Source organism: Prionailurus bengalensis, chromosome B1 (genome assembly GCF_016509475.1).
Source record: "Prionailurus bengalensis isolate Pbe53 chromosome B1, Fcat_Pben_1.1_paternal_pri, whole genome shotgun sequence".
Classification (NCBI taxonomy): Eukaryota; Metazoa; Chordata; class Mammalia; order Carnivora; family Felidae; genus Prionailurus; species Prionailurus bengalensis.
Genome location: NC_057344.1, coordinates 158,355,783 through 158,427,871, shown reverse-complemented (window position 1 = coordinate 158,427,871; position 72,089 = coordinate 158,355,783).

Genomic DNA, 72,089 nt, shown 5'->3' with positions numbered 1-72,089 from the left:
CTCTGTATACATTCAGTGGATATGGTTTTTGTTTTGAATGTATGAATATAACTTAATCATTGGTAGTGTTGAACTCTCAATAAAATTTCTTAGTTTATTTTCCTTAGTACAAAAAATTGCTTTGTTTTTTTTCTTGCTTGAATTCAGAATTCATATTTTTCATTTAGAAACTAAGACTCTTTACATTATAATTTGTTCATTCTTTTCTAAAGTCATTAGAGGACTGGTCTCAAACCCCACATTATGCTTCATGATGAGAAATCAAAGACGGTTCATAATTCAACTGGCAAAGGGCACTTTCTTATTACATACTTGAATTTTTCTCCTATGTGCTACTTTTCACTAAGATTCTTGTAAAGAAATCCTAACAGAAAATGGAAGAGAAATGTCAAATGGAACATCTTGATCTCATCTGGCTTTGGAAAACTTTAAAAAAACATAGGTCAAAGAATGTTTAGCTCCCACTTTGGCTTTTTACTTAAGTCCTTTTTTTCCATGTGCATATAACCTTTTACTTAACAAATGCTCCATCAGATCCATAGGTGGCTCTTTATCATAACAATACATATGCTTAATTCTGAGAAGAGTTTAAGTCAATGATGAAGTTACAGATGTAAGTCTACTGTAATCTAGGCATTTAAAGAAATGGTTAAGCCATTTTTAGGGAGGACCTAATACAAGAACTAAAAACACAATCTGAAAACAAGCTTTCAGATTGTTGACTTTCATGAAATAATACAAATGTATTAGAAATAGGAATTTATTAGAATCATAACTGTAAAATATTTGAATTCTTACATTCATTATGTAATACGGTACATTGGACACTTTGTATTTGTTAGACACCATGGTAAGCATGGGAGGAGTAATGGTAAATGAGACTTTTCCTGGTAGAGTTTATAGTGTATTTGATGTAGAAAAACAAATAGGTGAATATAATACAGTTTTAGAAAGGGCATAACCTTCATTTATTATTATAATAGTTGTTGATCCACTATGTGGATAGCTATATGATAAGTTGAAACAATCAGATTTCTTCTCGGAGATATTTCTCAGAAATTCCTTTTTGCTTCTGGTTAAATATTGGCCCCATATCTGTCAGTGACCATACTTCCCACATGAATGAACGAAAAAACATCCAGAGAAAAAATCCACAAGGTTGTTAGAGCATCTCAGATTCTTTTAACTCTTTCTGATTTGAATCCTTTAAATAAATCATCTTTTACCATCAAGCTTATTAACATTTTGGGGGAGTCAGTGTGACTAATGATAATGGCTATGATTGGTCAACATGAATAATATGCCTGCATAGTTACTCTTAACAGCAGTGCCAGTATTAATAATTAGGTGACTTTTCTCCACAAGTGCTCATATAGAGCTTTAGATGGCAAAAAAATTCAGATTAATCTCCTATTGAATTTTTGCAGGTGGGGTTGAAAGTGAATGAAAATAAGGAAATTGGGGGTGCCTGAGTGGCTCTGTTAGTTGTGTCTGACTCTTGATTTCAGCTCAGGTCGTGATCTCATGGTTTGTGAGATTGACCCCACGTCATGCTCTGCACTGACAATGTGGAGCCTGTTTGGGATTCTCTTTCTCTCTCTGCCCCTCCCCTGCTTATGCACACACACTCATGTGCTCTCTCACACAAAATAAATATTAAAAATAAAGAAAATAAGGAAATCAAAGGTATTAGCCAAAAAATGAGAAATTATGGTAGATCACACATTTATCAATGATTTTTCTGTATGAGTTTATATACCTATTTCTCCCATACCTCTAATTGAATCATTAAGCTCTTAAGAACTTCTACAATCAAGTTAACAAACTGCCCCCTTCACCCCCAAACTTGTTTGTTTGTTTTATGTTTCCTTTGTCTCTTTGCCCAAACAAAAATCTAGTTCTGCCATGGGTATGTAACTTCGCCTTAAGCCCCTTCACATAAATGTATAATCTCTAAAAAGAAAGGAGGGGATGCCATGTATTACTTTTTTTAAAAATTTTTTTTCAACATTTTTATTTATTTTTGGGACAGAGAGAGACAGAGCATGAACGGGGGAGGGGCAGAGAGAGAGGGAGACACAGAATGGAAACAGGCTCCAGGCTCCGAGCCATCAGCCCAGAGCCTGACGCGGGGCTCGAACTCACAGACCGCGAGATCGTGACCTGGCTGAAGTCGGACGCTTAACCGACTGCGCCACCCAGGTGCCATCATGTATTACTTTTACCACCACATGTCAAATAGTTACTGTGGCCAGAACCAAAATAGGTAACATCGATGGAGTTCTTTATTCATGCTAGGCACTGTTCTATATCCATTTCATGTGTTACTTAATGATGATAATCCTTGAGATAGGCTTAAGTTTTATTTGCATTTTATAAATGATAAAAAGTATGCCCTGTGTGATTATTTAACTCCATCAAGGTGACACAGCTAGGACATCTTTTCATTAACTATTGACTTCTGCTTCAAGAATTCCTGTGAATATAGTTTAAAATGCTGATTTATAAGAACCCATTCCTGACCTGCTCTCTAGGACTTTCTGGGGTTGTAGGACTCCTAAACCTACATAAAGGATGTAAACTGAGGCAACTCAAATTACCAGAAATTGAAATTGAGTTTATTTGGGAATAGCAGAGGCATTACAATTCAGAACCACAAGCCATAGCAAACTACCAGTGAGTCCAGCAAGGGTGTAGGCGGAGCCATATTTATGGGAAAGAGGAGTGTGAAGAGGGAGGGGAAAGCTCAGTGAGCGTTCACACAGTAAGCTCATTGGCTTGAGGATGGAAGAGATCCTTGACAGTTGCTCATTTTTCAGAAGATTAAGAATGCGTTTTCTTGGGGTGCCTGGGTGGCTCCGTCAGTTAAGTGTCTGACTTCAGCTCAGGTCACAATCTCATGGTTTGTGGGTTTTGGGCCCCATGTCAGGCTCTGTGCTGTCAGCTCAGAGCCTGGAGCCTGCTTTGGATTCATTCTCTCTCTCTCTCTCTCTCTCTCTCTCTCTCTCTCTCTCTCTCTCTCTCTCTCTCTCCCCCCCTCCCTCCCTCCACCTCCCCTGCTTGTGCTCTCTCTCCCTCCCCCCTTTCTCTCTCAAAAATAAACATTAAAAAAATCAATTTTCTGCAAATCAGACATTTATGGGAAATTAGTCTTTCAGTCCTTAAGTTCCATTCTTCTGAGCAAGCACGTGTGAGATTTTCCATTTCATATCTGTGGTTTTCTTTTCAGATTGAAGTTCTTTCCACAGACTCAAGAATATTAATTATCAGAAAATTCTGTGGGTGATACTAATGCATCTTAATGTTTGGCAACCACTGAGCTTAGTAAATGGAAAATATAGGATTTTAATTCACATACTTAAGGAATCTGAAATCAGGAATCCTTCCCACTCTTTTGTAATACAAAATAATACCTTCCAGTGTGAAGTTAGTTTGGGTGATTGAATGTCAAGCCCTTAATTTAGGTGTTACAGGATATTTATTGGTCTCTTATATGTGAAAGATAATTGAATTGACCAAAAACCTATGTTAAGATATATGTAATTTTTTTTTAAATGTTACCTTCACAGTCACTATGAGATTCCTGGTCTATTTGATACATATTCTTTCTTCAGAATATTTCATTGTAAACTTTCTTAAGCATGATTATTAAAATCAACTGCAATCTAAAAAATGTTGTAAGTTGGGGTGCCTGGGTGGCTTAGTCAGTTGAGCATCCAACCTCAGCTCAAGTCATGATCTCACGGTTCATGAGTTCGAGCCCTGCATTGGGCTCTCTGTGGTCAGCACAGAGCCCACTTTGTATCCTCTGTTCTCCCCCTCTCTCTTCCCCTCTATGATCGTGTTCTTTCTCTCTCAAAAATAAAACATAAAAAACTGAAATAAAAATGTTACAGGTTGAACAAAATATTCTATGCATAGGGATGATTTCTTGTCGAAGTATTTATATTGTTGTATACTTTGAATAGTGCCATCAAATGTCTCATTTATTCCCACAATAGATGGATTTTGAGCGTTCACGAGGTTATTTTTAAAGTCAATGAAAGAAAAGTCTGTGCTTAATGTTTAGATGTTCAAACAATATTTTGCAATTGTATAAGGTGCCATTTAGACTACAAAACTTATACTTGACCGTATTTAATTTTGTCCCCAAATTCATTTTTGAACTTTCCATATAAAATGAGGTTATATATTTAAGCATATTTTCTTTTTTCACACCATGTTGATAAAAACATTTTAAAATAGGGTTTTTTTTGTTTTTTTTTGTTCTTTCTGATTCACTGTCATTCTCACAAGCATCAGCAATTATTTTGAGCTATGTGACACCATAATTTCCAAGAGCTATTGCAGTCATCAGTGCAAAAGCAATACCCTATCTAATATGTTCCTTTTATACTCTTACAAAAAGAGTAACCAGAAAACCAATTTTCTTATAACTAGGTCTAAAATAATGTTAAAAAAATTAGAGGAAAGACTTCTGTAAATTATAAATGAACCCAAGACCTACAAAAACGTAGAGACCTCTAATTTTTTTCTTTGATAGGGTAGTTTGCTTGCTTGTTACTTCTCAATTCTGGTCTGTATTTAGGAGATGGGAGTGCTAAACTGGTTAAGTGTAAGAATACGAACACTGGCAAACTTAAAAACGAAGCCCTTGATTATAAAGATGAGAGTGTGCTGATAGAGCATGATTTGTTATTCATTTGAGATTCACCCCATTTCTTCTTAGCCTCCCTCTCACCAGGGCAGGTACATGCTTCTTGTTTCTTTATGCTGAAACAAGAGAATTGAAACATCACATACCAACCATTCCTCATAGGCTTAAAGTCTTTTATTCCTTATCCTCTAGTGAGTGCTGATGACAAACTATCAGAAGCTCTAGGGAAATTATCCCAGGTGGTGGCTCTGGCAAGGGAAAGGAACATTGCCCCTAAATAGTGAATTGATTCTGAATGAATGCCTTGTATTAGATGATCCCCAGTCTCAGCAGGATTTTCAAAAGAGATTATTGACTTGCTGCCCCAATGTCTCAGGCCAACAACCTGTAAATCATATGACAGAGACCAAGGGAAGTTTATCTTTTAAGACAGAAAGAAAAAGAATTCAGATTCCCTTAAAGAAGATTGAAACTCCAATTATTGATTTTTGAGAAAGATAAAATTAATAGAGGTTTCTTACCTCCTATCTAGGCAAACCTCGACCTCAGCTAGCTGAAATTTTTCCTACCTTTAACATCTAAAATGTAGCACAGAATCGGGTAGCTTTCACCCTTAAAAGTTAAACCTGGATCTGTTTTTTATTTTTATTTTTATTTTTTTATTAATTTGATTTTGCTCTTTATTACTTAGGTTGTTTTTAAGGAAAAACGATTTTACTTGTGAATATATTTAAGGATATTTTACTAGTATTTTCCTGAAATCCAAATATGTTTTATAACTCCATCCATTGTCTAGTTGTTCTCTGAAGTATTAGTTTGGGATTTATAATTGAAAGAGAAGTTTATATATTATGCCAAGTTACCAGGTAATCTGATAAGCTAATCACTCCTTTTGAATCGTTTGTGGTAGGTAAATATACTTATAAATATGACAAATATTCATCTGCCTCATGCCTGCCTCTCTTAAGAGTGTTCCCCCAAGTCCCCTGATTTTTGTGCACCTTTTTCCCCATTTCCACCTTTAATGCCCCAATATTAATAACCTGAGCTTTACTAAGAATCAAATCTCCTATGTCACAGATTGCAGAGAGATCAGTTATGAACACAGCAAAATATCACTGTAAATCCTATTGCCATTTGCACACATGAAAAGGAAAGGAAACTCAGAAGTAGAATCTGTGGTTAGGTTACATGCACTCATGAGGTATGGGACTTTTCTGTACATGCCCTCTTTCCGATATCCAGTGACATTCTTGCAAATTTTTTTTTAGTCTTCTTCCTCCTGCTGCTGCTTCTTAAAATTACTAATCCTTTTCCTTAGCTATCAAGATGTGATTTATATGTATATTTTGAATGGATACCATTTGATCATCTGAGATACATAAAAAGTTGAAAATAGATCTAATGTATAAAATTTCTAGGCTAGCCATATTAAACATGTATTAGTTGTCGAGTGGTCCTCTACTTGCTCATCTTGGCAAATTAGAAACACAAAAAACAAGCAGCCTTTTCCCTAGGCTTTATTATTTTATATACTTCTGTTGTTTTTCTCTCTCCTAAAGGAAACAAAAAAGTGGTAATGAAACATTACTAATAAACAAAAGCAGTTAAATGCATGATCTACTAGACTCATAATGCCTAATGCATTCCATTTTAGAACATGCTTACCAAAGAGCCCTCTTCATTTCTATATTTTATAGAATCCAAAGCATTATATAATCGCAAAGCAGACTATATTGTTTTAATATGCACATACATATGCACTTAATATTTAAATATTTAGTTCAGCTGTGCAAAATTCTATTATTGGAACTCCCCAAACAATTTTAAACTGGATTAATTGCTAACATTTAAAATTAGCTGATTTTTACATAACAATAAGGTTTGTCTTGTCTCAAAGCATTAGAAAACCTAGGTATTCTAGGCTTCCATTTGCACTAGTGTCCTTATCCTGATTGGTAACTGTCTCTTTGGTTCACTACTATCAGTTTCTGATGAAGCACCTTTGTTTCTATTACCTTCCTGATCTGTAAGCATTTCCATATTAGACCCAGGTTAATCTATCCTGTCTTCTATTTCAGGATTCAATGCTAGAGTATCCAAGAAAAACTTCAGTGCAAATAATTGAGTTCCTCAAACTGTCATTTTTTTTCACTGTTGGATTATATTAGAGGTATGCCTTTCATTAAACTCACACCATTTCTATCAGAAGAAACTTAAGTGTACAATAGCTAGCTTGCATCATATACCTGAAAAAAAAAAATCCATGAAATAAGGATTAATTGTATCTTGTGGAATTCCAGAAATGTGAAGACAGACTTAAAGGTACAAAAATATTTTCAAAATATAGGAAGGTGTTTATGTTGGTATGTTTCCATTAGGTTTTGCCATATAACAAATCACCTCAAAATTTAGTGGCTTAAAACTTTGTATTTAGCTCACTCGTAGGTTGGGTTTTCATAGTTTACTTGATCTGAGGGAACTAAGCACATCTGTTGGGATCATCCATACAGCCTCAGTCACTTAACTCTAGGTTAGTAAGCCATGGTAACAGGGGTGACTTTGTTACTTGTCTCTCAATATTCTCTACACTCTGGTTGCAGAGTTCCAAGGGAAGGCATATGGGCTGCAAGATCTATCTAAGCCTAGCTTAAAACAATGCAATTTCCAAGACTAGCCCAGATCCAAGGGGTAGGAAAATAGATTCCATCCCTTAATGGGAAGCGGCTGAAAACCATTGTGGTTATTTTTGTAAGACAACAAGTAGCCATGACTATTCCTAATTTACCAGCGGTGTCTCTCAACAGCAAATGCAAAACCTGGGATCTTTTTCTCTGATAAATACACCTATGCACGTATGGTTAGCAACTTCTACTTTCCTTAGTAGCAAAAATTTCTTTCCATTTTTATGACTGTCTCCTAGAATATTAACTAATTCCCCGATCATTGTTTTCCCTTTTAAAAATTCTTTCAAGTTTATTCCTGATAATACAATGTAAACATGGAGACCATATAAATGCATAGGATCTATCTGCCATTAATGAAGATACAATCAGCCTTTCTTGTCTTCCCTTCAGAGTCCTTTTTCTTTTGAACCCAAGACTTTATAATAACAAATATTGGTTTTAATTTTTTCCATTGATTTTTGACTCTTTCCATGTAAATTTTCAAGTTGCTTACAGGCTGGCAGGAAAACACCACTTAGAAGTCATGCATCCTCCACTTATTTTTATGAGGACACATTAAACTTCATGGAAGCCAGGGTGTGTACATAGAACAGGAACAGATGGAGTACATTATGACTGGTCTTTTTCTTGACCCCTTAATATTTTTTTAAAGCAGGTAGGCCACTATTTGTGTGTGTGTGTGTGTGTGTGTGTGTGTGTTTGAGAAACAGAGCATGAGCGGGGGAGGGGCAGACAGAGAGGAAGATCCAGAATCCAAAGCAGGCTTCAGGCTCCCAGCTGACAGCACAGAGCCTGAAGCAGGGCTTGAACTCATGAACCATGAGATCATGACCTGAGCCAAAGTCGGACGCTGAACTGACTGAGCCATTCAGGTGCCCTTCTTGACACCTTAATATTAAAACTTAGTGTATATAGGTGCTGGTTACAATGTCTGAGTAGGAACAGTTCTACCAAATTTGAGGAGCTATCATAAGCTATTGTGTTCATATTCAGTTTTATATCACATTTCCAGAAATCTCTAAATCTCTGCCCTTCCTTTAAAGGAAATGATTTTCTGAAAATCCTGTTTCCCTGAAGTTTAGCTCCTGATTCTGATCCAATATATTTTTTTCTGAATTACAACAAAGACCTGGTTTGGTCCAAGAATATGATCACAAATCTATTTCTCCTATATTTTCCTTTGACAAATTTAACACTTAGAAATCAATAGCTTAGTTTTGTGTACCTCTATTCCTATAGTACCACAGACTTAAGTTGCTTTAACACAGCCACATTATACACCCAGTATTAACTAAATTATTTTCCTTGCAACTTCTTTCTTGTATTTTCCACAAGTTGTTCCTTTTGTCAGGAATGAGGGAGTGTCTGTGTTGTGTGAATGGAGGCCTCTGTCCTTGCAGGTTCTGCACCTGTGGCTCTTTGATCTGTCAAGGCCAAAGTCTTCTGGTCAGAATGTTAAGCTCCCTGATTATGATGTGTAGTTTTTGTTTTGTTTTGTTTTTTTGCTTTTTTTTTGTTTTTTTGTTTTTGGTTTGTTTTTTTTTTTTTTTTTGTTCTGTGTGTATTGTTTTGTTTTATTGCTGTCCTTGCCTCCAGCTCACCATTCTCATAAAAGGTCTGTACCATTCCCCTACAAGGACTTGGGGCTTTGCCTCCTGGTGTTCTTTCCACTGCCCATATCCAGCTTCTATGTAACAAGATGATATGCATTCTTCATGCTCTACTTCCAATTGCTGTCATTATCTACATGAGCTTTTCAATACACTTTGCTATTCCTCCTCACCCATCTGTTTCATTTGCACTTCTCCATTAGTGATTGCATTTAATATGGTTATAACTCATTTGTGCATAGCACTCCTTTTCCACATTTGGTAACTCTCTGGTTCAACTTCTCCACAGGAGTCGTCAGTGGATTTGATAGTTAAATGTAATATTGATTCAATGAGTTAATAACAGAATTAATTAATGGAGTCAAGATCCCACATCAGCCTACTTATTTTTCCCTGTATCCTGTCCATGATGTACTTTCTTTAAAGACGAAAACTATGTTTTCATTTTACTTATTGTTAAGTGTGAAAGAATCTGCATTGCATGTTGCCTACCTTCTGGTAGATGCTCAGTGCATTTTTGTATAATTACTGAAATACTCCAAGCTCTCAACTGTCTTATGAAATACAGCAAGCTGAACACCCTGCTATTGATATGTTTTTTTTAATTAGCATTAGAATGTATGGGATGAGTACTTTTGTGTACTAAGAAATTTTTGTTGCTTAGGATAAGCTTTTTTTTTAGAATTTTGGCTATGTACATTGCTAATTTACATTCAAATATAATGTACATGTACATTGCTAATTTATATTCAAATTATAAACATCTAAAGTAGATGGGTGGGGGTATTGGAAGGGGTGAGGGGCTGAGGGCGTATATAAATAGCTGTTAAGAAAGATGATCCCCTCCTTTTTCCAAGTGCTACTGTTTTTAAATTGAAAGTGGGATTCTACAGGTATCCCATTTTAGTTTTTATTTCATCCTGTCAGAAATGTGTGATTCTGATTTTTTTTCATAACTGTGTATTTCAGTTCATGTCATAATTTGAAAGCACACTTTCTACTTACACATTCAAAAGAAATAGAATGGGGCATGTTCTATGAGAGTTACTAGGCAAAATAAGCCAGGCTGACCTAGATGTATGAATACTACTTGAGTGTCATGATTCACTGTTGCTTAATTGTACTAATGGAACTAAAAATTATCATCCTTTCCTAACTCATTGTTAGAATAACCACACGTGCGCGCGCGCGCGCGCGCGCACACGCACACACACACACACACAGTAACTCACACATAGTTTGTCATCAGATGGCCAAGAATATAGGAAAAAAATCACATTAACAATAACATGATCTTTCACTAACCAAGCAGTATGGATTCCTTCTTCTAGAATTAAAACAGTAAATGTTTATCAAAAAGGAACACAGAAATGTAGATGAGAAGCTACTTTTTAAATGAAATGTATTTCATAATACATCTCAGCCCTAAGGGAAGTTTATGCTTTTCAGATGTTCATTTGTTATTGCATGGAAATGAAACTGTATAAAGTAGTTATAAAGATATATATGCATCTTAAACAATCTTACATTTTTATTTCTCTTTGCACAACAATGAAACACTTTTAACAGTATTATCTAAACTGCTGAATTAGAGAAAATTCCAAATATTGCTTTTCTACTTTATATGCCTCTTTACTGTTCACGTGTTGTTTTTGTTCAGATAAAACTCTATAAAAGGAAGACTGAAGAGAAAGGAAATTTACCATATCTGTACAACTTAATTAATGTAAAGATTTCTAGAGTCATTGTTTTTGATAAAACATCACCTGAGTCATCCATTAGAAGTGTCAAACACATAATTGATTTTTCTCTTAAGAAGTGGTGTGTTCACAAAAACTGAATGTACACTGTACTTCTAAAATACAGAGGTTTCTAGGAAATTATTTTTAAATTTTTGAGAGAGACAGAGTGTGAGTGGGGAGGGGCAGAGAGAGTAAGGGAGACAGAATCTGAAGCAGACTCCAGTCTCTGAGCTGTCAGCACAGAGCCCCACATGGAGCTCAAATGCATGAACTGGGAGATCATGACCTGAGTCAAAGTTGGACACTAATCAACTGAGCCACTGAGGCTCCCCATTCTAAGAAATTATCTTATGTTCCATATGAATCTGAATTTGGCAAGGGAGGAAGGGAGAAAAAAATATTCTAGGACCATGATTTGTACTTAACATAAATGCCAAGCATCTTTGCTTATTTGAAAACTGGCTTCCAGTTTTTAGAATTAACATTTGTCTTAGCTTTGGAACATCAGATAAAACTGCTCTTGTATGATCAGCAAAAGTGATCTTTTGGAGAGAATAGAATCACCTTTTCTTGGGGAAAATGATTTTTCAAAACAAGGACATGATTTGTGAATATGTTCAATGGATAATTGATCTTATATGCTATAGATGTCTTCCAGTGTTTAGTACATTAGTGATGCACTTCAATTAGTGAAGCACTGACCTAAGTTTGATTTTTATTTCCTCTTTTTTGCTGTATAGGAGCTTTACCTTTTTGTTTACCATCTATAATTATGGTTTGATTTTTTTTTTAAATATTCGCAGTATTATGGCTGCCATATTGTGTGTGTGTGTGTGTGTGTGTGTGGTTGTTGCATACAGGCACATGATTGTTTTTCTATATTTTTGGATACACTGGATGATAAGTAGCACTTAATGGTATTCATAGAATGCTGAAAACATAAGATTTCTGAATAACAAATGTATTATTGTCTATGTTTACTAAGTAAACATTTGAAAGGCAAAAACAGCATAGTAAATGTACTGAAGGATGAAACATATATGCACACTGAAGAAATAATTCAAATGAGAGTTGAACATAAGTGCAGAGAAAATGAATAAAGAAAATAATAATTCAATATTTTTTTTAAGTTCTGTAGGTAGAGTAAGAAAACATGGACTTGTATATGTAAACATAAATAGGGCATGTTAGGTTAAGTAGTTCTTTCAGTCTTTTTAAATTTTTATTTTCTACTGCTCTAGTTATCTTGTAGTTTTTGGATGTTCAAATGTATAGGTTTTTCCTAAGTATCCTTTTAATCAAATATGAACTTTACTGACTTGCGGTCAGATGTCTGTGAATATTAGCAATTTATTAAAATGTTTAATCTATCTTCTGATATGGCCAATTTTCCTAAATGTTTAATAAATGCTTTGGGAAAAATGTTGATTCCATACTTGTTTGGTATTACATTCTTTGTGTGTATCAGATCAAGCTTATTGACAGTGTTTTACTTCTATCTTGGACTTTTGTGTGTTTACTTCATCTGCTTAATCAGCTAAAGTATTTTTTAAATCTCCCACAATAGTTTATTAAAAATTTTTGTTAACCAATTACTATTTATATATTTTGAAACTACATGTTGCAAGAAATCTATCTTTAAAAAAAAACAAACACTTAACGTTTATTTATTATTGAAAGACAGAGTCAGAGCATGAGCAGGGGATGGGCAGAGGGAGAGGGAAACACAGAATCCTACGCAGGCTCCAAGCTCTGAGCTGTCAGCACAGAGCCCGACACAGGGCTCGAACCCATGGACGGTGAGATCATGACCTGAGCTGAAGTCGGATGCTTAACCGACTGAGCCACCCAGGGACCCCTAAACCTATCTTTAAACATGATGAGTACATGATGTACGCATCATACATTACATGTTGAGATCATTTTCTCCTCGAATATTGAGGATATCATTCCATTCATCTCTGTACTGTACCATTACTATTTTCTGTTTTGTTCCTCTCAGTTTGACTCTATTATGGTCTGTTTGGTCTGATGGATTTCCTGTAGATCTGTTTAGGTGTGAAACTTTTTAAAATGCTACTTGCTTGGTATTTATTAGAATTCTTAGATCTCAAGACTGGGGTCCTGAAAAACCATGCATTTTAATCTCTGATTATTGATACTTTGCTCTTCTTTCTCAGCTCCTTCCAGATCCCTAATTCTAGTAATATATATATTCTCCATATTCCAGGTAGTTTATCTCATTTGCCTTCTTTTTGCTTCTGTCTGGGTTGCATTCTGGTTGTTGAAGATAGCAACATCTACTGAGTATCTGAAACGAGATAACTGAATTTATTATTTCTTTAAATTAGAGAAACTTATGCTGAATAAGCAAAATCTCATTGAAGAAAGCAAAGTGTTGAGGTTTTAGAAAGCATTTGGGGGAAGATGTTGGTTTCAGAAACTGGGGTAGGTTGCCATCAGCTTAAAAGCGTGCTCACTGGATTGAGTCCTTAGTAGATGTGCTGACCCTTAAACTACGCGGCTGCCTTTGGATAAATTTCAGATGCCTGATCAGATTCCTGATCACTGAAACAAATGGGCATTGGTTGATTTGAAAAACCCACTGTAACTTACCTGATAACATGACTATAAACAACATCTTCCTAGAAGTATGAGGGCCTTAGAACAATCAGATAATTACTTCTGGTATATCAGTTGGGGTTCACTAATCTGCCCTTCCAACTGTGTCTAATCAGCTGGTTGATCTACACACTGGGTTTGTAATGATTACAATGATATTTTTTTATATCCATAAGTTTGCTTCTTCTCCACATTTCCTTTTTACCTGCTCATCTTTATCATTTTAATTTCATTCTTTACATGTATTAAAGGAAGGCATTTATTCTATGTGAAGGAACTCCATTATCTGAATCTTTCACAAGTCTGTTTACTCTGATTTTTTTACTCTAAGTTTGTTTTCCTTGGAACTTTATCTGAAGCGATACTTGGAAGCATATTTCGAAGTAAAGTTATGTAACTTCTGAAAGCAGCCAGAAGATGACTCACACAAATCATCTTTAAATTCAGTTCCTTAGCCTGAGATTTATTCTGTAGTTACACAGGAAACATGGGTTAAGAATGCAAATGTGACCATGAAAAGTTGTGATTATAAATTCTCAGACTTTTTCTGTGCCTTAACGTAGCTCCAGGTTTTAGATAGTTGACGAATTTATTTGTTGTGGGGTTTATTAATTAAATATGAATTTTATTATTTATTCTTAATTCAAAAATGATAAACATAAAATAAAATATAGTAAAAATAGAAAAAATATTTCTTTTATTTTTGTTTATTATTATTTATTAAAATAAACCAGAAGGTTTATTTCTTAATAAAATACATACGTGGACAGCTATGTAAACTTGAACTCTCACGATTACGGGGGGATCCTCTAACGTTAGTATGCTTCCGTTTTTATCTAGTACTTCCCTTGTCTAATGCAGCTGCCCAGAGTTCAGCAGAAATGTGCAATGTGTTTAGGTTGGTTTTGATATTTTCTACTGGGCAGGAATCGATTTCACTCATTTTAGATTCTTGGCAGATTGTTTACATTTGCAGAAGTCTAACAATGGGTATAATTGTATCCATACCTGTTTGCATATTTATATTGACCTTCCTCTATAGACATACCAACATGAATCTAGATATAGATATATACATATATACAGAAATACTTTCTTTTTAAATATATAAGCACTTGTATTTAAAGTTTCATCTTCATTTTCAGCTGTTATATCTTTTAATATTTATTACTAATACTATAGCAGGTAATACTTAGTGACTGCCTACTATGTCCTTGCTTGATTCTCAGCCTTTAAATACATTATCTAATTCAATATCATAGTGTATTAATGATTATCAATCATTATCTCAATTCAATTTCAATTCAAAGCAATTATTTGAAGAGGATACTATTATAAGGTCTATCTTTATATGAAGGAACAGAAGTTTTAGGATGTTAAAAAAACAGAAAGATCCCATATTATATGATTTTCAGTGCTAAAAGTTAAACTCAGTGTACTATTGGCCAAAAATCAAATACATAAGCATAGTATGTTTTGAGTTTTAATAATACATTTTAATCAATAAAGAACTTATATACATCTGACATGAGAAACAATGACCACGTGTGTTTTTGAAAGAATTTTTCAGAATATGATTTAGGATGAATTTCTCTGTACCACAGTGGTCCAAACTGTAAATGAGGAAGAAAATATGTGTACACTCTTTCATAGGAAAATTGGGGATTTATTTGTTAATTGGCTTTGAGATCCTAGGATTAAAAGTTTAAGTACTATCTTATTAAGGATAAAAACTAATTAAATTTTTAATCTCAAATAATCTTAGGATTAAAGGATGTGTCTTAAATGTATGTAATGGTTAATTGAGATAAACTGCTTCTATCAAGTCACTGGGCCCTTTCCTTTTGCCTTTCCCCTTCTACGGTTTTCATTTTAATTCTGTCACTGGTCAGTGGCAGAATCCTTTTCCTATTCTTTTGGTGGAATAACAAAGTTTCCAATATTTGGATCAAAATTACCACAGTTTACTTTCAGTGGAGATGGTTTGCCTATGTTCTAAGGATCCCCAAGCAAGACTCAGAAATCCTACTCTCATGAGTGTTCAGATTTTGGAAGAGAAAATCATTTGTACACCCATGTCTTAAATCATTTCCTACATGGGTTTAGATATTATCATTGGCCATCAAAACCACTTATGACATGGTTCCAGATATTCTCTGGTCTCTTGTTATACTGCTATTTACTCCATATGAGTTTGGGTGGTGACACAGATTTGGGACTGGCCTTGGTCTACATAAAGAAAATTTCTACATCCTAGACTTTCCCCTTTGCTCATATTCAGCTGACCACAAAAATGCACCCATTTTTCTACATAGGAACCATTTCACTTAAGGGAGTACATGGTTGCAGAAGTCTAAAATTCTACCTTCTTATTACACTAAGATAATCAGTAAAGAATATAGTGTCACAAAAAGGGAATGCCTTGTATGTATACAGACATGCATATTTATCCCAGTTTCACTGTAGGAAAGGAGCTATTAAGCTATCAATTTTGTTTCCATGTTTCTGATACAAATGGACTTGTAAAATCAAAACATATGAACAAATATTTATGAAAGACTAATGATGACAAGCTATCAATATTGTAGATACAGGGGCGCCTGGGTGGCGCAGTCGGTTAAGCGTCCGACTTCAGCCAGGTCACGATCTCGTGGTCCGGGAGTTCGAGCCCCACGTCAGGCTCTGGGCTGATGGCTCGGAGCCTGGAGCCTGTTTCCGATTCTGTGTCTCCCTCTCTCTCTCTTCCCCTCCCCCGTTCATGCTCTGTCTCTCTCTGTCCCAAAAATAAATAAAAAACGTTGAAAAAAAAATTTAAAAAAAAATATTGTAGATACAAAAAAGGAAGATGACCCCTGCTTCCAGTGTTCTTATCTAATTTGGGAAAGCATAAAATAAACTCTTACACATGGATTTTTTTAAAGACAATGATACTACAGTTGGACCCTTGGAGCTTGGAAAACAAACATTTCACTCCGTCTGTGAATACTATCTATAGAAAAAGGGAATCTGAGCTAGATATTTTAAGAATGAAGAGGAGTTTTGGAAAGTACTCACTTCTCTGTTGTAGTCCTGAATAAACGGTTCCCTCTTAGAAATTAGTTTCTCCAGTGGATTCTAGAACTTCTGTCTGGTGTCCTGAGATATTATAGGCCCCATTAGCTCTGGTAGGTGTCCCTCTCCTATGTTGGGCCTTTAATATGTATATTTCATTTGCAGGCTTTGAATGAACTTTGAGGGTGTTTATATCCAATTATTAGAAGCCACTGCCCTTGGAATTCTCATTTATGCTCAGAACACAGATGTATGGGTCTAATTGGCTATTGGGTTTCTCACCTGATTATTTCCGACACCTCAAATTTAACATATTTAAAGGAAAAAAAGCGTTAACATACATAATTGGTAGAAGTAAAATCTTTGTCTTTTCTCCTTATTTTATTATTGGCATTATTATAGCCCACCTTCTTTTCCATTTAAGATAACAGATCTGCTCTGTCTGGATCAACCTACTTCCATTCTCCATGTCTAATTTTCACCAAATTTTATGATTCAATACCTTTTATATTTCTAAATGCATGCCATCTTCTTCATTCTTACACCTACAGATATTTCTTAGAACCTAACATTTCCACCAGTATTATTGCAGCCCATTGTCTTTCTCTCTTTTGCTGGAGTCTTTTTCCAAGCCCAACATAAAACTCTCCTCTGTGCTTTCATTGATAGGGTATTTCTAATAGAGAGGTTTATTTGCATTCTCCTGTGTAAAATTCTTCAGTCACTCAATGGTCTTTTCATGATGCATCTCCGACTGCCCATAATTTACCCCATATTTTCATATTGTAATACTTTAGTTCCTTTATTACATCTATCTGCACTTTTGTACTATCCGTGCTTTTCCTTGTGCCTTTTAACCTCTGCCTTACATATATTCCCATGACCCCTGACTGTTGGAAAATTACAATTCTGTATTTTTCAGATTAAGCTTGCATCACACTGAGTTCCTCTCACCTTTTTAATTAGACATCAGTTTCTAATTGAACCTTAGACATGATGGGATTATATAATTTATCTATTTATATGTCCTTCACTACTGTACTGGGGCACTGAGAATATCAATTTTCTGTACCAAGCATGTAGCAAAAGTGTCCAGCATGATCTAAGTGTTATCTATTTATTGAATTTATTAATTGATGATGTAGCAAGTGACCATAATAAATAGTGTGTAGATTACAGGCAATACACATAAATGTTACAAGGAAAAGAGAAACTCGGACTGGGGCTGAGACAAACTCCAGATTCTGGAGAAGCTGAATCAGTTGCTAAAGGTGCTCTGAAAATGCTTCAGACATTGTACAATGTTTTCAGGAATAATAAGATAAAATACTTTCCTGGAAATCATACCTACTAGATTAGTGGTGGCTAGAATGGAGAAAAGGGTCAAATATGGGAAGCCACAGAAATGTCTTGATGACAGTTTGATCATCCTATCATGTTTAGCATGACCACTTTGCAGCCAGATGTTGAATAGTTTAGCTACGGCTGACCATGGCAAATTGTTATCCAATAACCACATAAATAGGTTAAATTGAGGAAAGCACTCTTGGCACTGGACTGAGAAAACTAATGATATGTATGTTGTTGCTGGTTGTGGGGCCAGAGAGAAGATACAGTGTTTAAATTAGATCTAATTTTTTAAATTGGGCTACAAAAGGTTAAAGGTTACTTCAAGTTAGAAATCACACACACACACACACACACACACACACACACACACGTCTCATTCCTGGATATTTCAATTAGAAAGATTTTAGTAGGTACTGGATGTTAGGAAGACACTAAGTGCATTCCTTCACCCATAAGTTTTCTGTCAAGTTGGAAGCGATGGTCAACAAATAATACATCAACAAACATTAGCATAGTGTGGATTCCAAATGATTATATTTGAAGATTGGAAAACTACTGTATAATGATAATAAAGGAAGTCTAATTAATGAAGATCAAGGATATTTCTCTAAGAAATGGACATTCATGCTGAAATCCAAGGATAAATCACCCAAATGAAAGAGCATGTTTGGGTGGGAGGGTGGGTGGCATAAGATGTGTCTAGAAGACTAGGTAAGGGTTAGTTAGGCATGACCCCAGATCCTAAGCCATACCACAGCTATACAGCTTTCTTCCTTGCCTACTTTTTTCTCAATCAATAAAGGTTATTTTCCAAATTCTCTTCTGTTTAGAAATTCTTTGACTAGATATTCTATGCAAAAGCTAAGTGTCTAAACCACTGGAACTTCTGGCCAACATAGTAGCAGATGAGAAAAAAGGACAGGGATAAGGGAGGATAGTAAGTATGAACTATTCCATAATGGATGAGGCCACTGTAGCTGACAAAAACCATAGGGAGAAGTAGGAAGGGTATCGTTTGTTTCACACTTTTCTTAAGCCTTCTCCTCTAATCAGATATTTAAAGATATGCATATGTAAATACTCTCCCATGTGTTGTTTTTTTTTTTAATTTTTTTTTCAACGTTTATTTATTTTTAGGACAGAGAGAGACAGAGCATGAACGGGGGAGGGGCAGAGAGAGAGGGAGACACAGAATCGGAAACAGGCTCCAGGCTCTGAGCCATCAGCCCAGAGCCTGACGCGGGGCTCGAACTCACGGACCGCGAGATCGTGACCTGGCTGAAGTTGGACGCTTAACCGACTGCGCCACCCAGGCGCCCCGACCCATGTGTTTTTAATCTTCATTTCTTTAAAATTAATTTATTGGAACTAGAGTCCTCTCTTGAGGCCTAAGCGCGAAAACCTAAACATTGTCTTTCATCCATTTTTTTTTTCTAAATCTGAGACCGTTCTTCTTCAATTGGGATAGTGACTAAGCATTGTTCACAACCCCAAAACAATAAAATTCAAAACTCTTTCAGGATATCTAGTCTAATTCTCTTTGTGGAAGGAACAAACCTCAAAGCAACCATATCTCCAAGAGCCTTGGAAAGAAATGATCAGGTTAAACCCAGAGAGATTCCATATTTCTACAATGCATCAAATTTTCTCAGAGTATAAGAAATAAAAATAGAATGAAAAGTCAAGATACACTATGATAAAAACACTAAAGTCCTGGGGTGCCTGGGTGGCTCAATCAGTTAAGCATCTGACTCTTGGTTTCAGCTCAGGTTACGATCTCCTGGTTCATGAGTTTGAGCCCCGCATCAGGTTCTGTGCTGACAGTGCGGAGCCTGCTTGGGATATTGTCTCTGTCTCTTTCTCTCTGACTCTTAGGCATCTGTCTCTCTCTCAAAAATAAATAAAAACTTAAAAAAAAAAACCACTAAAGTGGTTTCCTTCCATACATTGTAGGATTAAAGTCTTATTTTCTGTTGGGCCAAGTTGAAGACTTCCCTGAGATTGGAGAATTTTTCAGATTTCATTATACATACCTTGATTGAACTCCTAAATCATAATCTTTTTTTTCCCATCTAATCACGTATAAATGAGGTTTTTTTCTTTCTTTTGGATTAACAGGCCCTTGATTATTAGCTGCATTTATTATGTAGCTAGAATTTACCTAGTGAGTTAAATAGGATGATAACTTGACCACTAATAGAAACTTTGTTAATAAACAATAAAATTTTTACTGCTAATTACTAGAAACAAGACTATGAAAAGTTGCTTATACCTCTTTGTTGATGAATTTCTCTGCATGCAATTATAACTATTTACAGTCAAATGCTAAACATCTCAAACTAATAGTGCCATTTATTAAAGGAAGTCATTTAATGAGTACATGTTAACTGTGTTCCTGACACACAAGACTTCACAAGAAAGGATTATTATGATCCCTTTCTTAACCACTGAAGTCATTTTTGTCCAAGTAATTAACATGACCCTATCCAAATTAAGTTGGCTCCTAGAATTTTTATTTTGCTAAGTAAAATTTGTACATGACTTAAAATGCAAAACCCTATACTACATGTATGGTCTTCTAGCCAAGTTTAGAATTGTTCTGTTTCTCTCATTAATCACAATGTTTTTTTTTTTAAATATGACAATTTCTGGAATTTGTTGTGAAATAGATATTTTATGAAACTGTAAAAGTCATCCTTATCATTAAGATGTTTCCCATCTGTCTGGATATCTGTTGTTTCAGGAAAGAAACTGGGAATTAAAATTAACAAAACACATTCTTTTTTGATTATGAGCAATGATAAACTTTTTAACTGAAGTATAATTAACATACAGTATCCTATTAGTTTCAGGTGTACATCTTAGTGATTCAGTATTTTTGTACATTACAAAGTGATCCCATGAGAAGTCTAGTTACCATCTGTTTCTGTACAAAGTTATTACAATATTATTATTCTTTATATATTATGGAGTTTGCTATTTTTTAAATATAATTTATTGTCAAATTGGCTAACATACAGTGTGTAAAATGTGCTCTTGGTTTTTGGGGTAGATTTCCACGGTTTATTGCTTCATACAACACCCAGTGCTCATCCCAACAAGTGCCCTTGTTGGGATTTTCCTCTATGGAGGAGCATAGGAGAGGGTTGCTCCTCTATGCCCATCACCCATTTTTCCCTCTCCTCAAACCCCCCATCAACCCTCAGTTTGTTCTCTGTACTTAAGAGTCTATGGTTTCCCTCCTTCCCTCTCTGTTTGTAACTAATTTTTCCCTTTCCCCTCCCTCATGGTCTTTTGTTAAGTTTCTCAAGATCCACATATGAGTGAAAACATATGATATCTGTCTTTCTCTGATAGACTTATTTCACTTAGCATAATACCTTCCAGTTCCATTCATGTTGCTACAAATGGCATGATTTCATTCTTTCTCATTGCCAAGTAGTATTCTGTTGTATATATAAACCACATCTTCTTTATCCATTGATTAGTCAATGGACTTTTAGGCTCTTTCCATAATTTGGCTATTGTTGAAAGTGCTGCTATAAACACTGGGGAACATGTGCCCCTATGTATCAGCACTCCTGTATCCTTTGGATAAATTCTCAGTAGTGCTATTGCTGTGTTGTAGGGTAGTTGTATTTTTAATTTTTTGAGGAATCTCCATACTGTTTTCCAGAGCAGCTGTACCAGTTTGCATTCCCACCAACAGTGCAAGAGGGTTCTCATTTTTCCACTTCTTCGCCAGCATCTGTAATTTCCTGATTTGTTCATTTTAGCCACTCTGACCAGTGTGAGGTGCTATCTCAGTGTGGTTTTGATTTGTATTTCCCTGATGATGAGTGATGCTGAGCATCTTTTCATGCGTCTGTTGGCCAACTGGATGTTTTCTTTGGAAAAGTGTCTATTTGTGTATTCTGCTCATTTCTTGAACTGGATTATTTGTTTTTCAGGTGTTTAGTAAGTTCTGTATAGATTTTGCATGCTAACCCTTTATCTGATATATCATTTGCAAATATCTTTTCCCATTCTGTCGGTTGTCTTTTAGTTTTATTGATTGTTTCCTTTGCAGTGCAAAAGCTTTTTATCTTGATGAGGTCCCAATAGTTCATTTTTGCTTTTCATTCCCTTGCTTTTGGAGATGTGTTGAGCAAGAAACTGCTGTGGCTGAGGTCAAAGAGGTTGTTGCCTAGTTTCTTCTCTAGGGTTTTGATGGTTTCCTGTCTCACATAGGTCTTTCATCCATTTTGAGTTTATTTTTGTGAATGGTATAAGAAAGTGGTCTAGTTTCATTCTTCTGCATATTGCTGTCCAGTTCTCCCAGCACCATTTGCTGAAAAGACTGTCTTTTTTCCACTGGATACTCTGTCTTGCTTTGTCAAAGATTAGTTGGCACATTTTTTTTTCTTTTAATTAAAGTGACCTTTGAATGGATATGCAAAAGTATTTTAAACGTGGCATGCCAAATGAGGAGTAGTCATTATTTATAGCATTTTGGAAATAAATAGTAAAATTCTAAACATTTTGTATATGTTTTAAAGTGTAGTAGAAGTACAAATACATATACACGTATAGTTTTCTTAAGCTGCAATGAAGTATTCATAAGATAAACATGTTACAGTAAAAGTGTGTGTATAAACCCAGCCTCAATGTATGTACTCTTGATTATTTTGGAGTGTTTAGCCCGTATGGACCCCTATTTTAGAAGTTTTTGTAATGCATATAGGTATTAGTGAAATATAATTAACTGTATGATAGGAGTTGAATACTGCTTGCCCTCCGAAAGTAACCAATATTGTTGGGTACATAGCAAAATTAGGGAGTCCTAATACTTCTCACCAAAGTGTTGCTTCATTCATAAATTCAATAAGTAAAATGTTTTCCCAAGTCCCATATTTGAAATTTTATATATTATTGTATTTCTCTGTGACTGACCCTTGAAAGGGAATAACATTGCCCCATATTCCTTGTCCACCTCAGCTAGAAGGGACATTAACTCAGTTTTTATAATAATTATAGAAACTCTTTTGCTATGATCTCGTAAAGTTCAGGCTTTAAATATAAGCTTGATTATTTGTATATCAAAATCTATAGCCACATTTATCTGACGTACCAAAAATTCATGTCAGGTTGTGATTCTAGAAAATTTACCTCTCTTCAATAAAGTTCTTTCAATGTCTGCTACACAAAGGCATGATTCCATTCTTCATCTTCTTGGGGGTGAAATCTGAATTGTGGTGTTAATGGAAATATTTTAATCAGAAAACACTGTAAGATTCAATATCTATAATGCTGAATAGATTTATTGACAGACAGAAATGACTTCTGGTTTTACATCATTCAATATTCTTTAACTTTTAAGATTGAGATTTTTCTGTTATGATTTTTGGTAGGGATGAACTACCAACAGGGATGAAAAGGAGAACATTCACATCTTTACTAAATTAAGCCAGACTCCTCAGAGTATTAACGGATAATCTGCTATGTTTTCTCTCTCTACTCCAGTAAAACATAGGGTGGACTTTTTGGCTCTCCTTTGCCTTCTCTCTAACAAATTTATTGTCCCTGTAAATATAACTCAGTGGATGATTTCTAAGAGTTAAGGTCACGACATTCCATAATTTTAAACTTCTAGGACAGTTAATGACCTCTTCTCTAGAAGATAAAAGCATAAAGTTATGGCTTTCTATACCTAGATGATAATAAAAATAATCAGGATTTCTAGACTGTTATGGAAGATACAAAATTGATTTTCTTGACTATAACTCCTCTTCTATCAGTTTCAGACTGTAACGTACATATGACAAGATAGTGCTTCTAGCATAGCTTCATCCTGCTCAAAAGTATTACCGATCCCCATTAAGCATCATTGCCAATGATATTTAGATGTCCTTAGTTTGTTAGTCAAGGCACTTGCAGCAGCACACTCTTTTTGAATATTGGGTAGCATGGTTTTTATAGAACCTGTACAGAAGCACGTTAGGGTCCCATGGTATAAGCCAATTTAGTACCAGCTGATGAAACATTTAAAAAGTTTAATGATACAGAGCCAGGATTTGAGTAGATTGGAATAGTAAGAGAAGTCAGGAGAATGAGATTGACTAAAAAGTAAGGAAAAAGTCTAGCGACTGAAGCTTACAATGAAAATGACTTGATGTTTCCATAACAGAGAGATGCATAAAGATAAAAAAGATTTTGTACTCAGAGGGGACCATTCACGATCTGATGTTTTCAACATGTCAGTTACTAATGGTGACTGGATACATGCTATAATTTTGTGAAAAACTGAATGAAAATATGTAAAGCTTACGCTTTTAAATTGTCAAGTAGCTAAGGTGAGGATGTAAAGATCCACAAAGAAAATGTAGATTCTACTAAGAAAGATGTGATTCAAACTTAATACATTAAACGTGAACAAAGAGAATGAACCCGTAAGTCTGAAGTTGATAGAAGGAATGAAGTAGAAGTGACAAATAAAAGTTCCAAGCAATCTATTTTTTTTCATGCAATCTAATTTTGACTTCTCATATGAATGCCTAGTTTTTTTGATCTGAGGTCACATCTCAAACATCACTCAAGTTGTACATAATCAAATATGAAAACTTTAGTAAGTATGTGTGTTAATTATCCTTTCTCTTACAAAAAGCAAATTACAGCTGCTTTTAATCTCTCCATGAATTCTTTTTAAAAGAAATTGCTATTGTTGTGACTGTTCTTTGGAAAATTATTGAATATATACTAATCTTTGGGCTCCTATCTAAAAAGTGGCTATAATCCCAGAAATTAAGGAGATAACGAAGTATGTGTGTGTGCATTTATGTATGTCTTAGAAGAGTAAGCAACAGAGTTGAACTCAAGTACAAAAATAGAAATTTAGTAAACAGTATGTATTTAGATGCAATTTATAAATTAGTTTTTGAAGAAAACCAATTAATAAATTGCAAAAGAACAATAGCAGTTCTGCTAAAAATTATGGATAGTTGTAGATAAATATATCTAGTACCCCCCAAAAAAGCAAAAGAAACTGGAGTAAAGAAATAAGAAAAAGTCACACATAGATTTTTGTAGTTGTAGGTAATATTTTGTGGTCTAACAAGTCAAGTAAAATAAGCTTTACGTAAGACTAACCCGTGACTTTGTACCAACATTCTAGGCACCTTGCTTAACATAGTTTTTCTAGAATCCTTGAACACCCCTGAATGGTATTCAGCATACCTTTAAAATTAGATGGGTCAGCTATACCTTTAACTTTTCTCGTGCTAAAATTTAACATTTCCATCAATTATGTGTGTGTGCTATAACATAATACACCTGGAATATAATATAACAGTACCTGGAATTTTACCAAGGTAATTTTTTTACCAAAAAATTTACAGATTTTTTTCACCATATTATAGTTGTTGAAGATACTTTGAAATAAATGTAGGCTCATAATAATTTAATTCTTGCACTTATTTGATACTCTCCTAGATTATTTTGTTGAATGAGTTAATTACATAGTGGGTTATTAGTTAATGGTTGCTTAATTGATGTGTCAAACTGGGCTCTCGGGGAGACAGATATTGAAAGAGAACTAAGAGTACAAAAATACTATTGGAGGAAATGCCTGTGAAGGTGAAGAGCAGAGGGAGCAAGCGAGGGAGGTGGTGTTAAACTGTGATGTTGACCCAAAACCTAGGAAAGGAAACAGAGAAGGAAAAAGAAATGGTAGGCAGAGGCTCAGACTATAGGCATCTCCAAGAAAGTCCTAGACAGAACCATGAGAAGTCACAGTGCAAGGATCACTGCTGAAAGAAGTCCATGTTGAATGGGAGTGCCCGGAGTTTATAACTCTATTGTGCCTAGTCATGGTGTCATTGCTGGGTTCAGCCCACTGGAGCCTTCAGGTAAGACAACTGGGGAATGAGACCATTGTGCTTCTTACAGCACGTTCTATCCTGAATGGAGAGATCTGAGTGGTCTATTACACTGGCTTCCGCAGTAAATATAGCACATGTTTTCCCCCTATTTTGATAACCATGTTTATTTATTAAATTTTTTTTAATATATTTTTTTAAATTTACATCCAATTAGTTAGCATATAGTACAACAATGATTTCAGGAGTAGATTCCTTATTGCCCTTTACCCATTTAGCCCATCCACCCTCCCACAACCCCTCCAGTAACCCTCTGTTTGTTCTCCATATTTAAGAGTCTCTTATGTTTTGTTCCCCTCCCTGTCTTTATATTATTTTTTCCTTACTTTCCCTGATGTTCATCTATTCTGTGTCTTAAAGTCCTCATATGAGTAAAGTCATATGATATTTGTTTTTCTCTGACTAATTTTGCTTAACATAATACCTTCTAGTTTCATCCACATAGTTGCAAATTAGGCAAGATTTCATTCTTTTTGATTGCCAAGTAATACTCCATTGTATATATATACCACCTTCTTTATCCATTCATCCATTGATGGACATTTGGGCTTTGGGCTCTTTCCATACTTTGGCTATTGTTGATAGTGCTGCTATAAACAGTGGGGTTCACGTATCACTTCGAAACAGCATACCTGTATCCCTTGGATAAATACCTAGTAGTGCAATAGATTTTTTCTTCTTATAGTCCCTGTGTGTTGCTTTTTTACACTTAAACGCATTATTCTGAGATTTCCATAGGCTTTTCCTGACAACTGTCAAAGGGTCCACGTTTGAAAAAAAATGTTAAGAACCCTTGACCTCGGAAAGACATAATTGTGTAGGATATCAAGCCAGATATCATATGGTGAAACTAAGTTTCCCTAAATATGTACTCATGTATCAACCTGAAAAATAACTCATTAGGCTGAATTGAAAAATTTCCTGCACTGTTTGGCTTAAAGAACCTCCATGAAATTCTCTGAATTCTGCTTATAAGTGTGACCTAGATGTCTCATAAGAATGCTTCCTGTGAGATTTCAGGAAAATCTGTAATAGCCTCCAGAGAAATTTTCAAATACAGTCATTAAAAAAAAAAATCACTCTTGCCACTATTTGCACTCTGCTCTCAGTCAGCAGAGAGAAAGCTAAAGGAAAAAAAAAACACATGTATTTCAAAACCTCAGGCAAAAACAATATGTTTGGTTTGTAACTAAATAAAAGTTGATTTTATGAGCGAATTTATATATTAAATATATATACATATATATGTAAATTTCTTTGCCTGTTTCCTGAAGTCTCAATTAACTTAGCAGTTAACTCAATGCATGCTTCACTGAGAAGAGTAAGATTTAAGGCTATAAACAGAATAAAACTAGAAAATCTATTAAATCTCAGACAACAAACTTTATTTCTGTGGCTAGCAAAAATTTAAAAATCTTGCTGGAGTCAGCCATGGTCTTTTCTTATCGAACGTCTTTACCCTGGGGCTCCTGGGTGGCTCAGTACATTAAGAGTCTAACTCTTTTAATTCCCTTGCCTTTGGGGATATGTCGAGTAAGAGATTGCTATGGATGAGGTCAGAGAGGTCTTTTCCTGCTTTCTCCTCTAGGGTTTTGATGGTTTCCTGTCTCACATTCAGGTCCTTTATCCATTTTGAGTTTATTTTTGTGAATGGTGTGAGAAAGTGGTCTAGTTTCAACCTTCTGCATGTTGCTGTCCAGTTCTCCCAGCACCATTTGTTAAAGAGGCTGTCTTTTTTCCATTGGATGTTCTTTCCTGCTTTGTCAAAGATGAGTTGGCCATACGTTTGTGGGTCTAGTTCTGGGGTTTCTATTCTATTCCATTGGTCTATGTGTCTGTTTTTGTGCCAATACCATGCTTTCTTGATGATGACAGCTTTGTAGTAGAGGCTAAAGTCTGGGATTGTGATGCCTCCTGCTTTGGTCTTCTTCAAAATTACTTTGGCTATTCGGGGACTTTTGTGGTTCCATATGAATTTTAGGATTGCTTGTTCTAGTTTTGAGAAGAATGCTGGTGCAATTTTGATTGGGATTGCATTGAATGTGTAGATAGCTTTGGGTAGTATTGACATTTTGACAATATTTATTCTTCCAACCGATGAGCACGGAATGTTTTTCCATGTCTTGATATCTTCTTCAATTACCTTCATAAGCTTTCTATAGTTTTCACCATACAGATCTTTTACATCTTTGGTTAGATTTATTCCCAGGTATTTTATGCTTCTTGGTGCAATTGTGAATGGGATCAGTTTCTTTATTTGTCTTTCTGTTGCTTCATTGTTAGTGTATAAGAATGCAACTGATTTCTGTACATTGATTTTGTATCCTGCAAACTTTGCTGAATTCATGTATCAGTTCTAGCAGACTTTTGGTGGAGTCTATCGGATTTTCCATGTATAATATCATGTCATCTGCAAAAAGTGAAAACTTGACTTCATCTTTGCCAATTTTGATGCCTTTGATTTCCTTTTGTTGTCTGATTGCTGATGCTAGAACTTCCAACACTATGTTAAACAACAGCGGCAAAAATGAATTACTGGGACCTTATGAAGTTAAAAAGCTTCTGCACAGCAAAGGAAACAACCAACAAAACTAAAAGGCAACCAACGGAATGGGAAAAGATATTTTCAAATGACATATCAGACAAAGAGCTAGTATCCAAAATCTATAAAGAGCTCACCAAACTCCACACCCAAAAAACAAATAACCCAGTGAATAAATGGGCAGAAAACATGAATAGACACCTCTCTAAAGAAGACATCCGGATGGCCAACAGGCACATGAAAAGATGTTCAGCGTCGCTCCTCATCAGGGAAATACAAATCAAAACCACACTCAGGTATCACCTCACGCCAGTCAGAGTGGCCAAAATGAACAAATCAGGAGACTATAGATGCTGGAGAGGATGTGGAGAAACGGGAACCCTCTTGCACTGTTGGTGGGAATGCAAATTGGTGCAGCCGCTCTGGAAAGCAGTGTGGAGGTTCCTCAGAAAATTAAAAATAGACCTACCCTATGACCCAGCAATAGCACTGCTAGGAATTTACGCAAGGGATACAGGAGTACTGATGCAGAGGGGCACTTGTACCCCAATGTTTATAGCAGCACTCTCAACAATAGCCAAATTATGGAAAGAGCCTAAATGTCCATCAACTGATGAATGGATAAAGAAATTGTGGTTTATATACACAATGGAGTGCTACATGGCAATGAGAAAGAATGAAATATGGCCTTTTGTAGCAATGTGGATGGAACTGGAGAGTGTGATGCTAAGTGAAATAAGCCATACAGAGAAAGACAGATACCATTTGGTTTCACTCTTATGTGGATCTTGAGAAACTTACCAGAAAACCATGGGGGAGGGGAAGGAAAAAAAAAAAGAGGTTAGAGTGGGAGAGAGCCAAAGCATAAGAGACTGTTAAAAACTGAGAACAAACTGAGGGTTAATGGGGGGTGGGAGGGAGGGGAGGGTAGGTGATGGGTATTGAGGAGGGCACCTTTTGGGATGAGCACTGGGTGTTGTATGGAAACCAATTTGACAATAAATTTCATATATTGGAAAAAAAAGAGTCTAACTCTTGATTTCAGTTCAGGTCGTGATCTCATGATCTCATGAAGACCTCATGCTCCATGCTGACAAGCTTCATGGAGGCGGCTTGCAATTCTTTCTCTCCCTGTATCTCTCTGCCCCTCCCCCACTCACACTTTCTCTCAAAATAAACATTAAAAAAAATAAAGTCTTCACCCTTTCTCTCCTGTATTGGTCCATTACAATCCCAATACTTTTATGTTTATACTGCAAATAATTTTCTGACACCAAGAGGCTTTTCTGGAGAGCCTCATCTCTGTTCCTTATCTCTGTGAATTGTCTATGAACATAGATAATGACATATAATAATTGGTCTTTCTGTACAAACCCATTTTTCAAATCCTTTCTGTGATGATTAGTTTTATGTGTCACCTTGTTTGAGCCACAGGGCACCCAGATACTTGATTACACATTATTTGAGTGTGTCTGTGAGGATATTCTGGATGAGATTAACATTTGAATTGGTGGACTGAGTAAAGAAGATTGCCCACCAGTGTGGGTGGGTCTCATTCAATCTGTTAAAGATGTAAATGAAGCAAAAATTGAAGGAAGGGAGAATTTTCTCTTCCTTACTGACAGTCTTCAATCTAAGACATCAGTCTTCTACCTTTTGGACTTAGACTAGAATTTAGACCATCAGCTCTCTTGCTTCCCATACTTTCATACTTCGACTATAACTGTACCATTGATTCTTCTAAGTCTTCTGCTTGCTGATGGCAGACCTTGGGACTTCTCTGCTTCCAGGATCATGTGAGCCAATTTGTATAATATCTCCCTTTCTATATATTTATATGGCTTTTGGTGAATATATATATTCTTCTATCTATTGATAGAATCTAACTGGAGAAAGAGATCCTATTGATTTTGTTAGTCTGGAGAACTCTAATATTCTTTCTTTCAGTCAATTAACTATGCCATTTGGTGGAAAGTTCTCCTTTTGGTCTCAGTAAACAGTTCATTAGATGACAGATTTGATAAAAAGCTAGGAGGGCATAATGGTATCAAAAATGAGGGGAAAAAAGTCAGATTTCCCATCAACTATGATTCACACTTTTTGGTGTGAGGAGTTAAAAGGACTAAAAGAACTCCAAAGTTGATCTTTGTTTAAAACAGATCACTGTCTCCTGATTTACTGACCCAATTTTCCATAGATTCCAGCAACATCTATTTTGTCACTGTGGAAGAAAAAAGGCTCTAGTGCTGAGAAGTTTTGTGCTAAGGAAGTGATGAATGGAATACTCAAAGGCTAGTCCTGTCACCAGAAAAATAGATTTCTCTACAAACTGTGGTATTTGGGATTTGGGTTTTCTTAGAGGGAAATTTGTTGGTGAGTAGAAATTCTCATCTTCAACATCTACTTCTCAACTGGTTTTTCAATGATAATGTACACAATCATTTCATGGAATCAGAGAAGTAATCATTTGACATACTATGAAGTTAAAAACTGACCTAAAGAAAACACAAAAATGAAAACATAACCTGAAAATTCTGGCTATAGGAGTATCCTTGGTGTTTTTCTTTTCTTAGGATATTTAAAGGCATGTATGAAGGAAGGATTTTAAATAAGATTGTGCAAATGATGCTTAGGAATGCCTAGGCTGTGATATTCCTTAGAATAAATACCTAGATCCTTGACTCTAGTCACATTGTTCTGGAGGGCGGCATGATGTTGGTCTACATCACAACCTTGAAATGGAACTGATGATAATCTGTTTTGGTTTGGAATTGTCTCAGTGCAAACATTTCTGGGGATATTTCAGGGGAAGAAGCATATTGTGTATTAGTATAATTCCTTCATTATCTACTTATTCATTTATTAATTTATTCATCATTGTTTTAGTCTCTGGAGATACAGCGAAGTATCCTGACATTGTAGAATTTACATAGATCAGAGATAGATTAAAAGTAAAATAGAGTATAAATAAGTGCTATGATGAAAATGCATAGGTAATAATAAGTTCGGTTGGAAATTTCTAGTTGAAGTGGTCAAGGATAGTTTAAGAGGTACAATTTTAGTAGAAATGTGAAGGGTAAAAAATGGCCAAACATGTAAAAATATGGAGCAAATTATTCTGGAAAAATAAAATAGCATGGTCTATCATCAAGAAAGGGGAAAATCTTGCCTTGTTTTGAGAAACAAAAAAGAGGGCAGTATGCTAGAGCATGCTGAGTAAGGGGAAGAATAATTATGTGAACATGTTGGAGAGATTTCCAGACCTCAGAACACGCAAGGCATTTACGCAATACTAAATATTTTGGAGGTTTCTATAAAAACAATTGACAGAATCAGGGAGATTAGCACCCATTATGATATTTAATGCTGATAAGCTCAATACACATCTATTGAATAAATAAATTTGTTTATGAATCGACATAATAGTAGTGGATTGAAATAGAACATTGAGCTTCCCCAGAAGCAATGTTCCAACTACATTTTGATCGTATTATTTGGTCAATGTGCTCCAAACACTTGCTATATGTTCTACATTGAGAATTGCACAGTAACTTAAAGATTGACACAGAGAACAAAGAGCAAATAGTCATCTGGCCAGGAAATACTTCCGATAAGTTTTATTATTCTCATTGCTATTGAAAGCAATTTCAAATGAGCAAATGAAGACAGCTCTTAACTTTTGAAGCAGTAAGAGGAATAGTCTCCTTGTTTGTGCCCAACCTAATGTCTACCTTCATCTCATAACATAATCTGGTAGTGATGAAGTTTTAGAGTGATGGTGGGATGTGGTGGGGTCTGGAGCTGATGGCCAAGAATTTTTGAAGGCATCTTTGGTGCAAAAGGGTGATTTTGTTAAGGCATAAGAACAGGACCCATGGGCAGGATGAGCTGCACTGGGGTTGTGAGGGGTAACTCATTATATACCCTCAGGCTGGCAGGGGGTCAGGGATAGAGTAAGTCTCTAAGGAATTTTGGAAGCAAGGTTTCCAGGACCTTGAGGGGCTAGCTGTTGCTAGGAAAATGCCATTTATTACCATTTAGTAAAACCTCAGTCATGAGACCCTTGAGATGTATATCGGGGGTCATAAGCTTGGAGTATGATTGCCAGCATATATCTTGGGGCAATTGAGATAAAAGAAATAGACTTACAGGATACTTGAGGTTGGGTAATGTTAAGCTAAGATTCTCTTTGGCCCTAGCAAAGTGTCATCATTGAGGCAGCTGCGCTTCTAGAGGGAGGTCAGTCTGCTGGTTTCAAGGACTTGTCAATGGGCTATAGGCAGTAAGCAAATTTAACTTTTCATTTGCCTTAGTTTCCCATATTACCATGGCAAGCACTTAAACACTTTTCCTTTGTTCTTGGGTAGCCAGGAGTGTCCAAGGAATATTACACACATTCCCCTGGGGGGGCAAGTTGGTGGTGGTGGTGGTGGTGTTAGCCTATACTTTGCCCTCAGCTTGCCCCACACTCCCTCATCCATAGTGCTTAGATACAGGAAAGCCATGTGCATATGCAGATATCAAGAATAAGTTGGAACAAACACCAGAGGAATCAGTAGAATTTGGGGAAATAAAAGTAAAATCAAGATGTGAGCTGAGAAAAATGGAATTCTCTTGGCAGAAGCTAAGGGTTTTCATTTCTCTGTCAGAAATAATCATTTATATCAGAATTTCACTCCTTATATCTTAATGTTAACTCTACAGCAAAATGGGTGTTATTCCTCATTATAATTTGAATTTTCCTGTCTCAACTGTTCTTATAAACTTGCAAATCATAGAATACAAACCATTCATTCTCTCATTGCTTTATTGTCCATTAAAGAAATATTTGTAGTGTGTTAATATATGCCAGATAGTGTTTGGACATATGGTAAACTAGTGAGTAGTTGTAGATATTTCCTCTGCCATCAACAGGTTTTTAGTCTAAGGGTTTATACACAGCAAGCTGCAATTTCAATATAATGTGATCAATACTCTGATGGAATAGATAGTTTTGCCTTCATAAGAAAGTGTTTTATTCCAAATGTGTATGATCAAATTTTCTTTCCAGTAGAATCGAAATCTAAGTTAAATCCTAAAAGTTGAGTAGAACTTATCCAAATGCAGACAAAGGGGTAGGCACTTGACATGAATAACTTGAAAAAATCGCACTATAAACAAATAACTTGACAAAACAGGAAATCCAGTAAACCAGTGTCTCATAAGAATGGATAATTATGTCTGGATGAAAAATAGCATGTAGTATATGGTGTGTAGTGGTGGTAGAATAAGTTGTGTGAGTAGAGACAAAGAATAATACAAGAGAAAAGAAGCTTGGATAATAGGAAAAGTTCTGATTTCCCAGGGCTTGTAAACCGTGTTAACATCATTGTTCTTTGCCCAGGTGCTCCGTAAAGCCATAGTTTTAATCAGAATTATCACATAATGAAATATAATTTTTAAAAGATCTCTCCCCCTGAAATGTGGAGAATTCATTGAAAAAAGGATAAAATGAACACAAAAAGTGAAAAGTAAAGATGTTTGCATTCAGCAACCTCTTTTTTGACTATTCCATTGAAAGTATCCTACCAACAGAGGACACATTCAAATAAATGCTGAAGCATTCTGTAAAAAAATATTTCTTGAACAAAGAATATTTCTGGTAAAGTCTTTTTATGTGTATGCAATACAAAAATTTCATATTTTATATTAATAAATTCTATTCAAAGTTGGATAATACGAATGCTTAACTAAAATGAAGGGCAATTTGAAAATTTAGAAAGCACCTTTTATACTGAACTTAAAGTTTACCATATGTAATTGTTTTACACAGATATTCTGTTTCCAAAATGGAGGTTTCTCTTGAATTCTTTTCAACAAGTGAAATTATTCTCCAATACCATTCAGAAAGGAATTCACATTATAACGGCATTTACCAAGAAGCAGAAGAAAAGTTCAAAATAATACATAGAGGGGAAAAAAGAGAAGAAAGTAGCAAACACTATAATCACTGTAAGGAGCCAAGAAATGATTCAGTGCATATTTGTAATGTGTGTAAATTTGGGAGAAGTTTTATAAAGAAAGCTCAAGACCTCAAAATTGTGTAAAATGGAAAGAATCATTCTCTTGTTTTTGTTATCCAAATAGCAGGCTCTAGGATGCTTCTGTACTTATGCACATATGAAATGGACTGAAAAGAACTACTGACTTTCCATCATGACATCACCTTTATCTGGTTCCTATATCTACTATTTTAAAAAACATTGCATGATGCTCTTCCTTAGAAACTCCTATTACTTTGGTTTCAAAGTACCATTCCATAAATAGCAATACATTTAGAAAGCAACTTTTCTTTTTTTTTTAAATTTTTTTTAACGTTTATTTTATTTTTGAGACAGAGAGAGACAGAGCATGAACAGGGGAGGGTCAGAGAGAGAGAGACACAGAATCCGAAACAGGCTCCAGGCTCTGAGCTGTCAGCACAGAGCCCGACGCGGGGCTAGAACTCACAGACCGCAAGATCATGACCTGAGCTGAAGTTGGCCGCTTAACCAACTAAGCCACCCAGGCACCCCATGTTTAGAAAGCAACTTTTCATTATATGTGATGGTTCTTTATGCTTGACCCAGTATTTCTATTTCTAGGATTTTTTTTCCTAAAATAAAGTAAACAAAATGTTTTATTGGTATGTGCAGTGATGTTTGTTGCATCACTTATGAATAAAAGGTAAAAGGAGACTAAATCAATATTCCAAAGTAAGGAATCATTCAATATTGTAGTATGCATCTGTATGATGGACTGTAAGGTAATTTTTAAAGGTAAAGATTTAAAATAATTTTAATGAGGGGCCCCTGGGTGGCTCAGTTTTGACTAAAGTCATGATCTCATGGTCTGTGAGTTCGAGCCCCGTGTCAGGCTCTGTGCTGACCTCTTGGAGCCTGGAGCCTGCTTTGGATTCTGTGTCTCCCTCTCTCTCTGCCCTCCCCCACTTGCCCTCTGTTTGCTCTCTCTCTCTCGCTGTCTCAAAAATAAACATTAAAAAATTAAAAAAAATAATTTTAACCAAATATAGCATTAAGTTAAAAAATATTACAAAAGCTGTGTATGGTAATCTTACTTTATACATATTGCTATTTTAAAAATCCAATACATATTTAAACACACACATTTTTATATAAAATCTCTCTCTCTCTCTCTCTCTCTCTCACACACACACACACACACACACACACAGAATTAGGATCCTAATCTATGAAACATTGTGATGATTTTAGAGTCCAATAGATTAAATCAGAACTGTTTTCAGCCTGCTTTGTTAGTGTTTCCACACTATATCTTAATACCTAATATCTAGAAAATTATTGTAGGATTTTCATGCTTTATTTGTGTATTGGTATTATCTTAAAATAATATCGACCTCTTCATCCTATTTTCCATGCCTACATAGATCAGTAGTAAAACTTTATTTACATCACTCAATTCCATATTCTTTTCTCTTCTATACGTGCCTCTTTTCTCCTTTATGAATACTTATCCTTTCTGCAGTTATTTCAAACAAGTTATCTTTTCTGTGTCTACTATTACTCAAACTCTCAATGTTTTCATTGAGGTATAACATATTAGGTATATAATGTAACGATTCAATATTTATATACAGTACAAAACAATAACCACAATAAGTGAAAACACCCATCACCATACATACTGTCTTCTCTCGTGATAAGAACTTTTAAGTCCTACTCTCTTAGCAACTTTCAAATATTCACTACAGTATTAACTGTAGTCACCCTCATATACATTTCATTCTTAAACTGTGTTATAGTTTAGAATTATAGAGAAAGATCCAGAAATTCCATCTATCAAAAGAACATAAAACTAAATAAAGAAGAATAATTATATTACATTATAATTAGTGACCTATACATTGATAATATTTGGACTTGAACTATTACACTGATCCGATAAAAAAGTTATCTAATGCCATGTTTGTATTGCCCTTCTTAACCTCTGAATTCTATTGAATATATGCATAGAATATGCATATTGAATATGCATAGAGACATTACATGAGAAGGAAATTTTTGTTTGAAGCAGATTACCAACATCTAATCAAATTTTTTCTGGTCACCAAATTCTCATCAGAAATAATTCAGGCACAATATGTATTATACTTACACCTAAAATTTATCTGTACACTTAAGACAGGTGACTTGAAAATTAGATGAACTGGAAACATGCTTCTGACACCTAACACTTATTTCCTCTAAAATCTTTGACTTAAAAAGACATTTCATTATTTTTCCTAATAGACTTGAAATTCTCAGTCACTCTGTGAACTCTGCACCAAGCACTTGAAATATAAAAGTCTATAAGATACAGATCTTAAAATCAAGAAACTGTGTCTGGTTGGAACCCCTTAGTCTCTGTTTTTGTTTTGTATTCCCAAGATAGTCCACGTCCTAATTTTAATATGAGCTAAATCTGCTAAGTTTTCAAATTGTAGGATAATTAACATCAAAGGTAGTATTTGTTAGAACACAAGAGAGAAAGCTTATATGCATTAAAAGATATATTGTGCATGTTGAAGTTCATTTCATATATGCAAACACATATCTAAAGCAGCCATACCCACTTATCTGTATGTCCCTTCCATGTCTCTTATTGCCTTTTTAAACATTATTTCTGAAATATAAGAAACTTGGAGGCATTTCCTATCTGTTTCATATTTGAAAATTCAGTTTCACCTTGTTCATTTATTTCGTCAAATATTTCTCTCTTGGTATTCTGATTATGCAAATCTTAAAACTTTTGATATTGTCCCAGATTTTTTGGCTGAACTGTTCTATATTTCTTTTTGTTTTATCTTTGAGTTTCAATCTGAGACATTGCCATTGACCTATCATAAAGTTACCTAATATTTTCCCTCAGTTGTGTTGAGTCTACTGATGAACCTGTCAAAACTACTCATTTCCCTTACTATTTTTTTCTTTTCTTCTCTTTTCTCTTTTCTTCTCACTTTTAGCCATTCTTTTTGATTCTGACTTGTAGATTTTCTTTCTATGCTGATGTTATACCCATCTGATTTTGCATGTTTCCTACTTATTTCTATTTGAGTCTGTGTTGGGATCCCTTAGACTACCTCACCTTGGTGATTGACTAGAAGAACATAGAAGATATAGAAAAACTTATACACACATGACTTGTTACATTCAAAGAATACAGATAAAAACTAAAGGAGAAAATCCAGGAGAAACAAGGAACATGCTTTCAGGCATCCTCTCTCAGTGGAGTGGCACAATCATGCTTGATGCTTCTGCAATAATGTAGAACAACACATCCAGAGGACAGGCATAGCTTATTTTATTGTACTTCATTTTATTATGCCTTTAAGATATTGCATTTTTATAAACTGAAGTTTTGTGGCAATTCTGTATGGACCAAGTCTATTGGCACCATTTTTTCCAACAGCATTTAATCATTTTTGTGTCTGTCTCACATTTTTGTAATTGTCACGATGTTTCAAGCTTTATTATATTTGTCATGGTGATCTATGATCAGTAAACTTTGATGTCACTATTATAATTGGTTTGAGGTGGCTTGAACCGTGTCCATATAAAATGGCAAACTTAATCTACCAACATTGTGTGTGTTCAGACTTCTTCACCAACCCACCATCCCCACATCTCTCTCCCTCTCCTTGGGCCACCCTATACCTTGAGATACAACAATATTGAACTTAAACAAATGAATAACCTTTAGTGGCCTTTAAGTTGTAAGTGAAAAGAAAAGTTGCACAACTCTCACTTTAAATTTTTCAGAGATAGGTGTTTTTAGAGGTTTTACTATAGAAAGTCTACTTTTGTAAGGGATAGTGTCCCAGGAGACAGTGTGCCAAAGATGTTACTGAGCCCTGTGCAGCACAGTTTGGCCACATGGAAGGGGTCCCTAGGCTCTGCAGTGCATCTTGTGGGATGGGGACCAGCAGGACATGGGGCATGGCATCTAGGGCTGCCTGAGTTGGGAAGGATTCTGGGAGGCATATGTATGCATGTGTGGAGCTGAGAATAGCCCTGGGTGCCAGCTGGGCCCCTGTGATGGCAGGTGACCCATCCCAGTAAAGGGTCCTTCCTCCTCTGAGAAATGGGATATAAAGTTCTTGTGTATCTATTTCTCATTTGATCCATCAAGCAGATTTCTCTTTCATTTAATAAAACTCCTTTTTGTAAAAAAAATAAAAATGAAAAATAAGAAAGGTAGAAATGATTAAACTTACTGAAAACGGCACATCAATGTTGAAATAGGCTGAAAGCTGAGCCTCCTGTGCCAAACAATTAGCCAGGTTGTGAATACAAAGGAAAAGTTCTTAAAGAAAATTAAAAGTGCTTCAACAGTGAGCACATGAATGCTAAAAGTGAAACAGCCTTCTTGCTTAACATGGAGTAAGTGTGAGTGGTCTGGATAGAAGATCAAACCAGCCACAACATTCCCTTATAGCCAAAGCCATATCCAGAGCAAGACCCTAACTCTGTTCAATTCTGTGAATTCTGAGAGGTAAGGAAGCTATGTAAGAAAACTTTGAAGCTAACGGAGGTCAGTCCACAAGGTTTAAGGAAATAAGCCATCTTGCTAACCTCAAAGTGCAAGGTGAAGCAGCAAGTTACCCAGAAGATCTAGCTAAGGTAATTAGTGAAGTGGATACACTACACAACATATTTTCAATGTGGATGAAATAGCCTTCTATTGGAAGAAGATTCCATCTAGGACTTTCATAGCCAGAGAGGAGAAGTCAATGCCTGGATTCAAAGAGCAGGCTGATCTTATTGGGGGCTAATGTGTTTGGTGACTTTCAGTTGATGCCAATGCTCATTAACTATTCCAAAAAATCCTAGGATCCTTAAGATTTGCGTTAAATCTACCTGTTCTCTATAAATGGAACAACAAAGCCTGGATGACAGCACATCTGTTTACAACAGGGTTTACTGAATATTTTCAGTACACGGTTGAGACTAGTGTTCAGGAAAAAAATGAAGGGATTCCTTTTGAAATATGACTGCTCATTGACAATGCGCCTGGTCACCCAAGAAGTCTGATGGGAATTTACACTGAGATTAACGTTTTCAACATTGTCTGCTATCACAACACTCATTTTACAGCTCATAGATCAAGGAATAATTTTGGCTTTTAAATCTTATTATTTAAGAAATACATTTTGTGAGGCTATAGCTGCCATGATAGTGATTATTCTAGTGAATCTGGGCAAAGTGAATTGAAAACCTCCAGAAAGTATTCATCATTCTAGATGCCATTAGGAACGTTTGTGAATCATGGGAAGAGGCCAAAAGATCAACATGAACAAGAGTTGGGAAGAAGTCAGTTTCAACTTCATGGATGACTTTGAGAAGTTCAAGACTTCAGTGGGAAAATTACCAGAGATGTGGAAATAGCAAGAGAATTAGAAGTTATCACTTAATTGCTGCAATCTCATGATAAAACTTGAGTAGATAACAGTTTCTGGTTATGGATGAGCAAGGAAAGTGGTTAGATAACATCTACTTCCGGTGAAATTGTTGTGAAAGTTGTTGAAATAACAGCAAAGAACTTAAAATATTACATAAACTTAGTTGATAAAGCAGTGGCAGAGTTTGATAGAATTGCCTGATTTTGAAAGAAGTTCTACTTTGGGTAAAATGCAATCAAACAGCATCCAATGTGACAAATCTTTCATGAAAGAAAAATCAATGCAACAAACTTCATTGTTGACTCATTTTAAGAAATTTCCACAGTCATCCCAACCTTCAGTAACTACCACCTGATTAGTCAGAAGCCTAACTTCAAGGCAAGACCCTTCATCAGCCATAAGATTACAACTGGCTGAAAGCTCAGATGAAGGTTAGCATTTTTTTGGTAACGTTTGTTTATTTTTTGAGAGAGAGAGACAGGGGGAAGGGCAGAGAGGAAGGGAGATACAGAATCAGAAGCAAGAAGTAGGTGTCAGGCTCTGAGCTGTCAGCACAGAGCCTGATGCGGGGCTTGAACTCATGAACTGTGAGATCACGACCTGAGCCAAAGTTGGATGCTTAACCGACTGAGCCACCCAGGTACTCCAGGTTAGCATTTTTTTTTAAATCAATAAAGCATTTTTTGGTCATCATGTCCAAATAATTTATAAAGTAATTTTCATATTTTAAAAATCTACCTTTTTTTTTTGGAAAGATCAAAGTAGTGTTTAGGTGTTACTCTGAATAATCTGGAAAAGTAACTTTCTAACTGTACTCCTTAAAAATAAGACAGTGGACATAAGATATTAATTTCAGGTGTACAACACAGTGATTTGACAATTATGTATATTACAAAATGCTCACCAGGATAAGTGTAGCTACCATGAGGGGCGGCTCAGTGACAGGGGCTTATTAGTGGTTTTTGATTTGTGGTTACCATTAGGTTTGTATATAATATCTTTTGCATTTAGCAATCTATATTAAGTTGATGGTCATTAAAGTTTGAACCCATTTTTTTCAATGGGTTTGGAGAGGACAGTTTGAATCCTCCTCTTCCCCCCATCCCATGTTTTAGGTATATGGTGTCCTATTTTACATCCTTTTATTTTGTGAGTCCTTGACTGATTTTTACAGAAATATTAATTTTTATTCTTATACTGTCACTTTTGAGTTTCCTTTCCACTGAAAGAGTCCTTCTTAACATTTCTTGCAAGGCTGGTTTAGAGGTCATGAACTCCTTTAGCTTTTGTTTGTCTGGGAAACTTCATTTTTTCTTCAATTCTGAATGATAGCCTTGCTGGATAGAATATTCTTGGCTGCAGATTTTTCCTAATCAACACTTTGAATATATTATGCACTTCCTTCTGGCTTGCAAAGTTCCTGTTGAAAATAGCCTTTTCTGATAGCCTTATGGGGTTTCCTTTGTATGTAAATATCTTCTTTTGTCTTACTGCTTTAAACTTTTTTCTTTATCACTACATTTTGCCATTTTAATTACAATAAGTCTTGATATGGATCTGCTTTTGTGAATTTTATTGGGGGTTCTCTGTGCCTCCTGGATCTGGATGTTTTATTTCTTCAAATAAGTTTTCTGCCCCCCTTTTCTCTTTTTCTTATGGGATCCCTATAATATGAATGTTAATATGTTTGATGGAACCGCTGAGTTTCCTAAGTCTGTTCTCATTTTGTGTAGTTACTTTTTCTCTCTTTTGTTCAGCTTGATTACTTTCCATTATTCTGTGTTCTGGGTAATCAATTCATTCCTCTGCTTCTTCCATCCTTCTGTTCATTCCATCAAGTGAATTTCTCATTTCGTTTATTGAGCCCTTTATCTCTGCTATGTTATTCCTTATCTTTGTGTTGTGTCTCACTGATGCCTTCCACTCTTTTCTCAAGTCCAATGAGTATCTTTATTATTATTACATTATCTATCAGGCATGTTACTTATATATGTTTTACTTAGATCTCTGACCATAGCCTTGTCCTGTTGTTTCATGTGGGACAAATTACTCTGTGTTGTCACTTTGTCTAAGTCTCTGTACCTATTTCTCTGTGTTTGGAAAGTCAAATTGTCTCCTGTTCTTGAGAGTAATAGCGTTATGATGAAGAGGTCCTGTATTACCCAGCAGTGTAATGTCTCCTGTTCCCCAAGACCTAACACTTCTAGGAGTGTCTCCAGCGTTGCTGTGTGTGCTCTGTTCTTGTGTCCTGGCCACTTTATCCTTCAGGCCAGTTATCTGCAGAGCCTCTTTGCCTCTGGTGGGCAGTGTTTGGTTCCTGGACTGGATGTGGTGAATTTTAACTAGGCATGCTCTGCTTGTGCAATGAGACCTGGCACCACCATCACTGGAACCGAAGGCTTACAAAACTCCCAGATCAGAAGATGTAGTGTTTGTACGGTATAGGCTGGTGTTCTGGGGGATGAGACTGCCGCACTGGACCTGAGGCAACCTTGACCAGGAGGGGTGGTTCCACTAGAGTCAAAGGTGGGGGTTGGTATAAACAAGTTAGTGTGTTGGCACTGTGCTGGTTCCTGCAGGTAGCCCTGTGCTTATGCTGCGGGACCAGGAAGGGAAATGGCACCCGCCAGTTCCTTTGTTTCTGGAGGGGTCTCTCTGTGAATTCCAACATGAGAAATTAACCTCCCCACTGTGTGCCCCAGGTGCTCTTCAGATATCTGTCTCCACACTATATGTCCATGGGTTGTTAGCCTGTCTCCTTTCCAAAAGCAGCACAATACCCTGCAGGCTCTATTCCAGCCAAGAATGCTGACTTTTAAAACTCCAGGCTTAAGCACTACAGGTTGCAAGTACTCATGAAATTATCCCCCCACCCTTCACTTTCTGAGTCAACTGCAATGGGGACTTGTTTTCCTCATGTATGTTAGTCTGTCTTTTTCCCTTCTCTGTGACCATGGCTCTTTCCCCACCTCAGTGGCCATGATCTATTTCTCTCCCAAGCTGTGTCTCTGCAGTTTCTACCTTTGATATAGTCTCTTCTCTACCTTTAGTTGTGGAGTTTGTGCTGCCAGGCTTCTGTGCAATTTTTGGGGTATTTAAGATAATTTGATAGTTTGGTGTTGACTTGTGAGTTCTTCATATATTTTGGATATTAACACCTTATTGGATATATAATTTTCACATATATTCTCCCATTAACTAGATTACATTTTCATTATGTTGATGGTTTTCTTCACTGTGCAAAAGCTTTTTAGTTTAATGTGTTCCTAATTGTTACTTTTGCTTTTTTTTCCCCTTTGGTTAAAGAGAAAGATTCAGAAAAATATTACTGAAGCCTATGTCCAAGAGTTCACTGCCTATATTTTATTCTATTAGTTTTATGCTTTCAGGTCCTACATTTAGGTCTTTAATCCACTTTGAGTTTATTTTTTATATGGTGTATAGAAGTGTCCAGTTTTATTCTTTTGCATGTAATGTCCAGTTTCCCAACACCATTTATTAAAGAAATTGTCTTTTCCCCATTGTATATTCTTGTATCTTTTGTTATAGATTAATTGACCTTACAAATGTAAGGTTATTTCTGGGCTATTTTATTTTTTATATTTTTTTTAATGTTTGTTTATTTTTGATAGAGTGTGAGCGGGGGAGGGGCAGAGAGAGAGAGAGGGAGACACAGAATCTGAAGCAGGCTCCTGGCTCCAACCTCTCAGCACACAGTGCCACGCAGGACTCGAACTCACAGACTATGAGATCATGACCTGAGCCGAAATCAGACATTTAACCGACTGAGCCTTCTAGGCGCCCTGGGCTATTTTATTCTATTGATCTACATGTCTTTTTATGTACTATACTGTTTTTATTCCTATACCTTTGAAGTATAATTTTAAATCTGGGATCATGATACCTCCAGCTCTGTTTTTTCTTAAGATTGTTTTGGCTATTGGGGGTCTTTTGTGGCTCCATACAAATTTTAGGATTGTTTATTGTAGTTCTGTGAAAAATACTAGTGGTATTTTGATCGGGATTGCATTGAATTGCATATTGCTTTGGGTAGTATGGATATTTAGACAATAATAATTCTTCCAATACATGATCATGGTATGTCTTTCCTTTTATTTGTATTGTTTTTAGTTTCTTATAGTTTTCAACATACAGGTCTTTTACCTCCTTGGTTAAATTTACTCCTAGGTATTTTACTCTTTTTTATGCAATAGTAAATGGGATTGTGTTCTTAATTTCTCTTTCTATTCCATACTGATTTCTAGTTTCATATCATTGTGTTTTGAAAACATGCTAGATGCGATTTTAATATTTTAAATTTATTGAGACTTGGTTTGTGGCCTGTCATGTGATCTATTCTGGAGAATGTTCTATATGCACTTGAATGTGTATCCTATTGTTTTTTAGTGGAATATTATATATATGTACATATATATATATGTATTATTTCCATTTTGTGTAATGTGTCATTCAAAGCTGCTGTTTTCTTATTGATTTTCTGTCTGAATGATTTATCCATTGAAGTAGGGTATTAAGCTTCCCTACTATTACAGTATTACTGTAAATTTTTCATTTTATGTCTGTTAATATTGGCTTTATGTTTTGAGGTGCTCCTACATTGTGTGCATAGATATTTACAATTGTTGTTCTCTTATTGGAAGCCTCCCTTTATCATTATGCAACTTAGCTCTCTTGTCTCTTCTTATAGTCAGTTTTAAAGTCCATTTTGTCTGATATAAACATTGCTACCCCAGCTTTTTCTTCTCATTTATATATTTTTCCCCATCCCTCACTTTCAGCATGTATGTGTCTTTAGGTCTGAAGTGAGTCTCTTGTAGGGAGCATATGGATGGGTCTGGTTTTTGTCTTTGCTTTTGATGGGTCTTATTTTTGAATCCATTCAGTCATGCTATGTCTTTTGATTGGAGCATTTAGTCTATTTACATTTAAAGTAAATATTCGTCATTATGAACGTATTGCCACTTTGTTAATTGCTTTCTGGTTATTTTTATAGTTCTGTTTCTTATTCTCTTATTCTCTTCCCTTATGACATGATGACTTTATTTAGTGTCATGTTTAGATTCCTTTCTCTTTATTTTTCTGTGATTCTCTTATGGGTTTATGGTTTGTGAATGCCATCAGATTCATGGAAAATCTTATGTATATAGAAGTCTATATTAATTTGATGGATGCCTAAGTTTACACTCTAAAAGCACTGCATTTTTACTCTCCCCCTCCATATTTTATTTATATGACATCATATTTTACATCTTCTTATTTTGTGTAATCCTTAATAAATTTTTGTGGATATAATTGATTTTACTACTTTTATCTTTTAACCTTTATACTTATTTTCTAAGTGATTGAGCTACTACCTTTATTATATTTTTGTTCTTAACAGTGAATAGTTTTCCTTTCATAATTTTATTATTTGTAGTTATGCCATTTATTTTCCTCTTAAAGAAGTCCCTTTAACATTATTTACAAAATCAGTTTAGTGATGATGAACTTCTTTAACTTTTGTTTGTCTGGGAAACTCTATCTCTCTTTCAATTCTCAATGATAATCTTGCTGGGCAGAGTATTTTTGGTTATAGGTTTGTTTATGTGTTTCTCAGCGATTTCTTGATTTCTTGGTTTATTTATTTCTTGATTTATTTATTTGATTTATTTTTTTAGAGAATGCAAACATGCATGTGTGATTGGGGAAGGGGCAGAGAGAGGGAGAGAGAGAATCCCAAGCAAGCTCTGTACTGTCAGGGGAAAGCCAGATGCAGGTACTCAATCTCACAAAACATGAGATCATGACCTGAGCTGAAATCAAGAATTGGAGGCTTAATCCACTGAGCCACCTCAGTGGGTGCCCCTCCCCAGCATTTGCAATATATCATATCACATCCTTGTGCCTGCACAGTGTCTGCTGTGAATTCAAATGATAGTCTTATGGGGTTTCCCTGGCATATAACTATTTACTTTTATCTTGCTACTTTTAAGGTTATGCCCTTATTATTAATTTCTAACATTTTAATCATTATGTGTGTTTTTGTGGATCTCCTTGGGTTCATCTCGTTTGAGACCCTCAGGGCTTTCTGGACTTGGTTGTCTATTTCCTATCCCTGATTAGGGAAATTTTCAACTATTATCTTTTCAAGTATGTTTTCTGCTCCCTTTTTCCCCCTCTCTTCTCTTTCTGGGACCAATTTGATGCAAATTTTAGTTGTCTCAGAGGTCTCTTAACCTATCCTCATATTTTAAGTCTTTTGTTTTTTGTTATTCAACCTGGGTGGTTTCCATTACCCTGTCTTCCAAATCACTGATTTGTTCTGCACTGTCTAATCTACCATTGATTTCCTCTAGTGTATTTCTCATTTAGTTATTAAAAAGTTCAGCACTGATTAGTTATTTATATTTTTTATCTCTTAAAGTTCTTACTAAGTTTATTACTATTTTTTTTTAAGTCCATTGAGCATCTTTACAAACTTCAAACTCTTTATTAGGTAGATTTTTTATGTCCATTATATTTAGTTCTTTTTCTGAGGCTTTTGTCTTATTCTTTTATTTAGAACATATTCTTGTGTCTCATTTTGTCCAACTCTCTGTGGACATAATGTTTCTAAGTATTAGGTAGGTAAGCTATTTCTCATGGTCTTGAAGGTAGTGGCCTTATGTGGAAGGCATCCTGTGGGACCCAGTGGTGTAATCTCTCTGTTCATCAGAGCCAAGCGCTCCAGGTATGTCCCTGTTGCAGACTTTGAGTCTGGAGTTCTCTCTTGTCCATCAAGAGAGCAGATGCAGAGTTGAATGCAAGAGGGGTTAATGTCTGGAAGGACTCAAGAGCCCTGAGTAAGGGTCCTTGCTCCATATTTATTAGGATCAGAAGATTTACAAATGTGATGGACATGCAGAAAGAGACAACAAAACAACGATCATTAATTCAAGTGTGTGAGAGAAAGGGGGTTTCAAAGATACTCGGTGCTAGGGGTTTGGGTCAATACAAAACAGAATTGCGGTGCTAAACAGATAGCTGTTATAGCAGGCACCAGGAGCTGTGTCTGTTTATCTTAACTTGCCTAGGGGGTAAGACAGATAGAACATGCTACCTCCGGGTCACCAAGGCACCTTTCTTTTGCTAATTAGCTCCAGGCAGTTTTATCCTCTTGAGGTGGGCTTTTGCCCTATTTACCTATTCTGGACGCTTTTGTCTGTGGAAGCAGCCTTCTGCTTTTGTTCTATGCTGGGGGAACTTTCGCCCTGTTTACCTATTCTGGACGCTCTTGTCCTAAGCTTTGTTAACCTATTGGTACAAGCTCAGGGGATTCCTAAACTTATTCCTCATATGTCCCCTGTGTGAGCTGCCTGTACCCTACTGTTGGGGCTAGGCTGTGACTACTGCAGCTGCACTAGTGAGCAGGACTAACCCCTGGGGTAGCTGGCTGAGTGGCCCAGCTATAGCTGTTGCGGGCTTGTTGGTGGACAGGGCTGGCCCCCCACCTCTAGAAGGCAGGAGTTGCTTTGAAGGGGCACCAGTGCTAGCCAGGGCTGCCCACCAGACGTGGCAGTTTGGGAGCTTCCCTGAAGAGGCTCCTGTTGAAGGGAGAGGTTCAGATGGGCAGGTCTGCAGTGGAATGCTGGGGCTGCGCAAGCAGTGGTTTCAAGGCAAATGGAGAGTGTCAAAACTGGCTCCCATCAGTGTTTGACCAGGTAGGCTAAAGGAGGGTAAAAAATTAAAAAAAAAAAAAATCATGCCTGCTAGTAATTCCGATCCCGGAGAAAGTTCCTATTGTTCCTCAGCTGCTTGGTACATTTCCTAAAATGAGTCAATAATTTTTTTTTTTTTTTTTTTGTGGTATAATCTAGGTGCTTTCCAAACTGCTTTTATCTTGGGCCTTGAGCTGAGTGATATAGTGCACTGGCCCTTTAAGAGCATAGTTTCAGTTTCCTACAGCTGTCCAGCCCTCCTACAGAGAAACCCACTGACTCTTCCCAGTGTAGGTCCCTAGGGTCTGGGGTGCCCAATATGGGGTTTGGAACCCTCCTCAGGGAGGATCTCCATGCCTGTTATATCTCTTCCACTTGTGGATTGCCAACCATGACTCTGCTCCTCCTACCCCCTCAAAGTGTCTTTTTCTTTATATTTCTAGCTGTGGAAGAGCTGTTCAGTCAGTCTTCAGGTCATTTTCAGAGTTTTGTTATATGTAGTTGCAGCCTTGATGTGTCTATGGGAAGAGGTGAGCTCATGATCCTTTTCCTACTCTATCTTCCCCATAGTCCAATGAAGTATTGTAAAATTTTGGTATTCAGTGTTTTTTAGACATAATGCTATTGCACACTTTATAGACCACAGTATAATGTAAACACTTATATGCACTAAGAAACTGAAAAATTCATTTGATTCACTTTATTGCAATATTCACCTTATTGTAGTGGTCTGAAACTGAACCCATAATATCTGAAGTATGTCTCTATTGCTAACCAGGGAGCTCCCCCAAGCTCCCTGTTTGGTGTTCAGGGTTGTTTATTGAGGATTGGTCACATCAACATGCAGTACCTCTAAAACTGATCTCCGTATTTAGACTCTATTCTTCCCAAGCAAAAACTGGCATTTGCCATAATAACTATCTGCGTAAGCTGGTAGTGCATGGCCCAATGCCTCAGACATGTAAAAGCATTCTTATCAGGCAGAATATTCCAAGGGCAGGAGCCAGTCAGGGACCAGCTATAAAGCAGGTCATGGAAATGTGCAGAGTTTCAGTAATCCAGACCTAAGGAACTTTATCTTTTTTCTATACATAGAGTTATTATAAATTACTTGGCCAATGATTTCAAACATTGGGATCATATCTAAGTCTGGTTCTTCTGACTGCTTTGTTTTTTTGTCTGTATCTTTTTGGTTTTTGTTTTGTTTGTTTGATTATTGCCTTTTGACATGCCTTGTAATTTTTGTATGTCTTTGAATCTATGTCTGACTGCCTAGATTTGGGGAGTATTAGTTGCCCCAAAACTTCTGTTTGTCTGAAAGATTCAAAAACATTATTGATATAAGTTATTACATTTTTTTTCTTGTTTTAAAGATAGGAGTAACAACTCCCAAGATATTTACATGTCAGAAATAAAACCAGAAGTGTGTTCAATTATTTCCTATAGAATAAATTACAGTGTCAATCCACAAAATATAAAAGGTAGCTTACTTAGAATTATATGTAGAAAATGGTGGTGAAAGAAGGATTATAAATACTTATGAACTGGAAGAGAAATAGATTTGCAACATTGAAAATGGAATCATTCTTATTATATAGTAATTTTGAAAGATTGGCTGGTTTAGTTAAAAGAAAACCTAATCAGCAAATTAAAATTAAAAAAAAAATCTATCAGTCCACACAGTTTCCATGTTTAGAGTGGATTATTAAGTGTTGTTACCATTTAGCTAAGTCCTTCAGGAAATAAATGACTACCATAATATTCGTATAAAGTGTAAATGTATGCAAATCTATTTTTTTAAAGTTAAATTTTGACCCATTAGTTTTACATTTCTACACACTTTAAATGTTAACATCCTTATGTTATTCTACTTAAAATTATAACATAAGGAGGAAGGGAAAATTCATTTATGCATTTGTATTCACCAGTGTTGAGTAGCAGAAGGGACAGTATTATGGTATGGACTGGAATAAAAGCTGTGTTGTTTTTTAAAACTTTCATTGGGTTACACAGATAGTTTTTTCAATTTTCTCTTTATTTTGTGGTGGCAGAAGCATCTATGTTTGTATTGGGAAGTCGATTCAGATTTGCTCTCTCCATAGGAACTCTTTGTCCTGAACACTCCTGAGGAATTAAAGCTAGGTCCTGCATACAAGAACAACTATCTATTCATATGAAATAAAGTGTTAGAATTTAAAATAACTGAAGGATAAGAAATATATTTTTAAATTTATCCAGATGGTTTGTTATTGATTGAATTGCTTATCATATTTACTGGTGATAGTTGACAATAAGTCGTATAATCATGAATATACCCAGTTTCCTAAATAGTTTAAAATGTCTGATCATTTATTATATTACTACTAATAATTTAGTCTATATAAAAAGGATGACCTACATAATTAGGAACTTCAGGGCAGCTAATAAGCATCTAATATGCACATATGAGCAAGACCAACAAACATATCTTTATTATTTAGCTGATTGATGGCTTGATGACGGACTGGTAAAGGCTGTTATATATTTGATCTTTCTTTAGGGTAGAGTAAGCACATTCCAGAAATTTTAGAATTTACTATTTTAGCAATGTAGTTAAAGAGAATCAGTCAAGGCAACTTGTCGATGTGTATGAATGTGTGCATAAGTGTATGTATGCATGCACATGCAGATACCCAAAAAGTACTGTGGAGAATTACATTATTAACACATAAGATTTAAAATAAATTAAAATTTAATGTTTGTATTTTAAAGAATGTTGACTGTGTGATCCCCTATTGGTGTGCTGGAACTGGCTGTTAACAGGCTCACAATATCTGATTGTTAAATTTTCAAGAATTTGCAAACCAGTAGCTAAACTGTTGGTAGTTTGAAATTGACCATTATGGGGAGGATTTTCACCACAGAAATCAGCAAACACTATACATTGGGACTTTCTCCCTCCAGAATGCCAGCTTACAAGTATACCAGTACACATTCTTTTCCTTTCATTAAACAACCAGGTAGTTACCAACTGAAAACTCCTTTCTCTGCCTCTTGATAAAGGTATAGTCAAGAGGAATTACTCAGTGTCATAATGCAACTGACATATTTTAATATTTACTTCTTGCCTTGCCCTTCTATGTAGACCAAAAGTACCCTGCAAGCCTCTGGCAGTAGTGGGATAAAATTTGAGCATGTGAAATATGCTCAAGGATCCAGACTTCTCACACTCTTTCCCTTAAAGCATAATTTGTATTCTCCTGTCAATGGACAGAATTGGTATTGTAAAACTGTCAAATAACTGGGAGCTTTTATATCCATAAGCCACAGCAGTCACTATTACAAAGTACATCAGGTGATATGAGGGGTGTTAGCTTAAAATAAGATATATGAGTGTGATTAAGCAGGTAAATCTCAAAGAACTAATTTGTAAAACATCATTAGAAATCAGACATGAGTAAAATAAACCAATCAATAGCATGCCCTTCCTATGTCTATGAAAAGCATTAGAAATAAGTTGTCATTTTGTACATATGAATTTCAAGTCAGAACAAAAGCTAAGGCTTAGGCTACTGGACAATAGCTAGAGTTTTAAAATTCTGATATTTTCATGTAGCATCCATAACCTTCAGCTTATAAAAATTTTCTCTATTACTGTAATTTTGAGCATGTTTGATGTCTAAATACATTTTCATCATGTTCCATGTTGTTGAACAAGAAAATTATTTAAATTTCTCCAGAGGGCTTGTGTTTGGGAATTGACAAATTGTTTCAATCCATGGAACCAAATATTATAAACCATATTAATTATTCCATTTGGAATAATTGACTAAGTCTTTTTTTTTCTTTTTTATTTCCTTTTTTTGCTTTTTTTTTTTTGCTTCTTTGTTAATTACGTTGGACTACAGAATATTCCATTTTACATAATCAAAAATGAGTAGTATGTCTCAAAACTTGATTGGGTTCTGCAGTTGAGAAAAAGGAAAAAAAATAGTGATAAGCTTCTAAAGTTATTACTCAGGAAATCAATGGTCTACTGTGAGGTAACAACAGTGAACAGCTTTCTGGAAAGATGAGAGAGAAAAGCAGTGAGAGAGGATTAATGAACAGTTATCACAGTATTGATTAGGCCTCAAACTAGCAAATTTAAGCCTGGATCTTGCTAAAAAGGAGCACAAGTCAATTTGGCCAAATAATAGTTTAATAACTATTTGATGAGGAAAACTTTGAGACATTGCATCATATTATGTGGTATAGAACTCATAAGATGGGTAAATCAGACAGACAAAGAAGCACAGAAAATATAAATGAGAAACATTCTAGTGGCATTATTTCTCATATTTTTATCTTCTCTTGATAATATACTAACTATCAGGTGAAATATTAACAAGTAATAACATTAACTTTTAGGAGCTGAAACAGTGCAACAGGGACAAATAGATTATTCTAAAGACTTTAAAGTAGTGGGATTTTGAAACCTATGCTAGACACATTCTTTCCAGGGCAATAAAGGATAAAAGTAATGATAAACTTAAAAACAAAACAAAACAAAACAAAAAAAACCCAGAAAATTTGATTCAGCTGAACATTTTACTCTAAAAATTCCTGACAGTCTAGTCTTATAGTTGAGAGAGTAACATATACTTGGGGTTTGAATTAATTCTCATAAAAAAATTCTCATTAGCCAAAATATCAAGAATGATACCATTAACTAAATAGCACTCTCATATTTTCATACTCTTTAAAGTCCCAAAATATTAAAAAAGCAAATGGTAAAAAGAAATTGATGTGCATGTGCATGTCAGTGTTCAGGGGGAGGTGCGATTTGTATGATGTGATAGATAAAAATTATATAAGCAACAAAATAAAAGTATTTGAATAAATATACTCATATACACAATACTCCAGAAACTTTGGTGGCCAAATTTATGGAGAGGAATAAATGTTTTGATATGCTCCTTTTAGGACCAACTTGAATCTTTAAAATCTTCTGTGTTTTCATTTTCATTTAAAAATAAGGATGAAATGTGAATTAGGATTTTAGTGCGTTTTGGTTTCTAGATGTATACACGTACTGATTTTCAAAGTTAAAAAAAATGTTTTATTTCCAGGGTATCTAAGTGTACATCTCCCTTTTCTTTTTAGCTTTAATGTTATTTTTCTCAGGCTTCACTATCAAAATGATACTCCCATGACTTGAAGGTAGAAGCAAACAACAAAAAATAATTGTCAAGTTTGATTAAAGGCAAATAGTTGCATTCCCATTACACTAATGTAGTGGCTGGATTGATATGGTATTTATTTTAAAATAATATACTACTACTGATAGTTGTGTGTCAGCTTGATAAATGAGTTGTATAGGATGTCTCATGCCTTCCTGCATTCTACTTTGACTTGTTTTTATTTGGGATTTCTTTGCCAATCAATAATTTTTACGGTAGCATTTTAGCTTACACATTATCAAATAAAGAAATCTAAAGACTTGTGGATAGATATGCTGTAAGGAGCTAGCATTATAATTTTTTTAATGTTTGTTTATTTTTGAGACAGAGCATGAGTGGGGGAGGGCGCGCAAATGTAGAGAGAGGGAGACACAGGATCAGAAGCAGGCTCCGGGCTCTGAACTGTCAGCACAGAGCCCGATGCGGGGCTTGAATCCACGAACCATGAGATCATGACCTGACCTGAAGTCGGATGCTTAACCGACTGAGCCACCCAGGCGCCCCAGGAGCTAGTATTATAGTCACATTATGTTTGTAGAACTTTGAGGGAAATTTCTATTTAATATTTGAACTATGACCTCTTCATTGATAAAGTGGTAAAGTTTTACATAATCAATGGTTATGATAAATAGTTACACAAAAACATTAGCTGTTTAGATGTTGTTTTTAAAATAAACCATCTGGCTGTATGCTCTACAAATATCCTAAGAATAGGAAATACATAACAAATCAAGAAATGAATAGAGTTATAAAAATGTTTCATATATTTATAAATACATATGTGTATAACTTACTGAAATTTAGCTAGGCATTTTCCAGTTTGTCTCCGCATTAAATTTATATGATCAAAGACATGTGCTATTTAAAATTTCTTAAATAATTATTGAGTAGGAAAAAATTCATAGAAAGTTTATTGGCAGTATTTATATTAAGCAACTATAGTGTTCAAATGAATACATGAATCAGCTTGCCCTTTATTTAATTCAGTTGCTTTCTAAAAACTGCCTATTCCTTGGTTATGCTTGATCACTAATTAAAGTAGAATGAATTCCCTGTGCTTGACGTATTTAATTTAGGTCTACATAGCATCAAGATGGATGGAATAGATAAGTGAAATACAGAGTTTAAGAAAAAAAATCATAATTTTCAATTAAAAAGTGGCAGCTCTTAGTTATCCCAAAGGAATAAAAACAAGAAAAAAAGAATAAATGACTAATTAAATTATAGGGTAAACCAAAGCTTGTATCATATTGTCAGAATAACACAATTCAGAATACTTTTACATACCCCTAATCCAGGAACATTACACCTTTTGAATTTGATTAATAAGCAGTCTCAAGATTTATTTCCACTAATGATCAGGTCTCAGTGAAAAGCTGAATTCTATTTTTTGTCTTGTTTTCCTATTCCAGTGTTTGTTCATTTAACAACCATGTACTGAGCAGGCCCTGCATTGAAATAGTGTCTAAGATTTTATTACATAATATTTGAGAGGAAAAGAATGCCGCCTCATCACCAAAATTAATAATCTCATGCAGGTTCAGTTTATCAAGTCAGGGTCGCCAATTGTGGGTTTAGCTCATCACATAGAGGTCACCAATTGTGGGTTCGGCTTTCGGCTTTGCCCAACAAAGCCAAGGACCACAGAAAGGCTTATTTAAGACCCCCAAATCAAGAGAGGTGAGAGGGAGGCTCAGGGAAGTCTCCCTGAACTGCTCTCAAGCTCCTGTATTTACTAGGCACACATTATAAAGAAAACATTGTACAATATGTCAATGGCTATGTGCCAACAAGAAAGTATAGACAGCATGTAAAGCATAAGGTGTTCCCAAGACTACAAAAGAGCAGATGCCAAAAGGCAGGATTGAGAACAAGTAAAGATATTCCATAGATAACATGGTCTAAGGAATTCATGACCACAAACAGGACCCATCCCCTCAATATACATTAAATATATATAGGTCAAATGTTTCAGCAGGGCCAGAAAGCAGTGTGATGCTTCCCTACAATTTCCTTAACCAGGACATAGCATCCTGGTTATGTTGATATCCCACAATCTCAATATGAATTTTATGTTCCAGTATGAAACAACATTAGGAGATGCCCAAAAATGAATACAAATGATTTTGAATCCTATCTCCCAGTCTTAAAACATATCTATGTATTGGGGCACCTGGGTGGCTCAGTTGGTTGAGCGTCTGACTTCTGCTGGGGTCATGATCTCGCGGTTCATGAGTTCCAGCCCTGCGTTGGGCTCTGTGCTGGCAGCTTGGAGCCTGGAACCTGCTTGGGATTCTCTAGCCCCTCCCCCACTTGTGCTCTGTCTCTGTCTCTCAAAAATAAATAAATGTAAAAAACATATCTATGTATTAAAGAGAAGAATTAATATGAAAATAGTGGGTTTGAATGGAGGAAGGGGTGTGACAGGAAATAGAATTCAAGGTGATAGTAAATTAATCAAGTAGATATAGCATGAAATAGCTGAAATAAAACTTTTTTTAAAAAAAGTGGAATATTAATAAACGTTGAAAAAAATTTAAAAAAAAAAAGGGGCGCCTGGGTGGCGCAGTCGGTTAGGCGTCCGACTTCAGCCAGGTCACGATCTCGCGGTCCGTGAGTTGGAGCCCCGCGTTGGGCTCTGGGCTGATGGCTCAGAGCCTGGAGCCTGTTTCCGATTCTGTGTCTCCTTCTCTCTCTGCCCCTCCCCCGTTCATGCTCTGTCTCTCTCTGTCCCAAAAATAAATAAACGTTGAAAAAAAAATTAAAAAAAATAATAAAAAAGTGGAATATTATTGTGGGTATTTCCTTTATGAAAATTGAATGCTATATGTTATATAAGCAAATATTCATTGTGTTAGGATTGAGGACAGACTGGAAATTTACTAGTTTATAACTGGAAAGATCTTTTGCCATTGACTATATATGTGTAATTATGCCTCTACCAAACAGGTAAAAAGCAAAACTGTTTCTGTTAAAGAAGTTTTGGGTCTGTCTTCCCATGTACTTGGTTTCACCATTAACTCATACAATTGCATTTGAGCACCTGTAGAAGAGGGTTGAATGTATTCTATTAAGACAGATGGCTGGCCAAGATCATCCAATGAGTTGCCTGTATTTTCAGTTATTTCTCTATGTCAGCAACAACATGAATGCATGAGAAATATTTCTTTCCTATTAGGTCTTTGCTAGTTTTCAGTAACTGCAATGCTTAAGAAAAAAATTAAAGTTCAACTTGATTTATTTAAATGGAACACTGTATCCTCTTCTCAACACAATCTAAAGTAACAATCAAATTTGACAAATATTCAAGTGTTAAATTATAATTGGACACTCACAGATAGTCTGTCAGTGGAACACCTAACAGCAGTCTTTCTGCATTTTGAAAAGCATGAAATAAAATATAAACATAATATACAATGCAGTGTTTCATAAACTGCTAACTTTCAGGGTTTTAATTAGAGGCGTAAAGCAGATAATTCAAATATTATGTTATTTTATAGCAATCATCAGTATCTTCAGTAGTGGGAAAGATCCCAGAGAGACTATAGATTGAATTAAATGAGAGACAAATATATGTTTACAAAAATAAGAATGGATGCCAAATACTGCATTTTTATAACATGTTTGCAACTCAAACCCTATCATAAAAATAGTTCCAAGAATAATAATTCCATAGATTAAGACACTTATTAGTGCTTTTTAAAATATTGAGCAATTTTGAGATCTTTCTGTGAAAATGTTAATACTTTGCATTCAAAGGCATATAAGCTAAAAAATATTTTAAATTTTAAAACTATTTTTCATTAACTATCTTTGATTTGATTTATTCAGTCAAAGGATTAATTATTCATATTATAAACTTTTAAATACTAATGTTCATGATTCACTTTTTTACGGAAGTTCAACATGTCCTCTCTAGAAGATTTCAGGAACTATCTGGTCAAACTTATTCAAACTTGTATTATTGAATCTGGACATTATATCAATAATTGCTTAATCACAATGTGCATGTTACTTCAGTGTTACTCTGCTATATTGAGAAGGCAAATATGTGTTCTTTACTTATTTATTGATTATTTAATATTTATTTATTTTGAGAGAGAGAGACAGACAGACAGACGGTCAGACTAGGGGAAGTGTGGAGAGAGAGAGGGACACAGAATCTGAAGCAGGCTCCAGGCTCTGAGCTGTCTGCACAGAGCCTGACACGGGGCTCAAACCCATGACCCGTGAGATCATGACCTGAGCCAAAGTCAGATGCCCAACGGACTGATCCACTCAGGTGCTCCCAGGTGCCCCTTTTCTTAAATGTTTAACAGCTAAGACACGAAACAGACTTTCCCTGATTATTTTTAAATTTGTAAAAATAAAACAAAAACCTGGCATTGTTGAACAGAAGAAAGTATTTGCCAGTAGGGCTTTGACTCAAATTAATTGACACTTGGAATGTTTAAGTATTTAGGACAAAAAGCTTAAGAGCCATGTGATAGTATTTTGCAGAGCAAAGAATTCAAAGAAGCAGGCTTAAATTCATATGGAGGACGATGCCGGGAAAGGCAAACTGAAACATAGTCATGAGAGCACTGGAGTTGCAAAGAGAGAAAAAAAAAAAAAAAAAGTGAACCAAGGGAAAAAGCAAGCTGTTATCAAGAATCAGGCAAAGCCAACATCAAGAAGGTATAAAGCCAATTATTTCATGAGATAATAGAGCAAAAGCTACATTTCAAGGAAAGTGAATCAGATATGTGAGCCACATCTCTTTTTACTTTTATTTTTTATATATTTTTTGTATATCTCCTGGTTTTGCCTCGGCAGACGTTTGGTGCCATGTCCTTTCATTGTTTAGCTATAGATTTAGTGGAAAGTTCTCATCCTCATGCTTATTATGTACTTACTAACCAAATGCACATGGGTTGTCTTTTTGTGTAAGAATTGTGGCTGTCGAAGTTTAGGAGTTCTTCAAATCTGAAATTTAATAAGAGACTCACTGTTAGGAAATAGAAACTTACTCTTGGTTATAGATTTTATAGTGCCAAAAATTCAAGTATGAATGAAGGTGTAGTTTCATTTTCTTGGTGCAAGGACTCAGTGGTTTATGTAACAGTGACCATGTAGAATGTTGGAGCCATTTGAAATTGCTGAGTAAGGGGACTGGATCCATTTTATGGTGGGCTAATAGTTGGGTTATGTTTGGTTTTATTGTTTACGTCTTTTTTTTTTGATGATGAAGTTTTTGATGAATTGGGAAACTCGTGCTTCTAAAACAAAACATCACCCTGAGTGTTTTCAAGTCGAGATGCATCAATAACAATAGGAAGAAAAAATAGAAAACATTAGGTCTACCTTTTCATAAATGTGTATGCTTTTATAAAAACTCCAGATAGGTCTCTAAGGGAGTGGAGTTTAGTATCTAGAATATATTTTGTTCTTGGTGATAAAGTTGAAATCAGCTGTGATCAGTTTCTGAAGAAGAAATAAAAAAAAAAATTAGATGAATAGATTATAGATTTAGGCCAAGTGAGAGCAAGACTCCAATGCTACAATGAAGTGTCCTGGTTTTACATGCCAGATATTGGAGTAGACTAGTGGTGTAGACAATAGCCAAGTAGCGCTTGGGTTCATGAAATGTTTTTCTCCCTGAGGGGTAGAGTGTGAAGAATGGCTTTTATTAGATAATGTAAGGAATAGGGTAAGTGTAAACTATCAGAAATATAAACACCCACTGAAATAAATTTCTAGAAACTATTATGTTTAGGGGCATCTGGGTGGCTCAATCAGTTAAGTGTTCAACTCTTGATTTTGGCACATGGTTCCTGAGATGGAACCTAGCTTTAGGCTTTGAGCTGACAGTGTGGATCCTGGTTGGTATTCTCTCCCCAACTCTCTCTCTTTCTGCCCCTCCCCTAGTTGTGCCTGTGCATGCTCTCTTTCAGAATAAAGAAACATTAAAGAAAGAAACTATTATGTTTAGTAAGTACATTTCTCTTTAAGTTTGCAATAACTCGACATATCAAAATAGATATAAAGAAGAGAAAGCATTTCTGGCCATATTTATATTTTGGGGGATTTAAATAAAATTTCAGAGGTATGGTCAATAAGTACATTAGATTTTATATGCTGACCCATGTTCTTGTTGTCAATGAAGTTATCTATGTCATTTTAGTAGATCTTCAATCCTAAATTTTATAACTATAATAAAAAAATCAGATCCCTATGCCATTGAAACGTGGGATAACTGTGAGTCTAAAGAAATATGCAAACACACAATTAGTGGTCTTAGACTCCTAAAATATGCAATTTTCCACTTATCTCATTAACAGCTCAAGAATCAACTTTGTGTCCATTCATCCCATGATTCTAAGTTCTAATTTATTAAAGTGAATTCCATGGAAGAAGAGATGTCAAATGTTAGAATTAAGGGGCAATTAAAACTGATAGTGATAAAATTGAGAGGTTTGTTGGTCATTAAAGACCTGGCATTTTCCACTCCATATTCATTCATTTTATATAAATATGAAATATACTTATTGTACATACCTATTCATTTAAAATTACTTTTCCAGGTTTTCCAGAGCCTATTTCTTTTTTCTTCTTTTTGTTTAAAAAGGGTAATTGGCATACATTACATTAGTTTCAAGTGTACAACATAAAAATTTGATATTTGTGTAATTGTGAAATGATCATCACAGTATATCTAATTAACATCTATCACCATACATATTTATAGAATTTTGTCTTGAAATGAGAACTGTTCAGATCTACTCTCTTAGCAACTTTTATATATGCAATAGTTATTATTAACTAGTCACCATGCTATGCATTATATCCACATAATTTACTTACTTTACAACAGGAAGTTTGTACCTTTTGACTTCATTTATTCACCCATTTTTCACATCCTCACCCCCATCCACTGCTTCTGGTAACCACCAATCTGTCTCTGTAGCTATGAGCCTTTTTTCTCCACTTGATTTGTTTTATTTAGCATAATGCCCTTAAGGTTCATCTGTGTTGTTGCAAATGGTGAAATTTAATTCCTTTTTATGGCTGATTAATACCCACTGTATATACCATACTTTTTTTCATATCTTGACTACTATAAATGATGCTGCAATGAACATGAGGGTGCATATATCTTTTTGAGCTAATAGTGTCAATTTCTTTGGAAATTGACACCCACCAGTGGAATTTCTGGATATGGTAGTTCTATTTTTAATTTTTTCATGAAACTTCACACTATTTTCCGTAGTAGATCCATCAGTTTACATCCCCACCAACAGTCCATAAGACTTTCCTTTTCTCTACAGTCTCACCAAAACTTATTATTTATTGTATTTTTGACAAGAGACATTCTAACAAGTGTGAGGTGATTTCTTTGCGGTTTTGATTTTCATTCTCCTGATGATTACTGATGTTGAGCATCTTTTCATATCACTGTTGGCAATGTATGTCTTTGGGAAAATGGCTATACAGATCATGTGCCCATTTTTAAATCCGATTGTTTGTTTTTCTACTATTGAGTTATATGTGTTCTTTATATATTTTGGATACTAACCCCTTATCCAGATACACAATTTGCAAGTATCTTCTATTCAGTCAGTTGCCTTTTCATTTTGTTGGTGGTTTCCTTTGCTGTACAGAAAATTTTAATTTGATATAGTCCCACTTGTTTACTTTTTGCTTGTATTCCCTTTGTTTTGGTGTCAAATCCAAAAATATTATGATGTTGATGTCAAGGAGTTTACTCCCTGTTTTGTTCTAGGAGTTTTAGGTTTTGGGGTCTTATTTTCAAGGCTTTAATCCATTTGGGTTAACTTTTGTGTATGGTGCAAGATAGTGGTCCAGTTTATTCTTTTGCATGTGGCTGTTGAGTTGTCTCAACACCATTTATTAAACAGACCGTCCTTTCCCAATTGTATATTCTTGGCTCCTTTGTGGTAAATCAATTGATCATACACGCATGGGTTTATTTCTGGGCTTTCTATTTTGTTTCATTGATTTTATATATATATATATATATATATATATACACACACACACATATATATGTATACATTATATAATATATTATATATTATATTATATATTATTACATTATACATTATGTTATATTATATATTTATTATTACATTATATATGTGTATATATACGTATATATAAAGTAATAAATACAATTATAATATTATAATATATGTAGTATATTATATTATATTATATTATATTATATTATATTAATATGTCTGTTTTTGTGCCAGTACCATTCTGTTTTGATTAACAGATTTGTAACAAAGTTTGAAATCTGGGAGTATGACATGTCCCAATTTGTTCTTCTTTCTCAAGATTGCTTTGGCTACTTCTGGAGTCTCTTGGGGTTTTACAGAAATCTAAAAATCATTTTAGGATTGTTTGTTTTTATATTTGATGCAATTATAAATGAGATTTTTAAATAATTCTTTCTGTTCATTATTAGTGAATAGAAACACAACATATTTCTGTATTGATATTCCATCTGGAATTTTACTGAATTTATTTATTATTTTACTTCTAACAGTTTTTTGGGGAGAGTCTTTAGTGTTATGTAAAAGTAACATCAGCAAATTGTGACAGTTTACTTCTACTTTCCAATTTGGAGGCCGTTTCTTTTTCTTGTTAATTTCTCTGGCTAGAACTTCCAATACTATTTTGAATCAAAGTGGTAAAATTGGGCATTCTTGTTTTGTTCCTTATCTTAGCAGAAAAGCTTTCATATTTCTACCATTGAATATAATGTTAGCTATGGGCTTGTCATATATGGCCTTTATTATGTTGAGGTATGTTCTTTTTATACCCACTTTGTGGAGAAGTATTTTTTTTTTCCATAAAGGGATGTTGAATTGTGTCAGATCATTCTGACAAATATTTAAATGATCATATGAGTTTTATTTTGTATTATGTTAATGTGGTTTTATCACATTGATTTGTCAATGTTAAACCATCCTTGCATCCCTGGAGTAAATTCCACTTGATCACAGTGTATTATCCTTTTAATGTATTGTTGAATTTGGTTTGCTGATATTTTGTTGAGGGTTATTTCATCTATGTTAATCAGGGATATTGACCTGGAGCTTTCTATTCTTGTGGTATCCTTATCTGGTTTTGGTATCAAAGTAATGCTGGCTTTGTAATATGAGATTGGAGGTGTTTCCTCTTCTATTTTTCAAAGAGTTTGAGAAGAATTGATAATTATTCTTTGAATGTTTGGTAGATTTACCAGTGAAGCAATCTAGCCATGGACTTTTATTTGTTAAGAGGTTTCAATTATCGATTCAATCTTCTTACTTATAATAGCTTTGTTAAGATTTTCTATTTATGATTCACTCTTGTAGGCTATATATTTCTAGTAATTCATCCATTTCTTGTAGATTTTCAGATTTATTGGAATATAGTTCATGGTTTCTTATGTAAAACTTTTATTTTTATGGTATCAGTTGTAAACTCTTTCACTTCTGATTTTGAGTCCTTTCTCTTTCATTCTTAATGAATCTACCTAAAGATTTATCAATTTTGTCTTTTCAAATAACCAGCTCTTAGTTTCATTGATATTTTATATTGACTTTTTAGTCTTTATTTATTTGCATTCTGATCCTTATTTTCTACCATGTATTTTGAGCTTCATTTTTTGCGGTGTGTGTGTGTGTGTGTGTGTGTGTGTGTGTGTGTGTGTGTTTGGGGGAGATAGGGGAGTTTTTTTATTTTTTTATTTTATTTTTTTGTTTGTTTCTTGAAATACAAAGTTAGGTTGTTTGAGATTTTTCCTGTTTCTTGTGCTACGCAATTATCTCTATAAACTTTCTCTTAAAACTATTTTTTTTTCTGTATCCCGTAAGTTTTGGTACATTGTATTTCCATCCTTGTTTATCTATTTTTTTAATTTCTCTTTTGCTATCTTTGTTGATCCATTGGTTATTTAGTAACATTAATTTTCACACATTTGTTAATTTTACAGTTTTCTTATTGTAATTGATTTCTGGTTTTATACTATAGTATTCAGAAAAGATGCTTGCTATAAATTCAATCTCCTTAAATTTATTAAGACTCATTTTGTGGCCCAACGTGATCTATTCTGGAGAATGTTCCATGTACATTTGAAAAGATTGTGTATTCTATTGCTTTTGGATGGAATGTTCTGTATATATGTTACATTCATCTAGTCTAATTTTCTTTTTCTTAAGGCGTATATTTTTTATTGATTTTCTGTCTGAATTATCTATCCATTGATATGGGGCATTAAGGTCTTCTATTATTATATTTGTCTACCTTTCCCTCTTGGTTTCTAATATTTTCTTTACGTATTTAGGTGCTCTTATGTTGGGTGCATATATATGTACAGATCTTCTTGTTTAATTGATTCCTTTATCTTTTTGTATTGCCCTTCTGTGTCTTTCATTATTAAGTTATCATTTTAAAGTCTATTTTGGATATAAGCATAGCTACACCCGCTTTCATTTGGTTTTCATGTGCAAGGAATGTCAGTGCAACTCGGAATAAGTTGTTAATTTTTTTTCTATCTGTAAAATAACATAAAATACTTCATAGTAACATGAGAAGTAAAATATCAATGAAAGGTATGCCTAGAAAATATAAGATATTTATTAAAGACTTAGGAAGAGAAGAGAATAAGTACAAGGAGTCAGTTATGATGGAATTAAATACTGGACAGATTATCACTACAATTTAGATTCAGAACCAATAAAAGGATCCAGTAGTTATGGTAGCGGATGTAATCTTCATCATAAGGGCTGGACAACAAGCTCAGATGTTAGAGTTGGGCTGAGATATAAGAACTGGAACTACCATCAGTTTGGCTTGATTCTGAGTCACCTAAACATAAAAATATATATAAATGCCTCTGGATTTTCCTAAATTAGAAAAAAAAATAAAACGTGTAGCAGATAACAGCTGTGGGTCCTGAGGACCCTAATGGTAGAGACCTAAGCATATTATGTAAATTAGGATAAGGACAAGACTATGAAAAGATACATATACTTGAGTCTTGACCTTCAGGAATTTTGTTTTTCTCACAAAGCAGATTTGCTTCAGACAGCACCCTTGTGACAATTTTGAGTATGTTAATCACTAGATTAGCAGCAGCACTTTTAATAGAAAGTTAGAAGTCAAGGCAGGTTTTGTTGACAAAAGTTCATTCCAAAACCAAAGTTCATGGCTCATGGTAGTATTCAAAATATCCTGAGTATGGTCTGTGTTTTCCAGGGAAATCCCCTGCACTGCACGGGTTTTTGTGAGTGTTTGCTATGGTCTGTAAAGTTTACTTTCAGTGACACATTTGTAAATGTAACTGTATTAGATGTATTACTATTCCACTAACCTTTGAATCTATATTTAAATTTTTCATGTCTTCTCTTCATACATTTTGTTTATTTATAACAAAATATGTTTCCTCTTAAGTCTTCTGTTGGTTATACACACAAGACTATTTGCAAGCATATTAACATGATTCAATAATTGACAGTTTACAAACAAGTTATGTCTCCCATGCAGGATGCTGTTTCTACTTGGGATGCAATTTTGACCACTCATGAGAAAGTGATATTATGTATTCTCTGATCTGCTTCTTCAAGTTCCTCTGCATTAGTGATCATGTTTAGATCACTGATTCAGAGATTACTCATTTTGTGAACTTATCATATAAATACGTTTAACTACTCATATGTTTATTCATCACATAAATTATAATATAGACATTATAAAACAAGATATAATAAAGGGATGTTGCAGCCATATTGGTTTGTGTACCAATCCAAGGTTGGCTAGTGATTAGTCTGGTAACCAATTTTTCTCATATCTAAAATTAATAATGCTAAATTTTTAAGACTTATGAAAAGTGTACACAGTAAAGCATATACAGTTTCAGATTTAGTGCTTAATCAGTAATGCAGTCAGTAGATTTTGGGTGTGTCTAAATCTTCAATAGAATCAGAATAGTAAACTGGATTTCTGATTTAAGCATGAGATACCTGCTCTAGGATTAAGTAAAATAAGAGTTTTCATCCTGCACTTATTAGTATTTGATTAGCTCTTGGTATACCAGAGTTGAGCTTTGTTCTTCATATTCAAATACAATCTATCACTTGTGTCAGATTTAGTTTTGCCCTTTAAAATTCTATATTAGTGTGTATGTCAGTCACATTTATGGAACTATTGTGTGTGATCAATTACAAAGTGATCTCATAAGGTACATCCTGTTTAGTCAGTGTAATCCCAGTACTATGAAAAAAAATATTTTATTTGAGTTAAAGTGATTGCCTTAATTTTATTTTTTTATTTTTATTTTTTTAAATTTTTAAATGTTTATTTTGAGAGAGAGCGAGAGAGAGCATGAGAGGTAGAGGGGCAGAGAGAGAGGAAGACACAGAATCTGAAGCAGGCACCAGGCTCTGAGCTATCAGCACAGAGCCCAACATGGGGCTCAAACTCAAAGAGTGAAAGATCATGACCTGAGCTGAAGTCAGAGGCTTAACTGACTGAGCCACCAAGGTGCCCCAAGATTACCTTAATTTTAAAACATATTTATATTCTAGACATAACTTATATTGAAAAATCCCTTTGTACTCTTTACACATTCAATTTCTATTGGTTTGTATACACATTTATAAATATGTATATAGTATGTAATTGGATATAAATAATGTTAAATATTTTAAAAAATAAATAGATAAAATATTAAAACAGTATTATTAACAACGTATTTCTATTAGAAAAATATCCTTGAGTCCACAAATCTCTTTGACGTTTAACTACTAATGCCAAGTAAGATTACAGTGATTATAATATAGCTAACTCTAATTTTTACTGTTTGGGATATTAGCTTTTATAATATCAAAATAGCACTTGGGGCACCTGGGTGGTTCAGTTGGTTAACTGTCCGACTTTACCTCAGGTCATGGGTTCGTGTCAGGCTCTGTGCTGACAGCTCAGAGCCTGGAGCCTGCTTTGGATTCTGTGTCTCCCTCTCTCTCTCTCTGTCCCTCCCTGGCTCACACTCTGACTCTCTCTGCCTCCCAAAAATAAAAAAAATGTCAAAATAGCATTTGAACAGTTCTTTAAATTACATATTTCCACATAAGCTATAAGTATTTCAAGAAAAATTCTATTTTGAAACTTCACATCTTTTAAGAATGTTAACTTTTTGACATATTCATAAGTTGACAAATCCTTGATATTATTTATAATACCAATCACACACATATAAAATAACAGTAATATGAAAAAGTTTTTTTTTTTCCGAAACACACTTTATTCTCACTAATTAAATTTCAAACAAATATTTAAAAACTGCTCAAAAAGATATTTCTTCATAATTTTGTCATTTTGGAAGCTCAAAATTTAAATAAAAAATTTAAAGTAATTTGCTAGAAACTGTCACCATTTTCACATTTGTAGAAGAAGAATTTGCACTATCTGTTTAAAGTTATGGTGGCTCAGAAATTTACTGTAAGGAAAAAAAACACATTACTAGAACATTTTCTTTAATTATATGTTGCTATGCACCAAAGGGCAACTGAAATCATTAAATGTCTTATTTGTTTTGCTTTATTCATCAGATATCTAGACCTAGATAAAGCATCAGAATTCTATCAAGTCTGACAGCATGATGAATCATTGCTTTTTTTTTTTTTTTACTTGCTTGCCACAAGATGTCTAGGCATAACACAGCAAAATCATGGTGAGTCCAATAGAATAAATATTTATAGGAAAAAAAATCACTGAAGAAAATGTGTGAGTTTCAATAGCAATGGGACAAACAGAGTTGTAATTAAAATTTGTTAAGAAATGATAAGGATAATTCCCCTAATATACTTTAATTGAATATTCAGTATGGAATTATAGTGTAATATAAGAGAATTATAGACCATATGTAAAAAATACTGGGCCACTTATGTCATTCTTCTTCAACTGATTTTGAAGTTTTCTACGAAGTAAAAGTTATTTTTTAAAAATGGAGAAATGGGGCGCCTGGGTGGCTCAGTTGGTTAAGTGGCCGACTTCAGCTCAGGTCATGATCTCACAGACTGTGAGTTCAAGCCCCACGTCGGGGTCTGTGCTGACCACTCAGAGCCTGGGGCCTGTTTCAGATTCTGTGTCTCCCTCTCTATGACCCTCCCCCATTCATGCTCTGTCTCTCTCTGTCTCAAAAATAAATAAACGTTAAAAAAAATTTAAAAAAAATGGAGAAGTAACAAATAAATGTGTAAAAGGATGCTTGACTCAAAGAATCTTTATAGTGTAAGGTAAGGAGATCAATACTAAATAGCAAGATTATACCAATAACTAATTCTCTAAGTTATTCTTAATAGCTATCAACATTTTCAGTAAAGAGATTTTTTGAGATTAAACGAAATAGTTTGCCAGAAACTCTTGAAGGAAATAGTTGAAGTGCTGAGCCTCAAAAGGAAAAATAATTCTTACTTCCTGCTTGCTATAAAAAATCCGATTTGTTCTTCTACCAGAAGATGATACAGAAAAACTTCAGAAATCATTTCATTATTTTGAGTATTAATTACATTGCTGCCACATTTCTAAATCTAAGGTGTAACAGCATATTTTTCTACAAGTGATTATGTAAAGAAGTGAATGTAAGTAAAAATATGACAAAAATATGGGTTAGGATAAACATCTTGGTTGGCTTCAGAAATGGCCAAATTTATGTTCTTTGGGCATTGCATAACTCTTTAGTTTGTGCTTCAGGAACTTAAATAACATCTTCAGCAGCAGCAGCATCACTGCTACCACCGTCACCACCATCAAATCTTTAAATTGAAAGACTGAAGAGCAAACTAGTCTTTATCTTACCTGCTATTAAAGAAGATAAATGTAATAACTTGTCATCAGCATCCTTTCAACAATATCTTTTACATGAAAAAAGGAAGCCAAAAGTAAGACTTGTACTCTTTTACAATAGCAAATGAATATGAATGACTGTTTATAGCATGAACTTGAAGTATAACGACTTCACTATAAAAGAATCTAGAAGATTCTTGTGCTCAGAAACTATTATACCCATGCAACAAGTTCACATTTTTAAAAACCTGTCTACTAAAGCTTTAGTAATACAATTATAATAACTATCTCAAATTTTAGAGGTATCTAGTATTCCACCAATTCAGTCTACCCTGTTGGTATAATGACAATGATAGATAATTGACCTTAATTCTCAAACACTTAACATTTGGCCATAATATGTATCTGGGTCCCTTCCTAAAATGGACATCTTATTAGAACCTTCATTCCTATCCACAACTATATGGCCAATTAATCTTGGGCAAAGCAGGAAAGAATATCCAGTGGAAGAAACATAATCTCTTTAACTTGTGTCAGGAAAACTGGACAGCTACATGCAAAAGAATGATACTGGATCACTTTCTTACGTCATACACAAAAATAAATTCAAATGGATGAAAGACCTAAGGGTGAGACAGGAAATCATCAAAATCCTAGAGAAGAATACAGGCAACAACTTCTTTAACCTCGGCTATAGCAACTTCTTATAGGACTTATCTCCAGAGACAAGGGAAACAAAAGCAAAAATGAATTATTGGGACTTCATCAAGATAAAGCGCTTCTGAACAGTGAAGGAAACAATCAACCAAACTAAAAGGCAGTCTATTGGAATGGGAAAATGTATATGCAAATGAGATATCTGATAAAGGGTTAGTATCCAAAATCTATAAAGAATTTATCAAACTTGACACCCAGAAAGCAAACAATCCAGTTAAGAAATGGGCAGAAGACATGAACATCTTTCCAAAGAAGATACCCAGATGCTCAACATCATAAAAAGATGATGAAACATGAAAAGATGCTCAACATCACTCATCATCAGGGAAATACAAATAAAAACTGATGAGATACTCCCTCATACCTGTCAGAATGGCTAAAATTAACAATACAGGAAACAACAAGTGTTGGCGAGGATATAGAGAAAGGGGAACCCTCTTACAATGTGGGTGGGGATGCAAACTGGGGTAGCTTCACGGAAAACAGTGTGGAGGTTTCTCAGAAAGTTAAAAATAGAACTACCATAAAACCCAGCAATTGTATTACTAGGTGTTTATCCTAAGGATACAAAAATGCAGATTTGAAGGGGCATATTCACCCCAATGTTCATAGCAGCATTATGGACAATAGCCAAATTATGGGAAGAGCCTAAATGTCTGTCATTGATGACTGGATACAGAAGAGTCCGTGTATATATACACAATGGAATATTACTCAGCCATCAAAAAATAATGAAATCTTGCCATTTGCAATGATGTGGATGGAGCTAGAGTGTATTATGCTAAGCAAAATAAGTCAGAGAAAGAAAAATACCATATTATTTCGCTTATATATGGAATTGAAGAAAGAAATGAATATTGGGGAAGGGAAAAAAGAGGAAAGCAAACCATAAGAGACTCTTAACTATAGAGAATAAACTAAGGCTTGATGGAGGGAGGTAGATGGGGAATGGGCTAAATGTATGATGGGTATTAAGGAGGACACTTGTAATGAGCACAAGGTGTTATATTTAAATGATAAATCACTAAATTCTACTGAAACCAGCATTACACTTTATGTTAACTAACTAGAATTTAAATGAAAATTCAAAACAAAACAAAAATACCTGGAGATGAATTGTAAAATAATAAAAAAGTTAATTAAACCTCTACTCCTTTGTCCTAATATACTGCACCTCTCCTCTGATAAATGAGATCTATATAATTTTGGTTATCAGGCTGATTTATTCAAATAGGAAAGTGGAAGTGACTAAACATGAAAATATCTAGAAAAGCCTGGATCCTTCAATGATAAATAAAAAAAAAATATTACAGAATACCTAAAACTCATGAAAAAGTTATGTGTTCTGTTAGATCTTAAACCAAAGGTGAAGTGTAACATGCATTGGCAATACGATTTCTTTCGAAGGTACTGAAGTCTTAAGAACACGTACAGGGGCACCTGGGTGGCTCAGTCGGTTGAGTGGCCGACTTCGGCTCAGGTCATGATCTCGCGGTCTGTGAGTTCGAGCCCCGCGTCAGGCTCTGTGCTGACAGCTCAGAGCCTGGAGCCTGTTTCGGATTCTGTGTCTCCCTCTCTCTGACCCTCCCGTGTTCATGCTCTGTCTCTCCCTGTCTCAAAAATAAATAAAGCTTAAAAAAAAAAATTAAAAAAAAAAAAAAAGAACACGTATAATTGCTCAGCCACTTAGCCAAAAATTATGAATCTTCTACCAGGTGACTTTGAAAAGCATGTTGGATTGTTTTGATCAAAATAATTGTTCATGAATAAATCTGAGAACAATTAAAATTTAATTTGTTTGTTTTATGTCTTATCTTTGTCACTAATATTCAGGAAGAATAATTATAAAATTCATTAGTAATTAACATTGCTGATCTGATCTAAATACAAATGCCTGCATTCAGTGTTGGATTGAAATTGCCTTGAATTTGATAAGTCCAAAGAATATGTAATAATTATTCATACCTCTCATCTATCAGTAAATTGAATGGTACTTATTGGATGTTCTAGCATGGAAGAGGCTAGTGGCCTACATAATTTACAACAATGAATTAAATTTATAATATCTTAATATTTACAAAGAATAAAGAATATTATTCTGGGAAAGAAAAATCCAATTATTAAAATACTTTTATCAGTTGAAAGAATATTTACCAAATATTTTATTTAGAAATAGATTTTTCTCATGCTTATTTCATTTTCTATAGGAGTCTGTCAAGTCCTTTTCTGACCTATTTATACAACCTTTGCTTTTTTGCCATATGTTTGCACTGTTTTTAGTGATTTAGTGATCGCACACATATACAGGGTAGCTCTCACCTTCAGAGGATCTCTAAAGGAACAAACCATCCCTATTTTAAAACGTTTTCAGTATTCTCATAATAGCAGATGGGGGTGCCTGGGTGGCTTAGTCTGTTAAGTGTCTGACTGGCTCAGGTCATGATCTCACAGTTCCTGGGTTTGAGCCCCACGTTGGGCTCTGTGCTGATGGCTCAGAGCTTGGAGCCTGCTTTGGATTCTCTCTCTCTCTCTCTCTCTCTCTCTCTCTCTCTGATCCTCCCCAACTCACACGCTGTCTCTCTCAAAAATAAACATTTAAAAAAAGTTAAAATAATAGCAGATGTACTATTCCAAATACAATTAGCAAAAAAAAAAAAAAAAAAAAAAAAAAAAAACAAAGAAATAAGAAGGAAACCAAAAGAGAAAGAAAGCTAAAATTAATTTTATGGTAGGAATAGGGTACAGCTTTCATTTACTTTTTACATTTTTAATAATGCAATTTAAATATAGAAGCATATGTAAATCATAGTAAGGTCTGAGAATTTGAATCTTACACTTGGTAACAGCAGGGATTTGAGATTTGGGTGGAAGAATAAAACGTATTGAAAGATGGATAAGAGGGGCGCCTGGGTGGCGCAGTCGGTTAAGCGGCCGACTTCAGCCAGGTCAGGATCTCGCGGTCCATGAGTTCGAGCCCCGCGTCGGGCTCTGGGCTGATGGCTCAGAGCCTGGAGCCTGTTTCCGATTCTGTGTCTCCTTCTCTCTCTGACCCTCCCCCGTTCATGCTCTGTCTCTCTCTGTCCCCCAAAAAATAAATAAACGTTGAAAAAAATATTAAAAAAAAATGAAAGATGGATAAGATCAAAGAAAATCTACATATGTGATACATAAGGATATTGGTTATGCAGTCCATTTTGTCCTAAAAGGGAGTTATTTGGATGGTTTGAGCTAAACTTTTCTAATCTTAATTTTCAGCAAATATGTTGGTTCTTGTGCATATGTGAAAGTGGAATGGGTGACTCTAACAGTATCCTGGGAAAGGAATTAGGATGTTTATGGTTATATTTTAGTATCCATAGGATATTTTGGATCTATAGGAACAGAACTATATGAATTGGAGATAATACTAAAAAAAGTCCTGAATAGATATTCAAAAATTATAACATATATTCAGGAGGCTGTAGGGATTTAGTTTCTTCACAAAGGAAAATAGTATTTAAAGTTTGATATTGACATTCTTATAAATGTCCTTATATTCTGTTATATTTTATCTTGTTTTAAATATTCTATTATTCGATTTTATATTCCTTAGATGGAAAACTTTCAGTCTACAACTTACATACTAACCTTTTCTCTAACTTATCTCAGAAACACATATCACTAACAAGTTGCTCAAATAAGAAAAAATATTGAGTCATTTTTTGATTCCCAAATTCATGTCTCCACATATGACTATTCTCTGAACTCTAAACCAGTGTTGTCCAATTGAAACTTCTGCAATGAGAGATGTTCCATATCTGTAGCATCCAATACGGTAGGCAGTAGTCCCATGTCCTATTTAGCTCTTAAAATCTAGCTTGTCTTAATGATAAACTGAATTTTAATTGTATTTAAATTAATTTAAATTTAAATAGCCATATGTGGTTAGTGGTGACCATATTGGACAGTACAGCTTTAGACATATATAGCCAACTAATTTATATCTAATTTTAGACATATTACAAGAGCCTTAAATTTTTTAAGTT